General features: G+C 34.4%; 2 protein-coding genes across 2 annotated transcripts; one reads left to right on the forward strand and one right to left on the reverse strand.

Annotated features, from left to right (window-relative positions):
- The first annotated feature begins 16,476 nt into the window (after positions 1 to 16,476).
- On the forward strand, positions 16,477 to 17,600 carry LOC131656903 (pectinesterase/pectinesterase inhibitor PPE8B-like). Its single transcript, XM_058926462.1, has 2 exons — positions 16,477 to 16,729; positions 16,912 to 17,600. The coding sequence occupies exons 1-2, from the start codon at positions 16,519 to 16,521 to the stop codon at positions 17,598 to 17,600; spliced, it is 900 nt and encodes a 299-aa protein (XP_058782445.1). The 5' UTR covers positions 16,477 to 16,518.
- An 18,769-nt stretch (positions 17,601 to 36,369) lies between these two features.
- On the reverse strand, positions 36,370 to 49,542 carry LOC131659346 (uncharacterized). The gene is made up of 14 exons (XM_058928553.1): positions 49,510 to 49,542; positions 49,266 to 49,420; positions 49,058 to 49,178; positions 48,562 to 48,633; positions 48,315 to 48,383; positions 42,329 to 42,475; positions 41,776 to 41,917; positions 41,599 to 41,688; positions 41,277 to 41,366; positions 41,104 to 41,160; positions 40,539 to 40,983; positions 39,474 to 40,399; positions 38,142 to 39,359; positions 36,370 to 38,033 (listed from the first exon to the last, which is right to left on the reverse strand). The coding sequence occupies exons 1-14, from the start codon at positions 49,540 to 49,542 to the stop codon at positions 36,370 to 36,372; spliced, it is 5,229 nt and encodes a 1,742-aa protein (XP_058784536.1).
- Between the last annotated feature and the right edge of the window lie 22,547 nt (positions 49,543 to 72,089).

Raw genomic sequence — 72,089 nt, forward strand, 5'->3', positions numbered from 1 at the left:
TCGTTCAAGAATCATTCTTTACCATCCATGGTTCTAACTCACCACTCGTCAATACTTACTCGCACTCAAAAAACAAATTCCTGATTTACTTCATCTATTAAACATTCCAACTATGGAAATGAGTGCACATCAGTAGTTATAATTACATAGCTCATCATCCTCAATATACCATTGCTTACAAGATAGCTCAACAGAGTCCCACTCTTCACCAAGAATGAAATCCACTTCGTCCTTCGTAGAGTATAATCCTTCATTTCAATTAGAAATCCACACAATACCATACAACATCACAAGATTATTATAGCATCATGTAATATCAATTCTTCTTCTTAACTTCTCCGAATACCTACTCGTTAACTACGTACAACCGTAATAGGATATCCATCATCTCGGCAATTATTCAAAAGGTCATAATCCTTTGGCACGACATCATTACTTCCACGAGATTCTAAACCCAACATATAGATAAACACATATTCTCCATGTAGGATTCCAACATATTAATTCCTCACTGCTCACGAGTAGCACTCATAACGCCACTCTACATCATACTTTCGCTGTACGACTTCGACTACTCGTCTTAAGTCACCGTCCAATGCTTTGCACCCCTTCATATTCACTTCCTCATAAGTTCTCACAATATGGTGAGTGGTTATTCTCACATCTCAGCATTCATCACATCTTATACCATTAAGGTAACAAGCAATCTTATACCATCTATATGATTCCGCCTATTATCAACAAGAGATTAAGAGTGATCAAGTCCTCAATTTGTCAATAGATAGCCGACAACCATATTTAAGCATAAACAGTCGTTACTACATAATAGTGTCCTTTCTGAGTTTGTACTCAACTCGTTAACATTGTCTAATTCTCTATGTTGTCCTTCTTCTAGAATATTCTTTCTCAACTCGGTAACACGCGGAACACAATAGCGACCACCAACCTCATTATACCATCCTCTCCGATTCTGAACCCGTCATCTTTACTTTGGTAATCCAAAGTAGACTTATCGATCAACTCAACATCAGCTTTCCGATTTCCTCTAATCTCGTCGGAATGCCATTAGTCAGTTTCAGTATACCCAATCTAACATTATTAGGAGCACTTTCACATACCAAACTTAATTCTCTGAATTGTTCAATTAAATCCAACTCTTTCACCATCAGCATCGATATTTTTAGAGGCAACCTCGAACCATACAAATAATGTCACTGCAACATCAAAACAAAACCATGGCTGCCAATTCTAAATCATGAGTCAGATAATTCCTTTCCTCCGCTTTCAATCGTCCCGCCGCATAAGTTACTACTTACTGGTTTTACATCAATACACCATCAACAACGCATCACAATATACCTCAAATGATTCCAAAGTCTATTTCACTTTTTCTACTGATTCCTCATCACCCAATTCCATTAATACTTAAATCATCCTTATCATCTTATTCATCAACGACATATTCTACTCGACTTCGTTCCGAACAATCGCGGTAATAAGCATTCCTATTTCAACACTGGTCTAGGCCTCTTTATCCAACATCATAATATCTCCTCATAGGACCACTCTAGGGTATTTATAACTCTTCCATAAGGTATAGCATAATCTCTCATCTTCATGGGTTCAAACGGTACATTAATCCGACACTCAGAGCTCAAAACATGTATGTTCCCAATCGTTACTCAAGATACAATACCGACACCATGCAACAAAACTCTATACCACGCCTCTAAAACTTCTCAATTGGCACATTTAATCTCTAAGATTGCTTCTCAACAAGCCTCCTCATTATTCCTTTATTCTGTTTAACTCTGACACTGACATCCCATGCCGCACCAACGAACAATCTAGTTCTAAGGACAAGTGTAACCGTAACTTCACCTCTTTCTAACATCATCCTGACACAATTAAATATGTTACAGCTACTGCAACTATTTTTATAACAAAGTTCATCTCGTTAGCTTTCCGACGCTTCAAACGGAACTCAAATCGGATGTCCAGAACTCCAGTTATGAATTTTCGAAATTTCATAACGATTCAGCAATCTTCCTGCGATTTGCTTACGAAAATTCTGCTCCAAAACTCATCCTCTTCAAATTAATATCATTATTAACATCATCTTATCACATCTCTTCGCTTCCAAACTTCTTATAACTTAAACAACACATTTCATCGCTGAAGTTCGATTTCTGCAACATCCTGAAACCAAATTCATGTACGCCATCATCAACCTTCTTATCCTTGGGTTCATATTCGTCTCTTTGCATTACTTGCACTTCGAAACTTTCTCAACAACATCGATAACCTCTACTATCATCTCAATTACTTACTAGTAATCCTACGACAAGGTCTACGACAATACTTCCTTTAATCACTGCTTCAACGGCGACCTTTCACATAGGGCTACTCATACAACAACATCGCAGTACGTCAGTAGCACTTGAAGCATCACAACTTCCAAATTCCATTTCTCATAAATAACCATCATCTACTCCGAGACACTCCGACTGAATAACAACCACAATCTTCAGCCCATGTCACCTTCACTTCAGAAAACAATAACTCCACACTCTTGTACTACTGCCCCACTCATCTCTCTAACATCTTGCATCTGAGACATATCCGAGAAGCATGACTTCTCCCCCACTACTTTCAATCCCACTTCTGCAAGCAAACCGTTAGAACACACTGGGTACCGACAGTGTTTCTCACACATGTCGCATACCGACAGGAATTAACAACAAGACTCTGGTCACAAGGACCGACTATGCTCTGATACCACTATTGTAACACCCTTCTAAACCCCGCGGAAAATACAATAATAATCAGAGTAAACATGAAATACAAGGATGTACCACTATTGTAACACCCTTCTAAACCCCGCGGAAAATACAATAATAATCAGAGTAAACATGAAATACAAGGATGTCACAACTTCTTTTACATAAAATACCATAGTCATTTGTCATGCCACACGAGGAACCATTTAACATAAATACAATTCATGTTCAACACAGCGGATTATAATTCATAACATTGCATATTCATCATCATTCATGCAAGTTCTCTAATACAATTATAAACAACAAAGACCGACATAATAATTCGTCTCTAAACTAGCGTTCCCCAGTGTTACAATCAGAGCATGACTCGACACGAACTAAGGGCTAGCCTATAAGCTATCTTCACCCAATCAAGACGCCGCTACATCCTTAATCTGAAATCATCAAAGTAAGGGTGAGTTTCATTCGAATTAATAAGCATTATGCAATCATAAGCAATAAAATCTCATAGTAATTATCATCCACTCAATCATACATATAATCAGAATTATTACAACAAGTAAACATCAATCCAACAATATTGGCCATCGGCCCACAACTCATCAATTATACCAATGATCAAGTTATATTAACAACATATTCTTAATACATCAATCATATAAACACACCAAGGCATAACACTGAATTCCATCCAATCATGTTATAACCAATGCATATGATTAAACTGACACTATGCATGTGGTACCATACATGGGATATACCCATCCAACTGATATCCTCATCACTGAGATACAGTTTAACCAGCACCGATTCCACACACAGGGAATCATGCTCACCAAATATCCAGCACCGATTCCACACACTGGGAATCATGCTCACCAAAATATCCAGCACCGATTCCACACACTGGGAATCATGCTCACCATTTTATCCAGCACCGATTCCACACACTGGGAATCATGCTCACCATTTTGATCCACTTTCATCACCGGGATCCATCACCAAAAATGTATGCCAATGAATGCAACATATAACATGCTTACAACATCACCAATCCGATGTAACACATCGTCTCATTATCATCACCAAATCATCACCAATAAGCATGTATATATTCTTAGCATTCATACAAACATATCACACATACATTCACCACAGTTCACATGTTAATATTAACAGTATATTAACATTCATAAATCATCAATCATCACCACGTTCATGCATCGTTACATCTAACCTCATTGCACACAATGTAACCAATTATCAAACAACCCAACAACATAATCACAAAACATGTATTCATTTACGACATGTTATAAACCAACATCACCCAATGAATATCACAATCTCATCACCAATACAGAACATGCATCAATAGTCATATATATAAGCACATATACATATACTATCTTTCAATTCATTAATAATTAAATCGAGTTTAAAAAGTAAAGTTGGCTATTGCCCATTTTATCAATTCATCAGATAAAGCATCTCATTAGCTTCGCAACGCCCAAAACGGCACATAAATCGGATACTCAGATCAAAAGTTATGAGTTTTCAAAGATAAAACATTTTTAGAAAAAGTGCTGCAGGAACGGGGTTGTCCCTACGTGGGAACCGGTTCCTGGCAGCTTCAAAGTCTCGTCTCTGGTTTTTACTATGGGGAACCGGGTTGTCCCTACATGGGAACCGGTTCCCAGCTACCCAGAACCCATATTTCTCTGTTTTTACAAGGGGGAACCGGTTCGTCCCACATGGGAACCGGTTCCTACGTACCTGCACAGCAAAAATCACCATTTTGACAGCTTTTGCCCTATCCCATAACCCCAATTTCAGGTACATACGAACATAGCACACAAATATCATTGTTTTTCACACAATTACACATTCCAAACAAGTTATTGACATGTATTAACATCATATAATATGAATATCAACAAAACCATGTAATTCATACAATTCATCAAAACCTAACATAAATCCCAAACCCGACACGTACGATTGAACTAGATAACAATCCTAATCAATCATACTACCTACAATCACATAAGGAATACTAACCCGAAGAATCCCCCCTTACCTCAGAGTCGAAACTTCGAAGGTTCTCTTCCCCTTTGGCTCTTCTCACTTTCACGTGTTCTCCTTTCTTCAGACTCAGTTTCTGCTTCTGCTTCCTCTTTTTCCCAAATTCCTTATTTTATGAAAAGTAAAATAAAATATTATAATGGGCTTGCTTAGTCAACACCCCCTCTTCTGCTAACCACCACTCTAGGCCCAAAGCCAATATTTCATCATTTTCCAAATAATTCCCAATAAAAATACTAAAATTCCAATTATTTAATTTAAATCCAAATTAAATTAATAAACTGAAATTATGGGGTGTTACAATTTTTTGGTTCATCACGTAGAGGGCATGGAGGAGAGTTGATGGGTATCAATTTTGGATTCATGGCATGTTTTCATTCCTCTAAATTGAGTCATCAATTTGGCACACCAAGTGTTTGTAAGAACGAATGCGTTGCCCAGAATTTGTGCCCAACAGCATGACTTTGAGTAACTTGGGATCTTCAATCTTTTTACCTTTGTATCTTTTCAACCATGATTCAAATGCAAAAACTTTTAACTACAAAGTTGTAGTGTGCCATGAATAGGACATTTTTTACGTTGGAGCTTTTTTGAAAAAGTGCCTAAATCCACATGGAAATTGGTCATGAAGTCAGCTGCTCACTTATTCTCAAAAACCCTCAAAATATTCTAAGTTACCAAACTTTCCTTTTTTGACACTCCATATATTAACTAACTTTCCAAAATGGAAAGTTTAGTTAAAACTTTGATTTTATTTATTTTCAATGAGTTTCTTGATCAACTTCCACCCGCCTTCAATATTCGACAGTTGACCTCGTGTTTGACCAAAAAGTCAACTGTCCTGATTTTTTCTGATTCCAGATGAATTTCCGATTGATCCTTTTCTGATTTAATTCTCAATCAATTTCCAACCAACGAAGCTTCAAGGAACATTTCTTCAGGACAACTACACTTCATACTCAAAAAACGTCTCCTGATTAAATTTGGAACAAAGAGTCAATAGGGTTGACTTTGATCAAAACTTTGATATTAGCAATCCTGATGAACCCGAAGCTTGTATCTTTTAATCAGAGCTTTGACTCAGAGAGAATAAAACCCTGATTTTAGGAGTATGCCAATGGAAATGATCCTCTTCAATAAGACCTCAGATCTGATTCTTCTTAACCAAGAATTTCCTCAACCTCAGCCTCTTTTGTCAATTTTCTTGAGCAGTAATTGTGATATGGATGAATGTATTAGATGAATGACCTACATGAAGTATGCACATGAATGTGGTATGAAATCCAATTGGGAAATAAATAAATGGGCAAATTTTGGGGTGCAACACCCTTTACCTTCACAATGTCTTCAGATGTTGTTAAAATATTCTCTGTGACATTACTTTCGGATAGACTTTTAGGGTCATTGCTCATATTTGACTTATCTAGTTTTCTTTCCCGATCACTAATATCTATCATAAGGCTTACTCTTTCTTCTAGCAGGAATCTATTGATACTTCTGTACTCCCTTACTTTTGCACACAGTTTCTCATTCATTAGACAAGTCTCAATAAAACCAGCAACTAGTTCACTTATGGTGAGCTCTCCAACATATGATTCTTCATCAGATTCATCAGATTCTTGGCAGTCAACTTTTATTTCCTCTCTGATCATGGAGTAGTTAGAGGGATAGTTTGGGGTGTTAGGCTTTCATAGGTAGCAATTATCCTTAGACCTAAATCCCTTCATGACTTCTTCATCTGCTTCATTAGTGACAATACACTCCTCTTTATTGAACCTGGCATTGAATCCTTCATAACATAGTTGGCTGGTGCTTATAAGATTTGTTGCCAGTCCTTGTACAAGTAAAACATTATTTAGATTAGGAACACCCTGACCTTCTATCTTGCCAACACCTTTAAATTCTCTTATTTCTCCATCACCAAGAGTCACATAGTTGTTTCCCTCATGTTTTAGGTCTACTAGTGGGTTCTTTCTCACAGTCATATGATTTGAACAACCACTATCAAGGTACCAATCTTCTTTGGCAGGCATTTTTAGAGAAGTGTGTGCTACTAGAGCAACATTCTTAGCCACCCACCGTTGCTTTCTGTTACAGGTATCATATTCAGGTTTGGCTTGATGAATTTGATTTGGATATCCAACTAGTCTGAAACAGAATGGCTTTATGTGACCAAATCTTCCACAGTGATGAAACCTCCATTTTTGGAATTTCTTCTTTGAATGGCTCCTTCTTCTGTTCCTTGATGTTGTGACATTAGTGCTGACATCCGGTTAGTCATACAAGATTCAGGCTTTGCTCTTCTGAACCCAGAGGTGAATTCCTCTTTAGCCACAAATCCTACCCCAGACATATCTCCTGTTCTTTGTCCAGACTCCAGAATTTCCTCTAAAGTATCAGTTCCATTATTCAGCATTTTAAAGGACTTGGTCATTTGACCAAGTTTGTAGTTCAACATGCTTACTTCACCACTGAGAGAGTCTATGATTGCAAGATGTCTATTCTTCTCAGTTTCTAACTCTCTTATTATTATCTCTTGCTTCTCCACTTGTTTGCAAACTGCATCATTCTTGATACACAACTCCTTGTATGAGGCAACAAGTTCATCAAAGGTTAGCTCATCATCACTGGAATCATCATCAGATGCATAGACTCTTGTTGGAACTGTGACATGACTTGCAGTTTCATCTTTAGACTCGGAGTCTTCATCAGACCAAGTGACAGAAAGTCCTTTCTTTTGCTCCTTGAGGTAGGTAGGACACTCAGATCTAATGTGTCCAAATCCTTCACATCCATGACACTGAACCCCTTTCCCTTGATTGGGCTTCTCCTCAGCTCTGGGTCTTCTGCTTGGATCGTAGGTCTGGCTGATGTCATTGGAAGTGTTCTTGACCTTGGGTCTGGACTTCTGATCAACCATTTTAATAAGTCTGTTGAATTTTTTTCCAAACATGGCTATGGCTTCTGATAGATTTTCATCACTTCCACCATTGCTTTCTCTTTAATTATCATCTGTGTTGGAAACAAAAGCTATGCTTTTGTTCTTCTTTTCAACAGGCTCACAGATACTTAACTCAAAGGTTTGTAGAGAACCAATGAGTTCGTCCAGCTTCATGTTGTTGATGTCTTGGGCTTCTTCTATGGCAGTCACCTTCATATCAAATCGCTTAGGAAGTGATCTGAGGATCTTTCTTACCAATTTTTCTTCAGACATTTTTTCTCCTAAGGCTCCTGAGTTATTTGAAATCTCAAGGACATTCATATAGAATTCATAAATGGTTTCGTTCTCTTTCATCTTGAGATTTTCAAACTTAGTGGTAAGCATTTGAAGTCTCGACATCTTTACCTTGGATGTGTCTTCATGTGTTGTTTTGAGAATATCCCAAGCTTCTTTAGCTAGTTCACAGTGTTGCACAAGCCTGAATATGTTCTTGTCAATTCCATTGAACAAGGCACTTAGGGCCTTGGAATTGCCCAAATCTAGCTCTTCTTCAGTTTTGTTCCATTGTGCTTCAGGAATTAGAACAGTGGTTCCATCTTCCATTTCCACAGCTCTCCAGGCCTTGTTGTCCACAGACTTTATGACTGCTACCATACGAGGTTTCCAATAGTCATAGTTAGAGCCATCTAGGATGGGTGGTCTATTTCCAAACACTAACAGTTCCTTCTCCATAGTACCAGAATTTTGTTGTCCCCAGATCTCACTCAGATGTAAACAGGCAGGGTGCCTGCTCTGATGCCAATTGAAAGTTCTAGTAACTCGCGCTGGATGTATTACTGGATGTTATGACATCCACAATTACACAACACAAAATGTTAAAACAGAAACGCATAAAAGCAATAAGGAACACACAGAATTGTTTACCCATTTCGGTTCAAATAACCTACTCTGGGGGCTACCAAGCCAGGGAGGGAATTCAATATAAGTAGAATTAATTTGGAGTTAAACTCCCTCGTTTACAACTCCTCACTTAAAACCTACCCAATGAAATTCCAACCTATTCCTAAACCTGAGTATCTCCACTCACTCCCCCTCAATCACAGTAGTGATTACAAATAAACATTAAACAAATTCAGAGAGAAGACACACTTCAAAAACACACCTTGATCTGCTTAAAAGCTTCAATCAAGAGACACACGCTCATGCTTAAAAGCTTAGAGTGAGAATTAACAAAAACAACCTATTCCAACGCAATCATCAAAGACAATTGCATGGAGTACAAGAGACAGCTACTGAACTATGGTTCTTCACAATTAACAATCCTTCTCTCTGCATTTCAAATTAGGATTGCAGACTTTTTATATGCAGCTCTTGGGCCTTGTGATTTTTTAGAAACACATTAGGGTTAACCAAGTTAACCTAATTTACACGCCATCTGGTTGTTACAGAATGTGGTGTCAGCAAAATCTTCTGGACGAAATATTTAGAACACAATAAAAGGTTTCCTAAATTGTAGATTTAGAAAAATCAGGAAACACAATTAATAAAATATAAAAGCTCCTGGTGCCAGACAAGGATGTCATGACATCGGTCATGACATTCACTAGAACCTGTATTAGCTAAACACAAATGCAACCTGCATTACACATTAAAAATCATGTCATGACATCATTCAAGACATTAAACACTCAGGTATGTTTTACCACAAATGCAGCCAACATGAAAATATCTACACTGCGGATGCAAGGAGAGGAGGTGTTTTCGTTGTGGACAACCTGGTCATGCCGCACCTGAGTGCAAGTGTAAGGATGTGGTGTGTTTCAACTATGGTGAAGAGGGGCACGTTAGTACCAAGTGTGAGAAATCGAAGAAGGAGAAATCTAGTGGAAAGGTGTTCGCCTTGTCGGGAACTCAGACCACTACTGAGGACAGACTCATCTGAGGTACTTGTTTCATTAATAGCATTCCTTTAATTACTATTATTGATACCGGTGCTACTCATTGCTTTATTGCTGCTGATTGTGTTGAGAGGTTGGGTCTTGTTGTGTCTGCTATGCATGGAGAGATGGTAGTTGATTTGCCAGCTAAGGGATCAGTAACTACATCTCTTGTGTGTTCTAAGTGTTCCGTGTCGATTTTCTACAGAGACTTTGTTGTTGATTTTGTTTTCTTTCCATTGAGAGGATTGGACGTTATCTTAGGTATGAACTGGTTGGAGCATAACCATGTTCATATTAACTGTTTTTATAAGTCAGTAAGGTTCTTAGCTCCGGAGTGGATTTGTTGTCTGCTAAATAATTGTGTTTGTTGATCAAGGAAGAAGTTCAAGTGTTTATGCTGATGGATTTGTTGTCTGTTGAGAATCAAGCTATTATAGATGAGTTGTAAGTGGTGCGAGAATTTCCTGAAGTTTTCCCTGATGAAATTCCTGATGTACCACCAGAGAGGGAAGTTGAATTCTCTATTGATCTTGTACCTGGTACTAGACCTGTGTCTATCGCACCGTATAGGATGTCTGCATCCGAGTTGTAAGAGTTGAAGAAACAACTAGAGGATTTACTTGAGAAAAAGTTTGTCAGGCCTAGTGTATCGCCGTGGGGAGCTCCAGTATTGTTGGTAAAGAAGAAAGATGGAAGCGTGAGACTTTGTATTGATTACCGGTAGTTGAATAAAGTAACGATCAAGAACAAGTATCCGCTTCCGAGGATAGACGACTTGATGGATCAGTTGGTTGGTGCCCATGTGTTTAGCAAGATAGATTTGAGGTCGGGTTACCATCAGATTAAGGTGAAGGATGAGGATATGCAGAAGACTAGTTTCAGGACACGTTATGGACACTACGAGTATTCTGTGATTCCTTTCGGTGTTACTAATGCACCTAGAGTATTTATGGAGTACATGAATCATATTTTTCACGACTACCTAGACCTGTTTATTGTTGTGTTTATTGATGACATTCTAATTTACTCTAAGTCAGAAGCGGAGCATGTTGAGCATTTGCAATTGGTGCTGCAAGTTTTGAAGGATAAGAAACTTTATGCGAAGTTGTCCAAGTGTGAGTTCTGGTTGAAAGAAGTCAGTTTTCTCGGTCTTGTTATTTCAGGTGATGGAATTGTGGTAGATCCATCTAAAGTAGATGTTGTGTTAAGATGGGAGACTCCTAAGTCAGCTACCGAGATTAGAAGCTTTTTGGGATTAACTGGTTATTACCGACCAATCATTGAAGGTTTCTACAAGTTGGCACTACCGCTGACAAGGTTGACCTGTAAGGGTAAGGCTTTTGTATGGGATATGCAATGTGAAGAGAGTTTTGCTGAGTTGAAGAAGAGGTTGACGTCGGCTCCGATTTTGATATTGCCTAATCTAGAGGATTCGTTTGTGGTTTATTGTGACGCTTTTATGATGGGGTTAGGTGGTGTGCTCATGCAGAATGATAAGGTTGTTGCTTATGCGTCAAGGTAATTGAGGGTTCACAAGAAGAACTATCCTACGCATGATTTGGAGCTTGCTGCTGTTGTGTTTGTGTTGAAGATTTGGAGGCACTACCTTTATGGTTCTAGATTTGAAGTATTTAGAAACCATAAGAGTTTGAAGTACCTATTCAATCAGAAGGAATGGAAAATGAGGCAGAGGAGGTGGTTAGAGCTGTTGAAGGATTGTGACTTTGGTTTGAATTATCATCTAGGAAAAGCTAATATTGTGGCCGATGCATTGAGTCGAAAGACTTTGTATATGTCGGCTACGATGATTAAGGAATTGGATTTGATCGAGCAATTCAGAGATTTGAGTTTGGTTTGTGAAGTGACCCCGAAGAGTGTTATGCTGGGTATGTTGAAGATTAACAATGATTTTCTGGATAGTATCCAAGAAGCGCTAAAGTTAGATGTGAAGTTAGTAGATTCGATGGTTGGGATTGATCAACCTGAGAATAAGGATTTCAAGTTGGATACGCAAGGTGTGTTGAGATTCGGTGATCGGATTTGTATTCCTGATGACATTGATTTGAAGAGAGCGATTCTAGAAGAAGGTCACAGAAGTAATTTGAGTATTCATCCAGGAGCAACTAAGATGTACCAAGATTTGAAAAAGTTATTTTGGTGGCCTGGAATGAAGCGTGACATAGCTCAGTTTGTGTATGCATGTTTGACTTGTCAGAAATCGAAAGTTGAACATCAGAAGCCTGTAGGATTGATGCAACCGTTGGAAGTTCCAGAATGGAAATGGGATAGCATTTTTATGGACTTTGTGACAGGTTTGCCGAATACGTCTAGGGGACATGATTCGATTTGGGTGATTGTTGATAGGCTTACGAAGTCCGCTCACTTTATTCCTATTAACATCACTTATCCTGTTTCGAGGTTGGCTGAGATCTATACTAGGGTGATTGTTAAGTTACATGGCGTTCCTTTATGTATTATTTTGGATCGGGATCTGCGGCTTACTTCTGATTTTTGGAAGAGTTTGCAAGTAGCATTGGCTTCTAAGTTGAGGTTGAGTTCGGTGTATCATCCTCAGAAGGATGGTCAGACGGAGAGAACTATTCAGTCATTGGAGGACTTGTTGAGAGCTTGTGTACTTGAGCAGTGAGGTTCGTGGGATACCTATCTTCCTTTGATCAAGTTCACTTATAACAATAGTTAACATTCGAGTATTGGTATGGCACCTTTCGAGGCATTATATGGTCGGAGGTGTAGGACTCCGTTGTGTTGGCATGAATCTGGTGAGGGTGTAGTTCTTGGACCTGAGATTGTTCCAGAGACTACCGAGAAAGTGAAGTTGATCCGTGAAAAGATGAAGACTTCTCAGAGTAGGCAGAAAAGTTACCATGATAAGCGAATGAAGGATTTGGAATTCCAAGCTGGTGATCATGTGTTTTTGAGAGTCACGCCGTGACCGTTGTTGGACGTGCATTGAAGGCGAAAAAGCTTACTTCACGTTTCATTCGACCGTATCAGATTTTGGACTGGATTGGTAATGTGGCGTATCGTGTGGTGCTACCGCCAAATCTTTCGAATTTGCATGACGTGTTTCATGTGTCGCAACTTCGCAAGTATATTTCTGACCCTTCTCATGTGATAAGTATGGATGATGTAAAATGTGGGATAATCTCACAGTGGAGACTATGCCGGTACGGATTGATGATTGGGAAACGAAGATTCTCCGAGGGAAAGAGATTGCCTTGGTGAAGGTTGTTTGGTCAGGTGCCGCCGGCGAGAGTATGACGTGGGAGTTGGAAAGAAAAATGCGGGAGTCTTATCCCGAGTTGTTCGTTTTAGGTATTGTTGAGGACGAAAATATTCTAAGTGGAGGAGAGTTGTAACGCCCCGTTTTTAATCGCTTTATTTATTTATTTGTGTGATTGGTAACTTTTCGTATTATTTGTGTGATTATATGTGAATTAAATGATTACGTGATTAATTGACTTTTTATGCTAATGTTGTTAGTAAATAACTTAAGTTAGTAAGACAATTGGCATTTGGGCTTAAGTTGGTGTTAGTAAGAGTGGGGTGTTAATTAGAGCCCGTTAGTAATAATAAAATAGTAAGAGTTTAATAAGAGAAAGGGAGAAGAGAAAGGATGAAGAGGAGAAGCTTGGAGAACCCATTGAAGATTTAGAGGTTCCTTCAATCCAATCAAGGTAAGGGTGTGGTTCTTTCACTCTAAAGGGATGTATGATGATAGTTTATGGTGGGATTTAAGGGTTATATGTATTGAATCATTTTCTTGATAAATGTTAGGTTTTGAGTGAAATCAATTGGGTTTTTTGTGAATTGTTGTGTTGAATGATGTTATAATGATTGCCCATGAGTAGTAACATGCTAGGTATCACTAATATATGCTGGATTTGGTCTAGAATGATATTTTGGGTGATTTTTTATTGGACCCGTAACTGTTAGTTGAGCTGAAATTCTGATTTTTCGTTCGGTTCGTCCCACGAACAGCAAAACTTCTGTCATCGCGCCGCGAACATGGATGGCGCCGCGAACTGTAGGCAGATTTGGGGAAAACTCAAATATGCATAACTTTTGATTCGTAGATCCGTTTTATATGCCGTTTGAATCTATATGAAGCTGAAATTAATTCCTATATGATGATATATAATTGAATAGCCCTTGACAACATTTTGAAAATTGTATTTCTTCCTTGATGGCTTTATGTGATGTGAAGTGATATTATTGTGTTTTGATATGACAAGTGATATGATTGCGAAGTGATTCTTTGCTATGAATAGTAATGATATTGTGGTTGTCGTTAAATTGCGACATTGAATTAATGATGTTTAGTTGTTATGTGATGAATGACGTGAATATGGATGTTGCATCATTGAGTCTCATCCATTGCATAAATGTGAAGTGACCTTAATGGCAAATGTGACGATAGCCTGAAAATGGAAAATGTGAAGTGGCCCTAATGGCAAAAGCGAAGTGGGAGTTTTACTCCAAATGGTACCACATGCATGTGCATTATGTCGAGTTACATATTGAGTGATATGTTGGAATTATGCAATGATGAATATGTTGCATTTGTTATATGATGTGAACGATGTTTGAATGCTATGTTGCTTGAATACTATATTGCTTGGATTAATTGATAATATATATGATTGTTGCAAAAATGCATATGTTGAGAAGTGGTGAATGTGTATGATTCTTATTTTCCACTATAAGTATTATCATACGTTTCTTTATTGTGAATGATATCTCACCCCTTATGTTGTATGTTACCTCTTCGGTGGTAACTTGCAGGTACTGATGACGAGTAGACGTTAGCTTATTGTTCGCGTCGGTGTGTCTTATGCTCTGATACGTAGCACCTGGGGGGTTTCGTCATTTGTGTCGCTTTATGTTACCTTGTATTTGTTGGATTTTGATATTAACTCGTATGTTGACATGATATTTCATGGATGCCATGTTGGCAAGTTCTCATTATGTTGAGATGTTATGGTTTATGTGTTTCGCTGCTACATTATGCGGTGTTTTGCATAGTTGTGATGATACTTTGTATTCCCCAATGACTATTGTTACGTATCCATTATATGAGCTTTGATGCATTAAGTTGTGTTTGCTTATGTTAATCAAATGTGACACTCTGAATATGCATGTTTTCGTATCTTTAATTACTCTAATTGTTATATAAATTGCGGGGTAGATTCTGGATGTTACAATAATCACAAACATATGTAACTACGAGAATCAATGCGTTGACACTTTCGCCAATATTGTACTTTGTCTATTGAACTTGGTAGAACATCTCATGTATTGTAATTAGAAAGGGTTTAATCAAGAACTAATTAGAACCGCCTAACTTTAAATTTTCTTAACTTTGACGGGTTATATTTGGCTTTCTTGAGAGTTGGAATTTACTCCCCTCCTTTTTGTATATCCTCTTTTATATATGACGAATATATAAAAAAAAAACCTACGTTATAAACAAACTATTTTAAAATTTTATTTCATATAGTATGACTTACGTTAGTCCGCAATTAAAAATTAAAGGGTCACTTATATTTTTGATTTCTATGAAATTATCAAATTTTATTTTTAGTCTTTATTAAAAAAACGACATGTTTTAGTCCCCACAAAATTATTATGCACATAGTTTTAGTCCCTACTATTTTTAAAATTTTGAAAACTATTTAATGACCTTTAAATTTTTAAATTTTCGAATAATTTTTTTTATAGATATTTAGAATACTATAGAATATTTCTTTACCAAATTATAGAATTATTTAAAATGAAAATAATTAAATATGAATTTCTTAAATTTTAAAAGATAACGATAAAAGTAATACAAATATCGACTTTTAAATTTTAATAATATTCTAAATATGTCTGTAAAATAATCATTCAGAAATATAAATCTGTTTAACATCATGAACTAAAATTACGTGCATAATAATTTTGTGTGAACTAAAATATGTAATTTTTTTTTATAAATACCAATAATGAAGTTTAAGATATTTATAAGGATCAAAAACATATTTAACCCAAAATTTATACGTAGACTTGATAACATAATACTTTTAAAAAAAATAATTTTTTTAAATGAAATAAACACTTATATAATATATATTATATATATGAACAAAATTAATTTATGAATTTTAAAAGTGAATCATATATTTTAATAATATATGTCTTGCATTAATAGGAAATAAATCTCTTAAAAAACTGTCAAAAGTATAAATAAAGAGCGAATCCCACCAAATATTCTAAAAGCTAATAAAAAGAAGTCAGTCTTGTATTAGTGTGTCACAATAAATTTAATTGTAAACTTAATAATATAAATAGCTTAAAAATGAATAGTTTTTATAAATAATATGATCACATAAATAATATATATTATATATAAGGACAAAAATCATTTTTATGAATTTTATCTCAAATATTAACTCTTGCAATATTGTCTAATGAATTTGAAATGTAAACTTAGAAAGGAATGATTCCTTTAATTAATACAAACTATGTATAAAAGATGTCTGTTGTGCCCAAATAATATTTTCATAAGCAATTTATCTTATATATACAACGATTTAAAAATCCTAAAGTAGTGTTTAATTTAATTACTATGTCTCATTCTTATACAATTATCTTCTACACTTTGATCATGTTGACTGCATTCTTCACTTTTGTTGTAGACATTACTAATGGAAAGGTTATAGCTAATGTGAGAGTTGCTGCTGATGGAAGTGGAAAGTATAAGACAGTAATGGAAGCTGTAAATGCAGCACCGGATAATAGCATGACACGGTATGTAATATCTATAAAGAAAGGAGTTTACAAAGAAAAGGTTTTTGTCAATGAAAAGAAGTGGAATATCACTATGATCGGAGAAGGTATGGGAGCCACAATCATAACTGATAACATGAGTTGTGGTCAAAATAAATCAAATTACTGTACTTATGACTCAGCTACCTTTAGTAAGTCCTATAAACAATTCATATTCTCTCTTCAATTTTATATTGCCATTTTTTGAATGTTTTATTTTGAATTTATTTTCTCATTTATATTAGTTTTGAATGTTTGAATCTCTTGTCTTTTTGATATCTTTAATATTGGAACATATCATTTAATATTTATTAATTTTTATTTGTTTATGAAGCTGTCTTTGGTCCAAGATTCATAGCACAGGATATTTCTTTCATGAATACTGCTGGTCCAGAAAATAATCAAGCATTGGCACTTAAATCTGACTCCGACTTCTCTGCCTTTTATAGAGTTGAGATTTCTGGTCATCAAGATAGTTTATGTGCCAACACGAATCGTCAATTTTATAGAGAGTGTAAAATTAGTGGCACATCTGACTTTATTTTTGGATATGCCACTGCAGTGTTTCAAAATTGTAAAATATTAGTAAGAAAAGGGAAAGCGGGACAACAATACACAATCACTGCTCAAGGAGGATATCAAGGAATACCAACTGGATTTTCATTTCAATTTTGCGACATATTAGCAGATTATGATTTTTTACCCCTAATTAATTCATCCTCAACATTTCTTGGTAGACCATGGAAGTCAAATGCTAGAACAATTTTCATGCAATCAAACATAAGTAATATGTTGAATCCGCAAGGTTGGTTAGAGTGGGAAGGTGCCCCCGAATATTTAAATACATTGTTTTTTGCAGAATATAAGAATTATGGGCCAGGAGCTAACACCAAAAATCGAGTGAAATGGTCAGGCTACCATTTATTAAATTTTCACCAGGCTAGTAAATTCACAGTAGCAAACTTTATTTTAGGCGATCAATGGTTACCTTCAACGAAAATACCGTTTACTAGTGGATTATGATAAATTGTAATTGAAAAAATATTATTTAAAAAATAATAATCTAGTTTTCACTCTCTTCATTATTTGATACATTATTTGTTTCTATACATGAGTAATTTTCATTTTGAAATTAAAAATGAAAATTGTTAAGTGATAATATTTATACAATGTTAGATTTTGTTATGGATTACTATGATTAATTAATTAAAAAATATTAACATTAATTATTTAACTAATTGTTGCACCTTATTTTAAATAAATAAATAAATACAATATCGAATTGTTTTATTGAATAGTCTATGATGAAGTGAGTTGTTCTTTTTAGTTGGCTTGTTGAATGGTCTCTACCGTCGTCAGATAGTTATATAATCTGACTATTTTATTAGGTGAAATATATCTCAATTCCCGTACTAACCATATTGAGAGGGGAATACACTTCTCACCTATTTTCTATCTCTAAATTAAATGGGACCAACAGCAACAACTACAATACAAGATACACAATTGTGTGTTGTGTGTGTTTTTTATCAATAGGTATAAGAGAAAAATAGATACAACTTATACCTATTTGTTATTACATATGATTGATAATATTTTGCAGGTAACATGATAAGCAAGATGTAAAAAAATTCCATCTCGAAGTAGTTCATGGTGTATTTGTGGATAGCAAATTGTTATGTCAAATGTTTTAACATTATACGAGACATTCTGTCATGAGCTGTTTACTTGGCACTAAAGTTTTAATGGAGTGAATCTTGAATTTTCGAGATTTATATCCTTTTCTATCCAATCACATATCTGATTGTAAAAGCGCATTCTCGTATGAAAAAGATTTATCCTGAACATGTTTTATCAAGATTGGAATTCTTATGCATATCATATTCATATTTAATTGGATTTGATTTGATCAAGATTCTAAATAAACTTTATGAAGATTGATATTTTGTACATTCTTTGGTTTCCAACTGCTTTCACGTGATAAATCCTATCGAACTTTTTATGCAGGGAAATTATTGCTATTTAAGGAGGCGTTCTCATTTGTGAAGACTCATAACCCGTATTGTGAAGCTTGATGTTTTTATTTGTTATTGAGTTTTTGTGTTTATGTTGTAATACTTATTCCTAGGTTATCTTTCTAAATTAAGAGAATAGAGTATTTGTGTTGTAATTGTGATTCATCACTTCATATAATTTCGTTATTGTACAAACACTTAGGAGATTGTTTAAGTGAAGGTGAGAATGGTTTCAAATTCACTAGGAGTCTGGATCAATGTTCACAAATAGTATTAGGGAAATGGCACGGAATTAGGAAAGTTCAGATGAGAGCGTTGTATACTATTGACTACTAAGAGTGATTTTCATTTCATTAGGCTGATGCCTTTTATACGTAGGTGACATTGCACCAAACTAAGTTAACAACTCTTGTGATATTTATTTTTGTGCGTTTACTTTCTATCTTACTGAAAAGTTTTCTTAAATACATTGTTCTAACATTGTGTTTGACATGTTGTCCGTGACAGAATAAAATTTCAATTAGCATCAGAGCGTGCACCTTGTTCTGGTTGGATGAGCTTCAAGGTTTTCTCTACATTCAGTTCTAGATGAACAATGCTAAAGAAGGAGGATATGTTATTCAACCATTTAGTCTATTTTTTATGGGTACGAATCCCGCTTGGTGCAATTTTTCCATTTTTGACTATTTTTTAATCTTTTTTTTCTGCATCTAGACACACGTATGTCCAGTTCTTAATTTTGGGGACCAAGAAGACCCATGGACCTTTGAGTTGGTTCATTTCCTTATTTAGATTTAATTTTAACCTAATTTCAGTCTATAAATAGGAGATTATCCATCCTCTTTTTTTCACCAACAATATCAACAATCCTCAACAATTTCTCACAATCTCATTCACACTTTTTTTAAAAGCTTTTTACACATACTTTCTACATTTTTTTAAAAAACTTGTTTTGGCAAATGATTTTCATATGAGGCCCCACGTTTTTTTGTTTTATTTTTTCAATCTGTCTAAACCAAATAATGAACGCCTGGTGGTTCCGTATTTTTATTCTACTATTTTTTTACGAACAATTTCCACCGTCCATACAAGTAAATATTTTTTCTAACCCTCACAGATATTCCCATTCATCAATTTCACGTTTTATTTTTTACACTTTCGTTACCAATAATAAACATCCTTCGAATTTCACAAACCTCTACCACCATGTAAATTTCCGGTGATTAAACTTTTAACAACATCCACTATAACCTGCATTTTCTTTCACAATCAAAAACCCTTATTGGCCATCCCCCACTTTTACTTTTCACGTGGGAATGAACAACATAACCTGGTACAACCAAAAGCCACACAAAAACTTCCAATCAAACCCAATGACAACCATGTTAACATAAACCTGTGATATCCAAAACCAATATTCACAAACAAATTTAGCCACACAAGATTCCAACAATTTATGGACTTCAATGAATAACAACAAGTGCAAAGCAAAATAGAAGGAAAAGAATGACACCCATCACCATATTCATTAACACCTGTTTATATTTTTGCAGAAAGAAAACAGAAAAGGAGAAAGACGTCCACGAACGACAGCCACTAAAGTTCCCTTCCACCGGCAGAAGCATCGTCCGACCACCATTCCATACGATCTCCACGTGAATATGCTGCTACTGCATCCATGCCTGCGAGGCCAAGCCAATCTCACAACCACCGTGCGACATCCTCACGCAACCGTACATGTCCGGATCCAAATCCCAACTCATCCGCTTCAGATCGTAACAGCCAGCCGCTTTTGATCGGCTCCGATCACGAATCACCACACATCCCTCGCGATCTGTTTTCCGACCAGCCACTATGTCGTCAGCCATACTGAGTTATAGATTGTGTCGTCGCATGGTTAGCCCCTGAGAATTATTTTGAGTGGATAAATGGGACGGTGCCCTCTTACTATCAGGTAAATAGTTTTTCTTTTATTTTGTTTTGTTTTCTATTTGTAATATATTATTGCTGATTAATGTAATAGGTTTAGCTACTTTTGTGTCAAAAATACAAAAAAAAACTTATATTCTTCTTTTTAGTCATTTTGTTTTATATAAATAATTTAATATTATTAAAATTAATTTAGGTTGTCACTAAATAAAAGAATATAAAAAATATATAGTATGATGTTGTTTATTTCCTTTTTAGACATGATTTCTCTTGTTAATTTTTAATCAATTCTTACTATTTTTCTCATAGATTATTTCGAGTAACTAACCTTTTATTTGGGTTCTGAGGTACTACCTTGAGCTTTTGGGATTATTCTTGTGGACAATAGCTACTTAATTGTGTGTTCTTAATCTTTTATTTCCGCTTTAATTTTCCGGGTTTGTAATAATTTGTAATTTGTAATAAATTTACTTTCCGCAATTTACTTTCTGCACCCTATAAATTGCTATATAATTGATAGATGCATGTTAATAGGATTGTATAGAAAGATAACAATTGAACATTAGATCACTAACTCCAAGAATAAATATTTGAACACAACACACTCCTTTTATACTGTTCACACACACACACCTTTAAGGTAACCCTTTCTTCGTTGCCTTTCGATTAAATGGTCATGTCCCTCGAACGTGGGGTACCTTTAGAAATGTTGTCTGCGATTCAAAAATCATCATAGTCCCTCCAATTTAAATATCATGGTCCCTTCGATGTTTCCTATGATTTAAATGATCTCGTCCCTCGATTAAATGATGATAGTCCCTTTGAATGCTAAGGTATCCCTACGAGTTTCCTTCAATGACCATACGACGACCCTTCGCTTATCCCAAATACATCCAATGAAAGGACTTCCCACTAACTAATGGGTTGGATAGTCTCTTTCCCTTAAACAAAATATTTTAAGAACAAGAAAGACTTTACGAACTTAGGGTAGGTAGCTCCTAATTGCTTGCACAACTAAAAACATTCAAAATACTTTTCACACCTCACATTTCAAAACACTTTCAAAGACTACACTATGTATACATTTGTACAAGGATCATTACAAAGTTAAAGTTCTTTTACAAACTATTTTTCTAAACACACGCTACACTTTCAAACATTTCAAACAAACAACTGAGCTAAGCAATTAAGAGCCCATGGATAACCATGTATACAAATGGTGCTTACACCTTCCCTTTGTATAACTTACCCCCGAACCCAAGTCTTTTTAAAAGGTATTTATTGTTCTTTTTATCTTTCCAAAAATTGGATAAAATAAAAGTCGGTGGCGACTCTTGCTAACCGCAACATTGTTTTGCGAAATATCAAAACAAAAAGTCAGTTCTCCCACTGTATTACAGAACTGGTGACTCTGTTGGGGATACTTATAAAAGAGGGGTTTAAAGTTTAGATCCCTTAAATGTTTTCAGTTGCTTGTTTTGCTTGCTTTATTTTTGATAGTTTGTTTGGGAGTACTTATATGAAAGATTCTATACCCGGATCTAGTGTACCTTAGGTAAATGGCAAAAGACCAAGGAGACTGTACGGTGTATACCGATATGGTTGATATGGTGGCCATGGTTAGTGCGACACTTGGGTTTGTACTGATGCTCCTTGAGACCCGACTCGAGGAACCTATCAGTCTGTCGTGTGGTGTCATTAGCACTAATTGACTTTTAGAACCCTAGTTGACTCATCTTTGGACATTAAAAGCGTAGTGAGATATCCAACTTTGGTTCCGACCGAAGATTGGTTGATACTCGATACTACACTCATTGAGGTCGGACTTCTAGACGTTTTGGTTGGCGAAGCGATTGCCGATCTAAAATAGAGCCTTCGAGAAAGATCGGTGATATTGAGGTTCCCTAGAACCCGGTTACTATTTAGGACAGGTTGAACCAATTAAACTTCAGTGGAAAGGGTACTCACCTACGAACTTCATGCAAGCCTTTAAACCTAAGACTACTTGTGTGACTTGTTTGTTAGCTAACCACTTGATTTCCTTGCAGGATTTGTTTGTAGGACTTGCTTGTCCTCATCATCTTATGCTTCACTAAGTACATAACATCCGCATAACATCATGACATCATAACATAGCATGTAAACTAACCTTTTTCAAGGATCCTAGCGATTTAGGGCACATAGTTTCAGGTTCTATTATGGAAGGATTATCAAGAATAAAATTCCTATCAAGGGGCAAGAGGATTTATTTTCCTCTAGCTAGATGCCTTCAAACTCAAAAGTACAGTTTGCTGAATCATAGGCTATGGCCCACTGTATATCGTGAGCTTGATTCTTGTAGAAGGAAGTCCAAAGATGAAAACTAAAGTTCTTCAGACAAAGCTTCAACCAATTCAATTTCTAACATTGCAAATTAAATTCCATAAAGATCCTTGAAAACATCGCATATGCATTTACATACATATCATTGCATGACAGGTTTCCAAACAACGAGTTTCTCTTTCTTCCTTAAATCCCTAAAGATGGATACTTACAAATCTTGTGTAGCTTCGTCGGAATCTTCTCCCTAGAAGTAATCTACAGTTTCAGATACGATCGCTTGGTTTGTTTTTCCTCTATGGGGAATTTGCTCAGTCGATCACTAATTGGCAGCCATTCTAAGACAAGGTTCAAGACTTGATTGATTACGGGTCCAAGTCTGTGGTGCATTACGGGTCGTAATGCACATTACAGGGAGCTGTAATGCAACTCTGGATTTAGTATTGGAGAAAAATTGTCTTCGCGTGATTTTTTGTCTTTTCTTCCAAATCTCGCCTTTCATCGCCCGAAAAGCTTATTTAAACCTAAAATTAATAAAAACAACAAACCAAATAATAAAACATGGAAATCGAAGGAAATGTGACTAAAAAGCGATGAAAAAGCAATGGAAATACAGATAAAAACGATACAAATACCACTTATCAAATTCTCCCAAACTTAAACCGTTGCTTGTCCTCAAGAAATAAAGCTGGAAAAACATATTTTGGACAAAGCAAAAAAGAAAGATTTCACAAAAAATTTAGACACACCGATACTTGTACGTGAGTTTTTGTTCAAAAAGGCCATGGGTAAATTCTTCCAGTACCATTTGACTATAAGAGTCTTTTTAAATATAAAAATTGTAGTAAGATTACGAACCTAAGCTTCCCTACTTTAACACCTCCCTAACTAAGCTTTGTACTTAAGTCTCATCTCCGACTTTCCTCCCTTTTCATTTGGACAATCAAATTAAGGAAATGGAAGTTATGATAATCATCACATGCACAAGGTCGATTGAGAAATTTTTTGTTATTTATGCAACATTTATTCACCGATGAAATTTTTAAAACCTTTTCAAGTTTGTATATTGTCCTTTGTTTAGGAAGACGCTGGGGATCAACCACCATTGGGCTGAATAACCGGGTGAGGATTACCTGACTTAGAGGGTTGGTTGCCTTTTACCGTCTTTTCATCTTATTAGTATTTATTTCTCTTTTCGTTTCCCAACCAATCATACATACATGCAAATCTAATTTATGCCAGACTGTCAAATTAAACTAATTGGGGAATACTTCTCAAGGTTCAAGCACTATGGTACAAATCTACGCGTTAAACTCGTGACTCTTTTTGAAAAACTTAGGGTGTACAAATAGAGGCTCTTTTTTTAAATAATTTTCCGATTTTCTTGACCTCAACCCTTTATTCCTCTAACTCTATATACTTTCTTAGTGGTCTAAAAAATTGGAACTCTTTTTGGAAAAAAAATTGGTTTTAGCTCGAAAAGAAATCAAAAAGTAGTGTTTTATTGAAGGGAAAAAAAGACAAATAATCAAAAGCAGATAAAGCCCCCCCCCCCCCCCCCCCCCCAAAAAAAACTTCAACTAAACATTGTTCCCAATGTTTTAGCCAAAAAGAGAGAAGGGAACTCACAGAGTCTTCACTATGGAGGCGTAAAGTGGTCTTTTAACTTTTTCAACTTTATCACCTTTTCAAACTTCTCCTTTGCGAGCCTTTTTATTAGCTGAAAATAAAAAACAAAACGAGAGAAAAAAATTAGCAACAAAAAGTGTGGGTTGCCTCCCACATAGCGCTTCGTTTAACGTCGCATGGCTCGACAATCCTTGAGTGTTTCCACTCAAGATGGTACTTTCGAGGATGAATCCTCGGCCAAAATCTCAATAATATTTGGTTTCCATGACCACTTATCAAGCCGTCTTTCATATCCCTCTCCTTTATTTCTCTTATTCATACGGGGTAGTTCGTACTTCAAAACATGTGGGGGTGGTTCTGGTTCTATAATATGTATCAACTTTTTGAGTTTAAAATTAATTATTTCATCCCCCATTTCAAAGGTCAATATTCCCCTCTCAACATCAATAATTTCTGAAGTTTCTTTGTCTTCTAAATTCCTCTTTTTAGGCAGGACCTCGGTTAATGGTACATTGGTATGAATATTTTCCAATATCTCCATATACTTTTTGGATTGGGTGCCTACCTTAGGTTCCACGAATCTTTGCAAGAAAAGGATTATTGTTGATGGGTGTCACCGTCTAGAAAGCTTATTTAAACCTGAAATTAATAAAAATAACAAACCAAAGCAAAAAAACAAGGAAATCAAAGGAAATACGACTAAAAAGCGATGAAAAAGCAATGAAAATAACGAATAAAAAGGATACAAATACCACTTATCAAGGGAGAATAAAAAAGTATTATTGATGTTTTCTTCTCGGGGAGTGGGAGCAATGTGATGGCTAGTAATATGGCAGTGGTGTGTATTTACCTGATGCTTTTCTAGAAGATATCTGCGATTTGCCTCTAGAGCGTGAATCTGAGTTTGATAAAGATGAAAATAAGTTTGTTATAATAAACGATTGGACGAGTCCTATGATAAATGCTTCATACTAGATGTCTGCTTCAAAGCTAGTTGAGGTGAAGAAGTAGTTAGAAGAATTTCTTGAAAAGAAGTTTGTTCGATCAAGTGTTTCTCCGTAGGGTGCACATGTGTTGTTAGTTAAGAAGAAAGATGGCAGTATGAGGTTATGTGTGGACTACATGATGTTGAATAAGATGACTATCAAAAATAAGTATTTGCTTCCAGGTGGTTGGTGCATGCATATTTAATAAGATCGACTTGAGGTCGGGATATCATCATATTCGTGTGAAGGCTGAAGATATTTAGAAGACAAATTTTATAATGAGGTATGGTCATTACGAATATCTTGTGATGCCGTTTGGTGTGACTAATACACCAGGAGTGTTTATGGAATATATGAATATGACTTTTCAGCAGTATTTAGATGTGTTTGTGGTAGTGCTTATAGACGACATACTAATTTATTCAAAAACGGACGAAGGTATGTTGAGCATCTGAGGATTATGTTGGAATTTTGGAAGGAAAAAAAATTATATGCTAAGCTATATAAGTGTGAGTTTTGGTTAAGAGAAGTGAGTTTTCTTGGCCATGTAATTTCTAGTGGTGGCATTGTGGTTGATTCGTCAAAAGTTTAGGTCGTAACGCAGTGGGAATCTCCGAAGTCAGTGACTAAGATTATAAGTTTCTTGGATTAGTTGTTTGTTACTGTAAGTTTATTGATGGTTTTTCTAAATTAGCGTTTCCATTGACTAAGCTAACAGGAAAGGTCAAGCAATTGTTTGGGATATGAAATGTGAAGAGAGTTTCCAAGAACTTAAGAAGAGGTTGACGTCAGCTCCGGTGTTAATTTTGCCGAGTCCAGCCGAACCTTTTGTTGTATATTGTGATGCTTCTAAGATGGGCTTGGGTGGTTTATTGATGCGGAATGGGCAAGTTGTTACTTATTCCTCGAGACAACTTAGAGTTCATGAGAAGAATTATTCTATGCATGACTTAGTGTTTGTAGCTGTTGTGTTTACACTAAAAATTTGGAGACATTATTTGTTTGGTTCTAGGTTTGAGCTGCTCAATGATCATAAGAGTTTGAAATTCCTGTTCGATCAGAACGAGTTAAATATATGACAAAGAAGGTGACTCGAGTTACTGAAGGACTATGATTTTGGTTTAAATTTCCATCCTAGTAAAGCCAAAGTCGTAAATGTTGTCTTGAGTCGGAAAACATTGCATATGTCAAATTTAATGGTGAAAGAGATGGATTTAATTGAAGAATTTAGATATTTGATTTTGGTTTGTAAAGTTACGATGCATAGTGTGAAACTGGGTATGTTAAAGCTTACCAATGGTATTTTGGAGGAGATTCGAGAAATTCAGAAGACTTCTTTGAAATAAGTCGACCAGTTAAACTTAATTAATCAAGGTCAAGTGGTGATTTCAAGATTGACGATAGTTGTGTTATAAGATTCCGTGACAGAATTTGTATTCCTGACTTACCTGGACACAAGAAGAGTATTCTTGAAGAAGGACACCGAAGTGGTCTAAGTATTCATTCAAGTGCCACTAAAATGTATCAAGACTTGAAGAAGATATTTTGTTGCTGAATTTTCTGCGGAATGAAAAAGGAATATTTTGTTACGGAAGATATTTTGTTGCGGAATGAAAAAGGAAGTTGCTGAATTTGTGTATTCTTGTTTGACTTGCCAGAAGTCAAAGACTGAACATCATAAACAATTAGGTATAATGCAACCGTTGAATATTCTTGAGTACAAATGGGACAGTATTTCGATGGATTTTGTTTCGGGGCAGCCAAGGACATTGAAGAGTTGTGATACTATATGGGTTATTGTGGGTAGGTTGACTAAGTCCGCTAATTTAATTCTGATTCCACTTGATTATCCGTTGAAGGAATCAACAATGTTAACATTGAGAGGATTGTTAGTTAGCATGGAATTCCATCTATTATTGTATCCAATAGAGATCCGAGATTTACATCAAGGTTCGGGGAGAGTTTGCAAACTCCTTTAGGGACTAAGATGAAGTTGAGTTCTGCTTATCATTGCAGATGGACGGTCAGATAGAGAGGATTATCCAGTCTTTGGAGGATTTGCTGAGGGCTTGTATGCAAGAAAAGGGAGGTGCTTGGGATGTCTACTTGTCATTGACTGAGTTTACTTACAATAAAATTTTCCATTCGAGTATTGGAATGGCACTATTTTTATGGCAATGTAGCGGTAATTTTAAATTAAAGAGAAGTGTCCCAGGTTCACCAATACATATATTTGTAATGTCTTTATCATAATAAATTCACTTCACGTAATGGGATAAACATGTAGGGGTTATTACTTACTGTATCGTCTGATTACGCAGTAGCGTCAAAATTATGTTCTTAGCCAATAGTGAAATTTTGGTACCTTGATAATATGTAATACTTACCGGTGAATTAGTGATAATAATTAATAACAATAATAATTTAATATTATTAATAGGGTTATTAGAGTTGTCAATAAGGTTGTCAGAGTTGCTTTCAAGTTGTTTAGAGTAAAATATGATAAACCATAAAATTAAAATTGAAGGTATTTGACAATTTAGAGTTGTTTTCTTATTACTTGAGTCAGACCATTAGCAGAGTAATTCGGAGCACTTTAGAGTTATTTTAGAGTCATAGGAATTACGTGGAGTTGTTTAGAGTACCTTGGGAACTCTGTCGAGTTATAGTTATATATTTTTATAACTTTTTATGAGTTAATAATACATAATAAATTAACGAAAAATATTATGTTGAGATGTTTTGAATTCATAAAAATGTTATTTTTTATTCTTGAGTTTTTGAGACTGTTGGCTACTGTTGGGCAACGTTAACGGCTGCATAGAGATGATTGTGTATAGGAAAATGTTGGTTTTGTGCATGATTATTATGCTTTCTAATTGAATACTTGTTGATTTTATAAGTATATTGTTATGGTGGTTGACTGATGGTGAGTATGTGATGTTGAATGATATTAAAGTTGCTGTTGTTTTGTGGGGTAATAGTTCGAGTAGGGTGAACTATTATCGTGGGTCAATGCATGTTGCTTATTTTTTGGCTAAGACTTTAAATCGTATGTTGTTGTTGATGAAAGAAGCGAGTTGCAATCTGAGCAGGGCGGATTGGTGACTTGTCTCGAACCCGAGCAGGGTGGATTCAGGGTTCGAGCAGGGTGAACCCAGTTCCTAAGTGAACCAATTTTTGATGATATGGTACCACATACATGTGCATTATAATGGATCGCATTTCAAGTTGCATCTCTGAGTTGTTGGGACGATGAAATAGTTGTTATACTGTGTCGATGATATCATTGTGAAGCTGGAATAGTTGAGATCTTTTGTTGATAATTTTGTGATCATAAATGTTGTTTAAAAAGTTGTGGAGTGGTGATTATGCATGAACTAATTCTACTATAGTATTTATCATACATCCGATTATATTGTTTGATATCTCACCCCTTATTTTTGAATGTTACCCCTATGTTGGTAACATGCAGGTAATCCAAAATGAAGGTTGTTTACCTTCAGTAATTCGAGTCAGGTGTTGGTCACTCTGATACGTTACATTCGAGGGGGATGAACGTTTGTGTTTTATTTTTGTTAATTTATATTTATTTGTTGAATTATAAGTTGATATTAATAAGTGATTTGTTGTTTTTAAAGTTGGTTTCAGTTGGACAAGTTAATATATCATTTAAGTTGAAATTGTGATTCCGCTGCTTATTTAATGAAAGTTGGTTTGTTTTCAAAGATCAAAATACTTTTTTACCGGTCCATCCGAGTTTTAAGTGTTATGTATCTTTTTTATGTGCGATTACATGTCGTTGTTTTAAGAAGTAAATGTGGCATCCTGTTTATATGTTGGAATTTTATAACTCTAATTTTTATAATATTCGTCGGGTAAAATGGGGTGTTACATTAGTGGTATCAGAGCAGGTTGTCCGTCCGACCAAGTTGCCGAGTCAGTAGAGTAGTGTGACAGTTGAATAATGTTGATATGTTGTTTCTTAGTACGTGACATGTGTGCAAAACATTGTCGGTACTTGTTAGCATTCTAATCGATTGTGTGCAGGAGTTAGTTTGAGATAAGTGGTGGAGAAGCTTTGCTTCTCGAATATGTGAGTTGTAAGATGTTGGTTCAGTGTGCTGCTGATGGAGAATGATCACACATTGTTGATGTGTACTTCTCGGAGAATGAAGAGCAATGTAATGGATGTTGATATACTAGTAAAGTGAAAATCCCTGATGTTTTTCTGAAGGGTGATCGTTAAGTAAAAAGGATAATTTTTAGAAGATGGAACTTAGAAAGTTGCGATGTTTAAGCGCTGCTGCTGGACTGTGAAGTTATCGGTTTGAGTAATTCTTGCGTATAATATCAACATTTGAACTGTGATTAAGTTACAGATTGCTGTAGACCTTGTCGTGGGGTCCTTGTGAGTAATTTTAGAAGTTGTTGGAATTGTTGGAATTCCTTGAATCGCGAGTCAGAGTCAAAACTTAAGGATATGAGTAGTTTTGTGAGAAGGGATAGAGTCTTGGTGTTCCAAAGACAGAAATTTTTGGAGAATTTCTGTGTCTCTTAAGTTATAAGAAGAATGAGGTTTTGAAATGTAATAGAATTCATGTTTTATAGTTCCAAATTATTACCATATGTTAGGTATGGATGTATAAGTGTTTATTTCAAGAAAGGTGGCTGAACTAGTTGGATTTTAATTAAGAATTAGTATGAACCTGAGGGCTGTTCGCGGGAATTTTTCTAGTTTTTGGGGAAACTTCAAAATTTCGTAACTTTTGACTCGAGTATCGGTTTGACCCACCGTTCGAAGCTGAGAAAAGCTCATACAATTTACTTTCATGGAAAATGATTTCTTTTTCTGGAAATAAATTTAACCTGGTATGTAATGAGACTTGGTGGTGTCGGTGTATGATGTCGGTGTTTGCGATTTTTGGTAAACTTTAAAGATTCATAATTTTTGGACTGTAACTCTGTTTGGACCGTCGTTTGAACCTTCAGGAAGATAGTGCGGCGTTCCTCTCAGCAAAAACAGTTCCGGTACTTGGAATTGATTTAAATGGTATGTAGCGATGATTGTAGAGATATTTAGATTATGGATTGAAGAGACGAGAAGCTTTTTGAGCTTAATTAATTATTGTCGCGGTTTGTTTGGGGATAGGTCAAGTGCGATATGTCGTTGATGAATGGATTGGAGAGAGGTAATGGTATTATCGAGATTCTGATTGGAATGAGACGAAGGGTAATTGTAATACGGTGAACTGACTTTATATCGAAATGATGCGGTAAGCAAGAGTCGCCACCGACTTTTATTTTATCCAAATTAATCAGAAAGGCTAAAAGAACAGAAAAAAAACTTTTTAAAGAAAACAGGGTTCGGGGGGTAATTTATGCAAAGGGAAGGTGTAAGGCACCCTTTGCATCCATGGTTTTCCATGGGCTCTTAATTACTTTGCTCTTTTGAAAGAAATATAGAAGAAGTGAATACGGAGTTTAGCTCGTAAATGAGCGTAGCCATATTGAAAGTTTATGAAAAAAAGTGTAGAAAAAGATTTTAGCCAGAGCAAGGCGATTAGGAGCAATTACCTTAATAATGTAGAAAAACAAGTCTTTTAGCCTTTCAGGGTGAAAGGGTCTATCCATGCCATAAGAGGGCAGGAAGCCTTTCGTTTGGATGTTAATGGGTCATCGAGTTATCGTTCGCCATAAGACTGTCCCATGCCATAGAGAGGCAGGTAGTCTAAGGGAAGGATCAGAATAGCCTTTCGTTAGGTAACCAGAGGACACCTCAGCCTTTCGTAGGCAACTTCCGAGGGACGAGATCATATTTAGTGTATCGAAGGCAGCATCATTAGGGACTTATGATCTTTGCATTAGTCGAGGCAACATGGCTGAGGTATCCTCGTATTCGAGGGACACGGCTATTCTGCAAAAAACACAAGGCAACAGGCAACCGGCAACAGGCAACAAGAGAGGTTACCAAAAAAGGTGCGTGGGTGCAACAATCTCGTGATCAAATTGAGTTATATTATCTTGTAATTAAGTGACTCTAATTCAGTTCAGAGTTACACTCCCTAAAATTACTAACCACATCAATTAATATGGGGAAGGGGAAAAAGAAACCAGCGGGGGAAAGGGAGAATGAAGCCAACGGATCAATAGTGCTACAGGTCTAACACAAGTAATAATTAAAATAAATCAGAGTTTTAGGGTTATCGACTATTGAGCTTTGACGGTTAGCAAACCCTGAAAATTGGAAAAGGGAGAAATAAACAGAAAATAGTGAGTGTATGGCTAATTCAACGACAATTAAGGCTAACCCTAATTTGATGAAAGAAACAAAATAAAATAGAATGAATATTTAAAATAAATATGAAATAGGACTTAGCCTTTGATTTGATCTGATATGGTTCATAGTCAGAGGTAGCCTCGGAGTTAACCCTGAAAAATTGGCAGAGCAAAGGCAAAAGCAGGAAAGAAAGTGAGTGTAGGAAGAGTCCATTGACTTTTGAGGATGAAACCCTAATAACAATTTTATAATGCAAATAAATATTTAAATGATAAAAATAAAAAGGGGATAAAGTCGGGACTTAGCTTCGTAAGAGGCGTGGCACGTTGCCGGAGTAAACCCTGTTGTTACCCCTGAAAAGGCACAAAGAAAAAGGAAAATTTTTAGTGTATGACAGATTCATCGACTATTGATACGAACCCTATTTTAGCCCAAAAGGCGAACAAAATATAAAATGATATTAAGCAAGCCCAAAAAGTTAATGGAATCGAAGGTTCGATTTAAGTAGATAAATCAAAATAAAACTTAATTATTCTAAGGTTACCTAATATTTTAATTAATTAAATGTATAAACAAATAAAATTAACAGTAAAAAGATTCTAAAAGAAAACCGAGTTTTCGATTAAATAATAATTAATCATAATTTTACTATAAAACTATAAATTATTATTATGTAAAAATAAAGATCATAAAATAAATAATAAAAAAAAGAGAGAAGAAAAAGGAAAAAGGCATTTATATAATTAACAATAAAAAAAAGTAAAAAACTTAGCTCTGTGATTAGGTGTTGGTAATTAAATAATAATTAATCATAATTTTACTATAAAACTATAAATTATTATTATGTAAAAATAAAGATCATAAAATAAATAATAAAAAAAAGAGAGAAGAAAAAGGAAAAAGGCATTTATATAATTAACAATAAAAAAAAGTAAAAAACTTAGCTCTGTGATTAGGTGTTGGTGAGTTTTGGAGCTGCATGGTGCATATGCGCTCTCCGGAGCGTTGGATCGGCTTTGCCTAAAATCTGATGACCATTGGTTGTAGGCATACCATAGTCACGCGTAAGGGAGGTGCACCGGATCCTCAGGCCAACCATAACACACATATTTGTAAAAAATAGAGATTCTTCAGTGGGGTTCGAACCTACACCCTGTGGGTCATCATCCATAAGCCTCTAACCAACTGTGCCATTAGCGCCATCTGATATTGAAACGAAACAAAAGTAATATATAAAAAAAACTGAATTTTAAATAAACCAAAACGCGCCCAGCACTCTCATATTCTTCGTGACTTTTTCTGGAAAAAGAGAAAACACGTTCAGCAACGGTTTTCTTGCGCGGCTATACCCTGCGCCGATCCAATCCGCAAATCGTCACTGATCAACACAAAAAAAACAATCCAAATCGAACATATGCTACCCTGCGAATCCAATGAAACCATCAATTTGGCCTAATGCTGCTTCTAACTAGTATCCCCAAATTGCAAGGTCGGAACCCTAACTATGGTGAAACACCATACTTGCGACTAAACACACATCAACCGGTACAAAAAGCTCACAAACATCATTATGAACACCAATATGTAATCAAATTCAAGTTATGATGCGTGTATGGATGAATTAGAATCTAAGATTTTTTTACCAAACCGTAAACTGCAGGGTAGAGTTCTTGGACGTGCTAGTGACTGGTATTGATCTGGCAAGCTTCAGGAGCGATCGAGGAATTGTTTTTGATCCGCTATAAGCTCTGAATTCATCTCGATTTGGACCTGCAAACTTACTTGAATTCACAACTTTGGCAAGCTTCCATAAGGGTTCTGAGCGGCCAAAAAAAATCCCCTCATGGCTTCCACCTCTTTTAGTCTTATAGCATACTGAATTAGGTTAGCTGAGGTGAATCAAATCTTTGTTATTATGGAGATTGTGTGAGAAATTTTTGATTGAATCCATGAGATTGAGTAATTGGAGATTTGATTTGGAAGAGATTCAAATCTTGCTGTTTTGAGCTCAATCATGTATCAAGCAAGCTTCTAAAGAGAAGTCACGTACATCATTCTTCATGTTTTATATTTCATTTGATTTGTTTTGATTTTGATTTATTTAGATTTAAATAAAATAAAAATCAATAATAAAAAAAAATAAAAAAAAATAAGACCAAAATCAAGATCATGCACAAATGGGCTTGGAGATCTCTTGCTATGTCATTTTCATGTTTACACCCCATCAGTTAGGCCCATTTACTCAAACATTCAAAATTGCTCCATTTAGCCTTTTACATTTTTTTTCCAAGATAGCCTAACTTGTGCCAATCATTCCTCACGAATTTCCCTATATTAAGCTCAGATATTTACTCGAGATTTGATCACAAAATAAACCAATATTTCATCTTTTATGTTTTTCATTATTCGTTTACTTTATTTAAGAATTTAAATAAATTCCAAATAAAATATTAATGATAACAAATAAAAGAATGGCATCGTGGGTCTTATAATGGGTCATGAACATGTTTGAAATGGAAATCTTTTGAATTAGAGCCTGAATTTTGTCATGGATATAATTTTGAAATATCATAAACCATATGAGATGCCTTGGAGCTCTTGTTTCATTCATTTTCTTCAGAGAAATCAACAACCCTGGTTATATGAACCATTGTTTAGGAGGATTATCCTTGAGCATTGTACTTTGATTTGAATTTGAATAGGAGAAATAGTATGGGCAAATTTTGGGGTATGACAGTAATGTACTGGTATGGTAGTAAGTCTTGAGATGGAGAATACTTAAGCTTCGTGTAAGGCTAAAGGAGTGTAGTATGGACCGTGTAATAAGTTCAGCATTGGTGTCTCATCGACGAGATCGAATGAGAGGAAACTGTTGGAGTATTTAGGAGTCTCAAAATAAATTAGTGGATTATGGTGCTGCATGTGACTTGAATGCTAATTTTAAAGAAACGCTATTATAGTTTGGTAACTAGGGTTTATGCTCCATTATGATTGTCAACTATCTATTGACAAATTGAGGAGCTGGTCACCCTTAATCTCTTGTTAATAGTAGACGAGATCGTGTTGGATGGTATAGACTTTTCTTGCTATCTTAATAGTGTGTAAAGTGATTGATGTTATATCGTGAGGATAGTCGCTCACCAGTTTGTGTGAATTAATGGAGGAGTGGCTAGGAAAGAGTCTAGACGTATTGAACAATTCAGAGTAGCAGGTTTATATGCGGGTTAACATCGCAAGGTGAGAGGCCGAGAATACCGAAGTGAACAACGATCTTGTGGTGAATGTTAAAGGAAGTCCGAAACCAGATTGAGACTTGTGCATTGGATGTTGACGGAAATTTTAAGGATAATGGTGATTTAAGATGGATAATCAGAATCGCGCAGCTGAAGCGTTATGTGGCGCAGTTACTATGCGTATACGACTCGTTAGAAGTGAAGGATTAGAATATCAAAAGTATATGGTTGAGTGGTTGAGATGCTATTAACGGTTATGTCACAAAAGTGTTGAATGATTAGCATGTGTGTATTAGATTCAAATCGTGTGGAGTTGTTTTTATGTCAAGGAAAGTAGTGATCGAAGTGTTTCCAAACGCGACTAGGGGATCGGAGAGTTAGATGCAAAATTCGTGTTAAGAGTTATAGTATCAAGTGAATTTTCGAGGACGAAAATACTCTAAGTGGGGGAGAGTTGTAACGCCCGTTAATTAAATTAATTAATTAAATTATTTCGAATTATTTGTCAAAGTTGCAAAATATTGTTAATTGTTGAATAGTTGTTATTAGTATTTTAGTTTATTAATTAGTTGATTTATAGTATATTAATAATAATATAGTGAAGTTTATTTAATTATTGGGCTTGTTTCAGTGGTTGAAATAGAAAAGGTGGGGTGTGGAAGTTAGGCCCATTGGAGATATTAAAATTATAAGGTTTGGTTAAATAAGGAGAATTAAGTTAATTAAAATTTTGGGAAAGAAGAGTTTGGATAATTAACCGTAAGAAAATTGCAGAAGAGAAAAAAAAGGCAAAGGTTGGAAGCTAGGGCAAAAGACCTCAATCGATAAAATAGAAAGATCTCCAATCCAAGGTAAGGGTGGGGTTCTGACTATATAATGGAAATTAAGATAAATATTATGTAAGGGTGAGCTTTTATATGATTATTGAAGTTGTATGATAATGTATGATGGATAGAAATATCTTTAAGATGAAATCCCTAAATTTCCATAGTTTTGTTATTTTTAGATTTTATGAACCTTACCATTATTTATATATATGGTGAATTCTAGGGTGAGGGTCCAACTAAATCCCTCACTCATGTACCATTATTATCCACCATAGATTAAATCACTTTATTAAATCTTATTATAGAGCTTCCATACCCAATAATTATTTTTTAAGTTTCATTAATTTTTCAAAAGGATAAATTTAAGTAAATAAAAAAAAAAAACCTCTATTTTTATTTAACTAGATTACCGACCCGTGCTTCGCATGGATATGTTAGAAATAATTATTTAATAGTAGTTGATATTTATTTGTTATTTGCATAAAAATTATTTTATACATCATATAGATTATATTTGCAATTATACTATTAATTATTTAGAATGTATAAATTAGAAGAAAGAAAAATTAAGTAACTAAAGAATATTATTAAATATTTCTTTGTAAACTACATTTGATGTTGTATCTATATCTTCACCTTCATCATTAGTCACCAATATCTTCAACCCTTTTTTTGAAGTGACCCGTGATATGGTAACATATAGTTGTCCATGAGAGAAAATTGGTTGAGGTAGATATACTCCAACATGTTTGAGTGATTGTCCTTGACTTTTATTGATAGTCATTGCAAATGAAACAGCTAAAGGAAATTGGCGCCGTTGGAATTTGAAAGGGATTCTCTTATCAGAAGGAGTCAATGATAACCTTGGAATATAAACTTTTTGACCAATATTGCTTCCTGAAATGACCTTTGCTTCAACGACATATTTTCCCATTTTTGTAATTATTAATCGTGTTCCATTACACAAACCTAAAGATTGTTCAATATTTCTCAATAACATTACTGGTACTCCAACTTTTAATCTTAACTTGTGATTTGGAAGTCCAGAAGAAATAATTGTGTTCAAAAATTCAGGAGTGTGTATATCATTTGGGATGTCAACATCTGAGTTTTTATAATACGGAGAATCAAAACTCAAATATATTATTTCTTTTCCACTTACTAAATCCAGCATGTAATCATTGATTGAGTCAACAATTATATTCTTAGGAGCTAATATAGCCCTATCTTGAAAAAATGTCTGGTCACTCATATTTTGGAAAAGATTTGGATATGTGTTTTGAACAATAGCCGCAAGTGGATCACCAAAACTTGGAATTAGAAAATTGTTTGGTATATTGATTGTGATATTTTCATCATTAGTTTCTCCAATACTTCCATCACCAATTCCCAAAATCCACCGAGAAAATTTCGTTCTTTCTTCAATATCAGACGTTGAACTTCTAGTTAGAAGTCTCATGTTTGTAGTTAATGTAAGAACTTCACAAAAATTCCAAAGATAGGAAGAATTGATAGTAGCATGAACAACGTCTTGTCTAGTTCCTTTAGGTATGATAGGAAGGATTTGGCGAAAATCTCCACCCAAAACAACTACTTTTCCACCAAATGGGATATCTAAACTTCCATTATTATAAGATCGAAGAATATCCCTTAAAGTGCGATCAACAGCTTCAAAACAATGCTTATGCATCATTGGTGCTTCATCCCATATGATCATCTTTGCCTTGGCTATTAAATCGGCCAAATCACTTTTTGGAGTTATTTCGCATGTTGAGCATTCATCAACATTTATAGGTATGCAAAACCTTGAGTGTTCAGTTCTCCCTCCTGGAATAAGCAATGCAGCTATCCCACTTGAAGCTACTGTTATAACAATCTCACCCTTTGATCTTAATGCTGCTGACATTGATCTCCAAATATAAGTTTTTCCAGTTCCTCCATATCCATAAAGGAAAAAAAATCCTGGTTTATTTTCATTTACCCTTTTCATGATACGATCATATATTCCTTTTTGTTCAACAGTCATTGTTGACATTAATATACGATGCTCCTCAACCAAAGATTTTCTGTCATAGTTCAACTCATCATAAATCAATGTATTATTTCTCTTGGGTATTAATGACACATATGCTTGAGGCATTTCAAGATAATCTTCCAAACTCTTGTTATTACTTTGTAAGAATGTCTCTATTTCAGCTAAAGCGTAGCTTTTCAGTTGATCGGGAGTCAAGACCATATCTATAATTTTAATGGAATATGTAATTAATTAAAAGAAATTAATTATTAAGCACAAAACATAATACATACAAAAATAAAAAGTGCAGTTTAAATTAATATGCAAATTACCTTCAATGTGCAAAAGGCGTCGTTGCTTATGTAAAATATCATCACACAAATACTCCCAAGTGTTATTCCAAACAAAATCTGGGTGAGATATTTGCTTTGACAATAATAAAGTTGCAAACAATAGGCGCAAATATTCTCCTGTACCCCATTGGCTTGCCTCCACAATTGCATCTATGTATTCCTTATCATCATCCAAAAATCCTAATGCATAGCAAGCCTCCTTAAAAGTCTTCTTTGTATCATTATTAACTGTTTTTATTTCTTCAAAAGATGTAGGACCCTTCACATGATTTAGCAAAGTTCTCAAATAAAATATCTCACCAGATCCAGGGGGAACAAAATGAAGTCTCCCAATTGCAAATCCTTGTTTTCGTGGAGCCCATTCATGTTCTTCAACTTTCCACACAAACTTTGTTGGAAATTGACTGTATGTAAGATTTTTTGCTTTAGGATATATTTTGTTGGCATCCATCCATGCCAAAAATTTTGTACAATGAACATATTTTTTGTTCACAACATCCTGAATGTCAGCATAATCATCATATATCGCATGTTGCTCATTCTTTAAATGAAAATTTAGTCGTTCCACTGATGGTTCTCTATAATTAATATCAAAAGAAAATATTCTCCAAACAGCTTCACATGCTGACAAATATCTACAGTCGTAGTACATCTTTATTTCATCCAAACAATCAGATTTATTTTGCTCATTTCCGGTGCTATAAAAGGCAACAGTGACTCGATCATGCCCTTTGTTGACATATTTAAAAAGATATTTAATTGACCGTGACTGATTGCACCACTCCACATTTATATGAGCATTATACTTCAATAACAAATGTTTATTATAAGGAACCACAAACCTGTTATCTACAAATGAGTCACCTTTTTGAATAAACACATCATTGTCTCTCCTTTTATATACCGGATATATATCTTCGTCAATAACGGTAGAATCAACAAATTTTTTTGGAAAATGTTTTGAACACTTTCCATTATGCATGCATGGAGTTTTTTTATTTTGAGCGCCGCATGGACCATGAATCATCAATGAAGATACCACTTTAAACAACTCAGGCTCTTTATCTTTATTTGGAATCTCGGCAGATATTATTTTGTCAATATCATTAGGACAGACACACTTATAATTAGTTTGAAGGAAAACCAATATGTGAGCATGTGGGAGTCCATGCTTTTGAAACTCAATAGTGTATATTACTGCAAGTTTGAAGCAAATAAGTTCAATTAATATTAAATGTTAGATAAAAATACATTTGAGTAATAATTATATAAAAAATATTAGATGAGGAATGAAAGTACATATAAGTTTACCTGATTTGACTTTTCCAAAAATAGTGCCTTTCTTGATGTCTTTTATTAACTGATCAAGTTTAATTTTGAAAAGTCGACTCACTAAATCGGGCCTATCCTCTGGCTTTAGGTGATATGTTTTCAAAAAATCAACCAATTCAGGCCATTTATGGTTACATGTGAAAGTGATAAATAAGTCAGGATATCCTATCCAACCACAAATTGCCATGGCATCCTGATAATTTTGTATCATATATCTTACTCCACCAACAAATGTAGACGGAAACACAATTCTTTTTCCTGATGAAGTTGGATTAGTCTCTCCTCTAAGAATGGCCTCGGTTAACCCCTTGTAGATTTCTGCTCTTAAGTCTTTCTGATGATCTCTAATCCACTTCAAGCGCGAAGACTCTATTGCACTAAATGAATCCACCAAAAATTGTTGAAATAATCTTTCAAAAAACAATAATGTTGACTGATTTGTATCTCTTTGTTGAATTTTGTATGCAACCCATTCTTTTTGTGTGACAAACTTCCTTTTTGAAGTGGACGTATTAGTATCTTCATTATATGGAATATCTTTTCGAAACCCGTCTTCTCCTCTAGGTAATAGAAGTGGATATTGTAATGGTAAATATGTTGGCTCAAATACAGAAATACGTTGCAACAATCCAGATTGAGTCTCAACAACAACATCTCTATCAAAGTCTACTGAATCAAAATCACCAACGACCAATGCTGCCACCTCTGAAGCTGTTGGAAGATTGTATCGTCGACCATCACAACCTCTGTTTCTTAATATTATTAACTTCATAGTTGGAGCATTTTGTTTTGTTATGGTGTCTCGAATTATCCTATATGTTTTGACATAGGGATTGAAATTATCAAGAACTTCCCTTATATCGCTAACAATTGTTGATTTCAACTCAAAGTCTTCACCATCCATTCTGTAATATATGAAAAAATAATTGGTGGTTATACGTAATTGAAGTAGTGTTTATCAATAATCTTAAAACAAAAATATAATAAGCTCAAGGTTCGATATGATAATTATGACTATGAAACTATACAAATGAGTGTAATTACCTGACAACGGCCATTCTGTTAGCTATTTCATTATCAGTGTCGTAGATGTATAGTTGAGAAAATTTTGGTTGGTTCCCTGGTAAAGGCAACAAACTTCCAATTTGATGAAAGTTTTCACCATTCATCACAAATATTGGTGGTGCATTACCATTATTTATTTCCTTATTTATTTTTCCTCCCATAGAGGTGAAAGCAAACATACTATTGAAAGATCTAATATTTTCCAAAAAGAATTTACTCCTTCTGTCATGTTTGTGATACAAATCATGCAAAGATTGAGGAAGAGTGGGGTATGGAGCAATTAGAATCTTGCCTTGCATGCAACACATTGAAAATTTTGGTGTCAGTGGTCTATACTGTTTTTGAACGCGTTCTTCATACCACATCAATGCACCACAGAATTCACAAACACATATTGGGTGACCCATATTTAAATATTGCGAATCTACAATTTATACAAAACAAAAAATTAACAATTTTATTTGTCAAATAGTCAATTTTAATATTGGCAAGATATCTTTAACAATATAATGTAGCAATATTATGTAGATATAAAATTTTGAACCTGAGTTAGCAGTATCATCTAATTGTTCATTGTCAATTTCTAACGGAAATTGAATCCCTAAAAGAAGTAAACATATTTTTACAATGTTAAATATACATATAATAATAGGTTTTTAAATCATAGATTTGAGAATATTGTAATATTACTTTAAATAAATATTTTGATTAAATTACCTGAATTAGAAGGTACATTCGACTCTTCTACATTTGTCATGCATACCATGGTGTTTAACTCATTGTCATTTTCCACCATTGACATAATGTCTGGAAGTTAAAAGGTAAATTCGTTTTAATTAATTAAGTTCAATAAGAGTAAAATATTCTACAAAATGATACTAATCTAATTTGTGTAAATAAATACAATATCACTAACAATTTGTAATTGAAAAAGAATTCTTAGAAGAAAATTAAATACAATATTAGACTATGTAAATATATATATTTTTAAATGTTAAAAATATATATCCTTTAAATAAATATTTTTATATAAAAATACCTGAATTAGAAGGTATATCCGACTCTTCTCCATTTGTGATGGATACCATGTTGTTGTACTCATTATGATTTTCAATAGAAGAATCAATTTCTGAAAGATAAAAGGTGAATTATTTTTAATTACATTAAAAATTATGTATTTTAAGATTTGAATATATTTTATAATATTTAAATTTACCCATATTTTGTAACGTGATTTTTTTAATATGTTTCAAATCAAGTTGTTGCTTCCTTTTGAGCCGACTGAAACGTTGAATTTCTGCATCATTTTCTCCATGTTGCTTTTCTGTTTTATAGCGGGAAATAAGACACTTTATCAACTTAAAACAAATATAAAGATATAAAGATATTAAAGATGCAATAATATAATTAATATTATAAAAAATATTTATAAAATAAAGTGCTGTTATTTTTTACAGATTTTATTATATTCTTGAATATTTAAATTTACCTATCTTTGAATGTTAAATAACTTAGTACAATTGCTAATTTAATGCTTTGATTTTATAAACAAAAATTTATTGTCAATTTAATATGTTTGATTTTTCAAATAAATTTGTTAATTTAATATGTTGATTCTATAAAAAAATTTATATAAAATACAATATTAGACTATGTTTATATATTTTTTTAAATGTAAAAAATATATATATCCTTTAAATAAATATTTTTCCTATAAAAAAATACCTGAATTAGAAGATATCTGACTCTTCTCCATTTGTGATGGGTACCATGTTGTTGTACTCATTATGATTTTCAATAAAAGAATCAATGACCGAAAGTTGTTGCTTCCTTTTGAGCTGATTGAGACGTTGAATTTCTTCCTCATTTTTTCCATGTTGATTTTCTGTTTTAGAGTAGAAAATAACACACTTTATCTATTTAAAAAAATATAAATAGTAAAGATTTTAAAAATGTGATGATATAATTAATATTTTAAAAAATAAAAAATATTTATAAATTAAAGTGTTGTTATTTTTACAGATTTTACTATATTTTTGAATATTTAAATTTACCCATCTTTTGAAATGTGTTTTTTTTAATACGTTTCAAATCAAGTTGTTGCTTCCTTTTGAGCCGATTGAGACGTTAAATTTCTGCCACTCCAAGTTGCTTTTCTGTTTTAGAGTGGAAAATAACACAATTTAAAAGTTAAAACAAATATAAAATATAAATATATTAAAAATGTGATGATATAATTAATACTATAAAAATATTTATAAAATAAAGTGTTGTAAAATGGAAAGTTGTTAAATTTAATAGTAGTGCATGTATATACCCATATCAAATTTGGTATTATAGTGAATGAACAGTGAAGAATTAGTAGTATGTGTTGTTATTGAAAAGAGAGATTTTGTTATGTTTTCTAAAGAATTTTAAGTTGTGTATATTATAAAAAAAATGAAATATAGTAATAATTGTTACTAATTTTATGTTTAGTAACTGAAATAAGAAAATAATTATAATAGTAACTGAAATACATAAATAATTAATTTTATTATTTTTTAAAGTTTTTAAATTTTGAATTTGCAAGTCTGTTTTTTACGGTAAAAAACAAATTGAATGGCTTAAACGAATCACATGTAATTAAAAAAAACATTATTAAATAAGTATAAATGTTGAATTTAATGTTAAATAACTTAATAAGATTGCTAATTTAATGCTTTAATTTTATATTAAAAAAATTATTGTCAATTTAATGCGTTAGTGTTTAAATATCATTCTTAATTTAATGTGTTGATTTTATAAACAATTTATATAAAAATAATTATCAATTTAATGCGTTTATTTTATACAAATGATTATGATTTATTAAAATTTAAAAGTAGTAATTTATCTTCTAAATTTTTATTTTGAAAATGTATTATTACTTTAAAAAATCAGTAAAAAATGTGAGTATTTCAAATAATTATAACTTATTTTTATATTAAAACATAACTTAAAAATTAGTTCAATATTTATTCCAATTATATATTTTTTAGATTGCTCCTACAAAAGTGACTCTTTAATTTATTACGAATAAATAAATATATGCAATATGTTAATTGAATAATTATGAGAAATTGTTAAATCAATATTACGATTACTTTAAGTATACAATTTATTTTTCTCTAAATATTATCTTTAAAAAAGAATTGATGTCAATATAGTAAATATTTTTTAATTGTCATGAAATCATAATAGGAAGTTTTTATAAATGACTATAATGACATTGATTGACAAAATTTGAAGATGTGTGACCATTAAACTAAATATCATCTATGCTATCTGAATCATTTTATTAAGTTTAAATAATTTTATATTCAATATTTTAATGGATACGTTATGGATAAATTCATTTTATAATTTTAATAAATTAGTTTATTAATAATTTAAAAAAATTTAATTATTTATTAAAATTTTGTCAAATTGATAAACGGTTAAAATGGAAGTGTGAACTTTATGCTTAAAATGGAATGCAATAATTTTTCACACCGAATTATTAATTTAATGTTTTTATTTTATAAAAATGTATATAAAAAGTATTGTCATTTTAATGCATTGATTTTATAAAAATGATTATGATTTATTAAAAGTAGTAATTTATCTTCTTAATTTTTATTTTGAAAATTAAATATCTCTTTGAAAAATAACATAAAATAAGTAAAAAATGCGAGGCTTTCAAATAATTATAAAAATGCAAGTCTTTGAAATAAAAAATATTTATTTAAAATATTTTTAACAAAATCGTAATATAGAAATTACTATTTAAAATTTTTGAAAAATTAATTAAATAATAAATATATTAAATAATTATGAAAAGATTAATTAGTTATTATCGTGGAATTTTGATGTATAAATTTTATTTTTTTCATAAAATATAATCAATAAAATAGGTTGGACTGTCATATTTAAAAATTCTCTATATAAATATTTGTAATGTTATATTGATGTGACACAAAATGTTATAATGTATGAATAATAATGACATTGATGAATATAACATAACTGTCATTTAAATATTATTTCTAATAATTGTAATTATTTTTATTTTATCATTGGTAATAAATTGAAATAACTAAAACTTTATTTGTGTATAATTGTAAATAAATTAAAATAAAGAAAATTTATGTTAATTTTTATTATTATTAATTAATAAAAATTTTGTGATGAACAAATGTGTCATATTTTGCACTCATTACATATATTAAAAAGACGTCAAAGAGTAGATTGCTCCTACAAAAGTGACTCTTTAATTTATTACGAAAAATAAATATATGCAATATGTTAATTGAATAATTATGAGAAATTGTTAAATTAATATTACGAATACTTTAAGTATACAATTTATTTTTCTATAAATATTATGTATAAAAAAAATTGATGTCAATATAGTAAATATTTTTTAATTGTGATGAAAAATCATAATAGAAAGTTTTTATAAATGATTATAATGACATTGATTGACAAAATTTGAAAATGTGTGACCATTAAACTCAATATCATCTATGCTATCTGAATACTTTTATTAAGTTTAAATAATTTTATATTCAAGATTTTAATGGATACGTTATGGATAAATTCATTTTATAATTTTAATAAATTAGTTTATTAATGATTTAAAACAATATAACTATTTATTAAAATTTTGTCAAATTGATAAAAGGTTAAAATGGAATTGTGAACTTTATTAATGCATTGATTTTATAAAAATGGTTATGATTTATTAAAAGTAGTAATTTATCTTCTAAATGTTTATTTTGAAAATTAAATATCACTTTGAAAAATAATATAAAATAATTAAAAAATGTGAGTCTTTCAAATAATTATAAAAATGGGAGTCTTTTAAATAAAAAATATGTATTTAAATTATTTTTAACAAAATTGTAATAAATATTTATGAAAAGATTATTAGTTATTATCGTGGAGTTTTGAAGTATAAAATTTATTTTTTCATAAAATATAATCAATAAAATAGGTTGGACTCCCATATATACAAAATGTTATAATGGATGAATAATAATGACATTGATGAATATAATATAACTGTCATTTAAATATCATTTCTAACAATTGTAATTATTTTTATTTTATCATTGGTAATAAATTGAAATAACTAAAACTTTATATGTGTATAATTGTAAATAACTTAAAATAAAGAAAATTTATGATAATTTTTATTATTATTAATTAATTAAAGTTTTGTGATGAACAAATGTGTCATATTTTGCACTTATTACATATATTAAAAAGACGTAAAAACACATTAAATTAAAAAGACATTGTTTCATTCAGATTCTTTAGTTTTCAAACATTGAAATTTTGGGTCTTTAGTGATTGATGTGTTGTCACCCTCGAGATCAATTGTGTCTAATGATTCCAAACTTCGATCCTTTCTCTTTCCAAGTGTAATGCCCGGTATCATACTTAATTCAATAATTGTTATTAGTTATCTTGTACAAATATTGGATAAGAATAATACATATTACTATAATTGGCTTGCTTTTGGGTTGAAGAGTCAATTAGTAATAGAGAAGGGGCATTATGGTCTTATCACCACTTAATTAGACTTAGGACTTGTTTGGTCCCTCACTCTTTTACTTGGCCAATTCAGAATTGTGGAATAGAAGTGAGAGAGAGAGAGAGAGAAGCGTTGAATAGAAGGAGAAGGGGGGAGCCATCATCCTCTTCAAGCTTTGCATGAACCAAGATCCAACCTCAACCTCTGATTTTCGTCCTCATTTCTGCTCCAGCTTCATCATCTTCATCTAAGGCGAGTCCCTAGATAGAAAAATGGGGTTTTGATTCAATTGGGAACTTTTGGGGTTTAAGGGTTTTGAGAGATTATGCCCAAATTCTTGCTAATAACATGTTTTAATGTCGTTTATTACTTGTTCATACCATGAGCTGGCTGGATATATCTTTAATTCGTGCATGCAGGTGGATTTAAGGGGTTAGGGTACCCCAGGGCAGAACTGATGAGTTCTGCGTTTTTCTGCATCTGCTATGGTCCGCTGAGCGGACTAAGGCCGCTGAGCGGATGCTGAGCATTTTTCCAGAAATTCGCAATCCCGCTGAGCGGACCCACCCAGGCCGCTAAGCGGAGGATGCTGTTTGCAGAAAATAATTATCGCGAGGCCGCTAAGCGACGCGAGGCCGCTAAGCGGAGGAACAGTTGGGGTTCGCCACTGGAAAGCCCGCTTACAGCCCGCTAAGCGGCCAGTGCTGAGCATAATTTTATTTTCTTTCTCTAAGAGCAGTTTTGGTTCTTAATTTGTAACCAAACTCCTTCTTAATTATTAGTATGCATATGTACGTCCGATGAGTAGTATTTTATAGCACATATTACCCTTGTTTCCGTTTGGCTACTCATGTTGAATGTTATACATAATGTTAGATATGCTATCCAACAACTTTTGTCTATTCATTTGAGATTAAATATGAATAATATGATGAGAAGATGACATAATATGTGTGGTGTCCGATGTTTCGGTTAAACATTCGGATTGAATTGCCTTGTGTGACTTTACGCTTGTTATGCGTGTGTATGCATGAATCGAAGCGGGCCAGGGGCTAGGTTGATTTATGACTCGGGCTTTGTGATCAATGAGTCGTCCCGGGCTATGTGATCAATGGGACAGCCCTGATCGTGGATCGATGGGCTCACACCTGAGCTACCGTTGCAGTGTGCTTGTGAGGGTCTGGAGGCTTTCCCACTTGGAGTTAACACACTTGCGTGCTCGGTATGGTGGGGTTATGTAACCACGTAGGTTAACACATAATCGGTAACTCACCTCTAGTGAAGTCAAATAGACTATGCACTAGGCTTTCGCCCGATGGGCTCATGTGTTAAGATGGCGTGTTGTACTTGATGTCAACACACGTGCGTAAAGGTGGCTATTGGGACAGTGACGCCCTTTCGGCTAAGGTCATCTCGCGGCCAGTTAGGCTTGTGCGAACCCATTTAACCATTCTTGCAGTGTGCTTGTACAAGTCTCTTGACAATAGACGTGGGTGTAACTCATCGAGGGTGTGTTCTATAACCTAGTCGAGGCATTAACGCGCTTCTTGATTCCCCGTATGTGGATACGGGTTTTGCATACTTGTTTGTGATATACATGTGATAAGGGGAGTCCTATGGTGGACGACTCCTTGTTCTCTCCGTGTTTGTACCGGTTGTGAGATTAAACCCCGAACCAATGGTGGATTCGGTTTTGATGCATGTACCCTTTAGATCCGAGTGGACGAATAGGATAGGCGGACTCACTGAGATTTAGTAATCTCATCCCATTCCAATTCTCTCTTTTCAGGTGGTTCGAGGCAAGATCGCGGTAAAGGCAAGAAGGACTAGCCCTTTAGCGTTCCTTGATGGATGCTTATCTTTTGTTCCGTTTCGTGCTTATTTTAGTTTTTGTTTTGGATGATGTACTAGCTTATGCGGTGTATTATTTTGGCCATGATACATTCGGCTTTTGTACCTTGTACTGATGATGTACTTTCCTTTTCCGCTGCGATATTATGTTATGTTGTCGTTATATACCATTATTAGCATTACATGCATATTATTCTAGACATATATGTGTGGGGTGTTACACCAAGTACCACCACTTCATTTTTGGTCTTTGAATTACCACTTTCAATAATCTCTTTAAAAATAAGGGTGTTAATATTTATTGTTAGATAAAATAAAAATATGCAAATGATAATTGATATTTGTTATAAAGGAAAAAATTATACCACCGGTTTCTCATCAGCAAGTCTAGTTACTTCTTCAACATGTTCAACTTTCTCTTCATTATTAGTTATCTTTGATAAATCATAATTCAGTTAGTTATAAATAATTATTGATAAATTAAATTACATAATTTTGTATTCATACCTTAATCCCATTAATGGATATGAATTGTTTGATTATATAAGGGTCTTCGGTAAGTTTTTTGACAGTATAGCTACGCCAATTTTGAAATAAATTTCAATCACTAACTTCAACTTTGAATAATATTTGTTTGTCCAGAAATGTATCCAAGTCTGATGGATAGGCATTAGCATTACTCCCCTATAGGTACATCAATGATATAAAATATTGTTTCATTTGTAGTATATATATATATATATATATATATATATATATATATATATATATATATATATATATATATATATGGGGACGACTCAAGTGAGAACACTTGGTTATTATGAGAAATGAGAACAATGAATCACGACCATTAAATTTTGATTTTGTTGATTTTAATGGACTGGATTGATTTCTCTTTCTATGTTGATTTAAAATAAATATTAAGGATCATAGAAAGAGAAACCAATCTAGTCTATTAAAATCAACAAAATCAAAATTTAATGATCGTGATTCATTGTTCTCATTTCTCATAATAACCAAGTGTTCTCACTTGAGTCGTCCCCTATATATATATATATATATATATATATATATATATATATTAAGTAGATTCCAATTATCCAACCTGACCCATAGAATCAAGCAGATCTTGTACATTTCTGCCCAGCACTTGAGACACAATGCGATCAAACAAAATAAAAGTTGTTGATCCGGTCTTATCTATGACTTGTATATGAACCTTAAACCTGTATATTTAAAGAAACATAATATTTTTCATTAACATGTATTATAGTAATTCAAAGTAATTTATTCTAAAATATTATTTTACTTACCTAGGAACGGCAGTTTTTGGCATCTTGCATCTGTCACAATATAGCTTTCCTTCAATTATATTAATTTTTGAGGCACATTTGGAGCATGCTTGATAGAACCATCCTGCATCAGTATCAAGCTCACATGTTCTTACTAAGACAGAGCCAAAACATTTCTGTCACATTTAAATGAAAAAAATGACCATTAATTACTGTCAGAGTTATCATAAAATATGAATATTTTCTAAAATTAATAAACAATTACTTCGGTAGATTCAATCAAATCTTCAATAGTCATTTTTTTGGTTTGGAGTAAATCATCTGCCAATGGAATTATGGTTGGTCCGGTCAGTTTGTTAGAACAAGATTTGTTCTGATCAATTATCTTAGTTTTGATGATAACAATAATATGAATTTTGCTTAAGATTATATGGTACTCTAATCCAATGCAATTTCCTTTTCAGGAAATATATATAAAGAGTACGCATAATTCAGCGCTCAGAAGCTTTGTCTCAAAGGGTTCAGCATGCAACATCAGAACATGGTCTGGCAAGACATCAGAAGATGGTCGAAGCAGAATCAGAACATGGGTCTATGGAAGCATCAGAAGAACAAGAGAACAGAAGCACTGAAGTTCTGATGGTATCACGCTCAGAAGCACTTCAAGGTCAGAAGATCAGAAGATGCTTTGCACCAAGCTGTTTGACTCTGATGATATTCAAACGTTGTATTCATAAACATCAGATCAGAAGAAAGTACAAGTGGCAAGCTACGCTGACTGACAAAAGGAACGTTAAAAGCTATTAAAGGCTACGTCAGTAGACACAGCGTGAACAAGGCTCGAGGTAGTTGACAAAAGCGTATAACATTAAATGCGATGCTGTACGGAACACGCAAAGCATTAAATGCACTCAACGGTCATCTTCTCCAACGCCTATAAATATGAAGTTCTGATGAGAAGCAAGGTTAACGATCCTGAACAAAACAACGCCTATTAACTTGCTGAAACTCTGTTCAAACTCAAAGCTCAGAATCTTCATCTTCATCAAAGCTCACTACATTGCTGTTGTAATATATTAGTGAGATTAAGCTTAAACGTTAAGAGAAATATCACAGTTTGTGATTATCGCTTTTAAGAAGCATTTGTAATACTCTTAGAATTGATTACATTAAGTTGTAAGGAACTAGAGTGATCGTGTGGATCAGTATACTCTAGGAAGTCTTAGAGGTTATCTAAGCAGGTTGTAACTAGAGTGATCGTGTGGATCAGTATACTCTAGAAAAGTCTTAGAGGGTATCTAAGCAGTTGTTCCTGGAGTGATCAGTGTGTGATCAGAAGACTCTGGAAGACTTAGTTGCTGACTAAGTGGAAAACCATTGTAATCCGTGCGATTAGTGGATTAAATCCTCAGTTGAGGTAAATCATCTCTGCGGGGGTGGACTGGAGTAGTTTAGTTAACAACGAACCAGGATAAAAATAACTGTGCAATTTATTTTTATCTGTCAGTTTTTAAAGCTACACTTATTCAAACCCCCCCTTTCTAAGTGTTTTTCTATCCTTCACATTTGACTAACACCTTGAGTCAAATCCACATTTTCCTCAGTCATCCTATTGAATTAAATTGTTAAATATCTACTTATAAAGCAAAGAATAATAAATGACAGGTGAATTGAAAAACAAATTTACCTCAATTTATAGTCGTTAATAGCAGGTATATCAACATTCAACAACATTTTTGTTCCAAAAAATGAGTTAGACACACCCATTTTGCCTATGTTAAAATAAGAATATCACTTATTATATTATTCATTTATATATAAAGTTGAAATGTATTAAATAGTAAATATATATATTTATAGTCGTACTGTAATATTTCTTCAACTTGCAGATTTGCAGTATGATTATGACACTATGTGAAGAGTCATGTTTTTCCAAAAATTGTTCCATCATTTCAGCAAATTCACTCCACAAAGTACAATGAATTCTATTGTTACTGCATTATATATGAATGAAATTATATTATTTTACATGGTTATAATACACGATAATAAAAAAAATAGTTATTCTCCATATAAAAAACTCACTCCACATCTTCAAGTGTAATATCCATAACTTTGCTGCCATTTTTTCGATTTCTTTGATATTGTTTTTCTCTACGACATGGCCAATAATATCTAATAAACAAAATTTAAAAAATTAATATAAGTTATAATTTAAGGATATGAAAATATTATATTACACAAATAATAATAAATCTCACCGAGTAATTTATCCTCTTTTGTTGAAGACAGGATATCAAGAAATGACATAAATTAAAAATGATGAATAGGTATCTCCGGGGCATTCACTTTGAATAAATTTGTAGATCCCATAAAATTGAACTTATACTTATGGTTTGTGGTTCTGAATGAAACATCATTCAGAGCAACCAAAATTTTTTCAAAAACATACGTAGAACCTTCTAAAATTTTATCCTTAAATTGTGGCATGGGATTTTTTCGAATTGTTGCATGAATTTTTCCACACTGTTGATAAATAAAAGGAAAAATAAACATGTTAGTATATATATATATATATATATATATATATATAATTAAAGATTTTTTTAGATCATATAGAGTAATTCAAATAATACCTTTTCATCCAATAAGAGCATATGGAGACTTCCATTCTCTGCTGAATTTATGCGATCCGGTATAATCTAAAGATGAATTACTCTAACCTTCAAATTAATTTCAATTTTGCCACCACAAATTTGAGCTACAGGAGTTATCATGGAAGGGATATCTACAAACAAAAAACATAAATTTAAATAGGTAAAAAATTACATTACAAAATATAGTAAAGTGATTGAAGAGTGAAAAATATAGTAGTGCATGTATATACCCATATCAAATTTGGTATTATAGTGAATGAAGAGTGAAGAGTGAAGAATGAGTAGTATGTGTTGTTATTGAAAAAAGAGATTTTGTTTTGTTTTTTAAAGAATTTTAAGTTGCTTATATTATAAAAGAAATGAAATATAGTAATAATTGTTACTAATTTTATGTTTAGTAACTTAAATAAGAAATTAATTATAATAGTAACTGAAATATATAAATAATTAATTTTATTATTTTTTAAAGTTTATAAGTTTTGAATTTGCAAATCTGTTTTTTACGGTAAAAAACAAATTGAATGCCTTAAACAAATTGAATGCCTTAAATTGAATTTGCAAGATTGCTAATTTAATGCTTTAATTTTATATTAAAAAAATTATTGTCAATTTAATGCGTTGGTTTTTAAATATCATTCTTCAAGTTTTGAATTTGCAAGTCTGTTTTTTACGGTAAAAAACAAATTGAATGCCTTAAATTGAATTTGCAAGATTGCTAATTTAATGCTTTAATTTTATATTAAAAAAATTATTGTCAATTTAATGCGTTGGTTTTTAAATATCATTCTTAATTTAATGTGTTGATTTTATAAACAATTTATATAAAAATAATTATCAATTTAATGCGTTTATTTTATACAAATGATTATGATTTATTAAAAGTAGTAATTTATCTTCTAAATTTTTATTTTGAAAATGTATTATTACTTTAAAAAATTAAAAAAAAATTAGTAAAAAATGTGAGTATTTCAAATAACTATAACTTATTTTTATATTAAAACATAACTTAAAAATTAGTTCAATATTTATTCCAATTATATATTTTTTAGATTGCTCCTACAAAAGTGACTCTTTAATTTATTACGAAAAAATAAATATATGCAATATGTTAATTGAATAATTATGAGAAATCAATTTATTTTTCTCTAATATTATCTATAAAAACGAATTGATGTCAATATAGTAAATATTTTTTAATTGTCATGAAATCATAATAGGAAGTTTTTATACAAAATTTTTTAATCCGTAGAAACCTTCTGTTTCAACCGTTTGTTTCAACCCTCTCTCTATCTGATGGTATTCTTGGCGGCACCCACTGAGTGTTTGGTCAATCATAATAGGGGCTGAAGTTAGTTCTTATTCAAGTACGATCTGGGAACAATTTTGACAGTATTACTCCGAAGGTGCTTTCAACCACGGGAGTTTCCGTTTTGTTTTCACAGGTTTGCTTTAATTTTTCGTTTCGGATTGCGGAAGTGGAAGAAGCGTTTGTTTCAACCCTCTCTCTATCTGATGGTATTCTTGGCGGCACCCACTGAGTGTTTGGTCAATCATAATAGGGGCTGAAGTTAGTTCTTCTTCAAGTACGATCTGGGAACAATTTTGACAATATTACTCCGAAGGTGCTTTCAACCACGGAAGTTTCCCTTTGTTTTCACAGGTTTGCTTTAATTTTTCAGAGTTGTTATTATTCTGAATTTTTTTTATGGTTTAGTATTTTTTTTAATATTTAATTTTATTGAAGTGTGAATGTTTTGAAATCAGGAGTGAAATCTATTTTCATTGATCCGAATCAAAGGAAGATAATAGTTGTTGGTACTGTGAATCCTATGAAATCTATCCTTAGAGAAGGAAGAAGTACTCGAAAAATCAGAAGCGTCAGAATGCTCCTTTCAACATCAGGAATTCGCATAGAGATCACATCACTAAAGTAATATAGATTGTCCTCAATTTCATCTACAGCCGCCGTAATGGTAGCCTTTGAGTCTGGGCCTGGATTTCTGTCTCAGCAACCATAATATTTAATTAATATTATTATTATTATTATTAGGTGTATGACATGTAGGTTTTATTCTCATGAATTAATATTATTATTAAGGTTTTATTCTCATGAATTATTATTATTATTATTATTATTATTATTATTATTTATTATTATTATTATTATTAAGTTTTATTCTCATGATGACACGTGGTCTAGATTGTTGTAAGGATGACATGTGGCTAGGGTTGCCCTCATGACATCTTTAATTTTTCAGAGTTGTTATTATTCTGAATTTTTTTTTTATGGTTTAGTATTTTTTTTAATATTTAATTTTATTGAAGTGTGAATGTTTTGAAATCAGGAGTGAAATCTATTTTCATTGATCCGAATCAAAGGAAGATACTAGTTGTTGGTACTGTGAATCCTATGAAATCTATCCTTAGAGAAGGAAGAAGTACTCGAAAAATCAGAAGCGTCAGAATGCTCCTTTCAACATCAGGAATTCGCATAGAGATCACATCATTAAAGTAATATAGATTGTCCTCAATTTCATCTACAGCCGCCGTAATGGTAGCCTTTGAGTCTGGGCCTGGATTTCTGTCTAAGCAACCATAATATTTTATTAATATTATTATTATTATTATTATTATTATTATTATTATTATTATTAGGTGTATGACATGTAGGTTTTATTCTCATGAATTAATATTATTATTAAGGTTTTATTCTCATGAATTATTATTATTATTATTATTTATTATTATTATTATTATTATTAAGTTTTATTCTCATGATGACATGTGGTCTAGATTGTTGTAAGGATGACATGTGGCTAGGGTTGCCATCATGACATCTTTACATTTATATTAAGTAGATGTCACCACCGTCAGTTACCGTCGCTAAAAAATCTCTACTCTCTCGACTTGCAATCCTACTGTCATGGATGAACCTTATAGTTATGCCTCTGTAACTAGCCTTCTAGCAATTCTATTTTGTATTAAAAATTTCAAACTAGAAACTGTTTAAAGCAAAATATGTTTAAAACATAATTTCTTCCTCCCATTCATATTCAACATCTAATACAAAACATTAAAAATTCTATTTCTTCGATTAATTACAAATTAGGATTTTTTATTTTTAAAAACATCAATCAAAAGAATAATTGAATACATAAACTAATAAACATAATTGCAATTGCAGACAACTAGTTTTCATCTTAGCCTTGTTAATACAGTAAAAACATTATTCAGGTCTATGGATCGCCACAAAGACTTTGAGAGATGGAAGAAGGATAACGGTTATTAATATGGATGTTTTTTTTATTCACTTATGTTTATCCTTTTAATGGATCGCCACAAAGACTTTGAGAGATGGAAGAAGGATAACGGTTATTAATATGGATGTTTTTTTTATTCACTTATGTTTATCCTTTTAATTTCAAATTATTTGATTGTTTTGTTTTTGACAAATGGCTGACATAGAAAGATTGAAACGTAGTAGATGCACGAAAGATAAATGAAGCTTAAAAAAAGTTATTGGATGTGGAAGCTCTATAATAAGATTTAATACAATTATTGAATCTATGGTGGCTATTAATGGTACATGGTGAAGGATTTAGTTGGTCCCTCATTCTAGAATTTATATATATATATATATATATATATATATATATATATATATATATATATATATATATATATATATATATATATATATATATATATATATATATATATATATATATATATATATATATATATATATATATATATATATATATATATATATTAAATTTAATGTAACATATATTAAGAATTGTAATGGTAAATTATATGTTGAGTTTCGGTATTGTTTCGCCATTGTGTGACCATGCTTTGATAGGTGAAGTAATTTCGGCAATGTAGCAGTAATTCTAAATTAAAGAGAAGTGTCCCAGGTTCAGCAATACATATATGTCTTTATCATAATAAATTCACTTCACGTAATGGGATAAACATGTACGGGTTATTACTTACTATAACGTATAATTACGTGCAGTAGCGTCAAAATTATGTTCTTAGCCTATAGTGAAATTTGATATACCTTGATAATATGTAATACTTACCGGTGAATTAGTGATAATAATTAATAACAATAATAATTTAATATTATTAATATAATATTTTTAGGAGTTTTGAGTTAGAGACAAATATTTATATTGTTTGGCTAATTTAAGTGATTGTTAATAGGATTGTTAGAGTTGTCAATAAAGTTGTCAGAGTTGCTTTCAAGTTGTTTAGAGTAAAATCTGATAAACCATAAAATTAAAATTGAAGGTATTTGACCATTTAGAGTTGTTTTATTATTACTTGAGTCAGACCATTAGTCAATTAAATTCATAAGAGTTATTTTTATATGCAAGAGTTATTAGCATAGTAATTTGGAGCACTTTAGAGTTATTTTAGAGTCGTAGGAATTACTGTAGAGTTGTGTAGAGTTCCTTGGAAACTCTATCAAGTTATAATTATATATTTTTATAACTTTTTATGAGTTAATAATATAGAATAAATTAATGAAAATATTTTGTTAAGATGTTTTAAATTCATAAAAAATTTATTTTTGATTCTTTTGAGTTTTTGAGACTGTTAGCTACTGTTGGGCAACTTTAAGGGCTGCTTTGAGTGATTTAAAGGATTAAAATTAATTTTAATTGATTTTATTAATTTCGATGACAGATGATTATGTATAGGAAAATGTTGGCATGGGGCATGATTATTATGCTTTCTAATTGAATACTTGTTGATTTTATAAGTAAATTGTTATGATGGTTGACTGATGGTAAGTATGTGATGTTAAATGATATTAAAGTTGCCGCTGTGTTGTTGGATAATAGTTCGAGTAGGGTGAACTATTATCGTGGGTCAATGCATGTTGTTTATTGTCGGGAGAAGACTTTAAATCTTATGTTGTTGTTGCATTAATGTGTTTTGACATGCATTTATGATGTCGTTGTTGTTGATGAAAGAAGCGAGTTACAATCTGAGCAGGGTGGATTGGTGGCTTGTCCCGAATCCGAGCAGGTTGGATTCGGGATTCGAGAAAGGTGAACCCGGTTCCTAAGTGAACCAATTTTTTATGATGTCGTTGTTGTTGATGAAAGAAGGGAGTTGCAATCCGAGCAGGGTGGATTGGTGACTTTTCCCGAATCCGAGCAGGGTGGATTCTGTTGAAACTGCTGTTTTTACCACTTCAGTTGGCGTAACCGGTTACGCCTGTTACCGTAACCGGTTACGAACCCGTGAAACAGAGTTACTGAAGGTGTTGCATTTGCGTAACCGGTTACGCTGTTTGCCGTAACCGGTTACACTTAAGCTCAACTGTTTTTCTGTTTGTATTTTGGGTGTTTTAATTCATTCCAATCATTTTGTAATATGTACTATATAAGGAGCTCACTACTCCTATTTTGTGGTTAATGCCAATTCATCATCTCACCCTCAATTACTCTCTCTCTCTCTCTCTCTCTCTCTCTCTCTCTCTTATTTTCTTCTCAATTCTCTAATCCTCGTCTTCTTCAATTCATCATTTTCTCCATTAAAGAAACCTTAATTTGATTTGTATGTTCCAACATTTGGCATCAAGAGCACTGGTTCTGATCTGATTCCGCTGCAACAATGAGTACCAATGATCGAATCCCTTCCAATTTACCGATTCTTGATTCGAAGAATTATGATAAGTGGTCTAAGCAAATGAAGGTCTTGTTTGGATATCAAGAAGTTCTTGATATCGTCAACAATGGTGTCACACCACTTGGGGCTGAACCTACAGCTGCACATCAAGCCACCTTCAAGGAAGAGAAGAAGAAAGATTACAAAGCTCTCTTCTTGATACACTCTTGCGTCGATGGTGATAATTTCGAAAACGTAGGTGATTGCGAGTCCGCGAGGCAAGCTTGGTTAATTCTTGAGAAAGCATATGCTGGGGTTGCGAAGGCGAAGGTTATGAGGTTACAAACTCACAAGAGGCAATTCGAGTTAACGCAAATGGAAGAGAAGGAAACGATCAACGATTATGTGACGCGCATTACGCGTTTGGTAAATCAAATTAAGTCGTGTGGTGAAACTATCTTAGAGCAGAATGTTGTGTCAAAGAACTTACGTTCGTTAACGTCAAGATTCGACAACATTGTAGTTGCTATTGAAGTGTCGAAGGACCTTACGTCGTTGAGCAAGGATGAGATTCAAAGTTCCCTAGAAGCACATGAACAAAGAATGGACGAGAGAGGAAGCGATAAGGCAAAGGCGGAGATAGCTTTGCAAGTTCATTTCAATGAAAGGAGTAAAGGTTCGAAAGGGAAATGTCCTTCGAAAGGGAAGTAAGGTGATGGTGAAGCTAAACATTCGAAAGGGACAAAAGGGTGAGAGCAGCAACTCAAATGGTTATGGTGATCGGAGCAACGCGAAAGGTGGAAAACCAAGAGACATGAGCAAGATACAATGCTGGAAATGTAAGAAACTTGTACATTTTCAAGCAAAGTGTGGTGCTAAACAGCTTGAATCTAAAGGGAATGAAGCCAAGGTTGCGAGGCAAGAGGTGGATGATGAAGCCACACTCTTAATGATGATTACCGATGAGTGTGACGGCATGACAGAGGTGCTGGACAGCAGCTGCAAGTCACGGGACAGCAGCTGCAGCAGTGCAGAAAATGCGACAGTTTTGAGTTCGGAACAAAATGTGATGATTTCGGTTCGAGATGGAACTCAAGGCAATGAGGAGTGGTACTTAGACTCCGGATGTTCAACGCATATGACGGGAAGAAGAGATTGGTTTGTGCAAATCAATCAAGTGGCGAAAAATAAAGTAAAGTTTACGGACGATTCCACTCTCATGGCTGAAGGTGTCGGTGATGTGTTGATCGAGAAAAAGGATGGTGGACATTCTATGATCAAGGATGTGCTATATATTCCAGGTATTAAGTGTAATCTTTTGAGTATTGGTCAATTGCTCGAAAAGGGTTACAACATACATTTGGAAGATAAGATCTTGCGGGTTGTTGATGCTAGTGGTGTGTTGATCCTAAAGGCTCCTATGGCTACCAATAGGACTTTCAAAGTTGAGATGAAAGTATTGGAGCATAGGTGTTTAGCTACAGCTGCAAGTAGAGAGGAGTGGTTATGGCATTATCGTCTCGGTCACTTGAATTTTCGTGATCTCAAAGCGTTGCAACAAGAAGGTATGGTTACCAGGCTGCCACACATTAACGTTCCAGCTGAGTTGTATGAAGAATGTGTGAAAGGAAAGCAACACAAAGGAAGATTTAGCAAGGATGCGGGTCATAGGACCAATGCACACCTTGAGGTGGTGTATTCCGATGTTTGTGGACCTATGCAAGTGGACACATTCGGTGGCAATCGATATTTTGTCACGTTCATTGACGATTTTAGTAGAAAGTTGTGTACTTACATCATCAAGAGAAAGGATGAGGTGTTTGATGTATTCAAGAGGTTTAAGTCCATGGCGGAGAGGCAATGCGGTCGCAAGTTGAAAACTCTCAAAACGGATGGTGGAGGTGAGTATACCTCGGTTGCGTTTGGGAAGTATTATGATGATGAGGGTATAGTACGTGAGGTTGTACCACCCTATACGCCGCAGCAAAATGGTATTGCCGAAAGGAAAAATCGCTCAATTATGAACATGGTTCGAAGCATGTTAAGCGGTAGAAATCTACCGAAGGAACTATGGGGAGAAGCGGTCTCTACAGCCACATACTTGTTGAATCGTTGTCCTACAAAGAAGCTTGAGAAGCTTACACCGGAAGAGGCTTGGTGTGGATTCAAACCGAATCTAAGTCATTTGCGAATATTGGGTTCGGTGGCTTATAGACATGTGTCGGGTCAACTAAGAAAGAAGTTGGACGACAAGGGAGAGGAAATGATATTCGTTGGATATCACTCTACAGGCGGTTACAAACTGTTCGATGCGAGAAATCGGAAGATTCTGATTAGTTGAGATGTTATTTTTGAAGAAAATAACAGCAGCAGTCACAGTGTAACCGGTTACGGCCAGCCAGTACAAACTGGCGTAACCGGTTACAGACAGGAAAAACAGAACATGAATTATGCAAGAATAGTGTAACCGGTTACGACCAGCCAGTACAAACAGGCGTAACCGGTTACGAGTAGAACAGAATCCCAACAACAGTGTTTTTTGATGATCCAGTCAGTTCCGAAACAGTTCCGCAGCCTCCGAATGATGTTCAAACTAAAGAAAATTATAGAAGATCAACAAGGCAAAGGGTGTTGCCATCTAGACTCCAAGAATGCGAGAGACTCCAAGATAATGGAGTTAATAATGAAGGTGATTTCGTCCATTTTACGCTTATGGCCGAATCCGAACCGGTGAATACGGAGGAGGCTCTAAGGGATCCAAAATGGATTTGTGCAATGAAAGAGGAGCTGGAATCAATCGAGAAGAATGGTACTTGGGAGTTAGTTGATCTACCTCATGGTAAAAAGCCGATTGGTGTACGTTGGATCTATAAAGTGAAAGCAAACCCGAAAGGCGAGATAATCAAGTATAAGGCTCGATTGGTAGCGAAAGGGTTTTTGCAACATGAAGGAATAGACTTTGAGGAGGTGTTTGCTCCTGTGGCTAGGCTTGAGACCATCCGATTGGTTGTTGGTATTGCAAACAACAATAATTGGAGCGTTTATCAAATGGATGTCAAATCTGCATTTTTGAACAGTCCACTTGATGAGGAGGTTTATGTTGGGCAGCCCCTCGGTTTTGTAGTGAAGAATCAAGAGATGAGATACTACAAGTTACATAAAGCCTTGTATGGTTTGAAACAAGCTCCAAGATCTTGGAACAAACGCATAGATGGTTTTCTTGTTGATATTGACTTCAAGCGGTGTGTGTCCGAACATGGCGTGTATGTGAGATCGAATGCTAAGGATGGAGTGATAATTCTTTGCCTATATATGGACAATCTCTTGATTACCGGCAGCTGTGAGGAGAGTATTTCAAGGTTCAAGAAGGAACTCATGAGTGAGTTTGAGATGACGAACCTTGGAATCATGAAATACTTCCTTGGCATAGAGTTCCAAAGGTCAAAAACGGGACTGCTCATGTACCAAAGGAGGTATGCACTTGAGATCTTGAAGAGGTGTGAAATGGAGCATTGTAATGTTGCCATTACACCATGTGAGGCAAGGCTACAACTGTCCAAGAGTGAGGATGAGCAAGATGTTGATCCAACTCAATATCGAAGATTGATTGGATCATTGCGGTATTTGTGCAATACGCGACCGGACTTGGCATTTAGTGTCGCTATTGCGAGTAGATTCATGGAGAGACCAAAGGTATCTCATATGGCAGCTGTCAAGAGGATCCTTAGATATGTTAAAGGGACTCTTGGTTGTGGAATTCTCTTTCCGGCATCGGATACGGGCCGAAAGTGTGATTTACTTGGTTTCACCGATTCCAATCGGTGTGGTGATAAAGATGATAGAAAGTCAACGGCTGGATACATCTTTATGCTAGGTAGAACCCCAATCTCTTGGTGTTCGAAAAAGGAACCGGTGGTAGCACTCTTATCTTGTGAGGCCGAGTATATTGCGGCATCATTGTGTGCTTGCCAAGCCATGTGGCTTATGAATCTATTGAAGGAGCTTAATAGTAGTGAGGATGAGGCTATTACTCTCCTTCTTGATAATGTTTCAGCGATTAACCTTGCGAAGAATCCGATTGCACATGGAAGGAGCAAGCATATAGAGATGCGGTTTCATTATTTGAGGGAGTTAGTGAGCGATGGAAAGTTACGATTGGGATATTGTCGAAGCGAAGATCAAGTAGCTGATTTGTTGACCAAAAGGGTGACAAATGAAGTGTTCAAGAGGCTGCGAATGAAGCTGAGCATGCTTGACTTGGACCAACTGAAGTGAGGTGGTGTGTTGAAACTGCTGTTTTTACCACTTCAGTTGGCGTAACCGGTTACGCCTGTTACCGTAACCGGTTACGAACCCGTGAAACAGAGTTACTGAAGGTGTTGCGTTTGCGTAACCGGTTACGCTGTTTGCCGTAACCGGTTACACTGAAGCTCAACTATTTTTCTGTTTGTATTTTGGGTGTTTTAATTCATTCCAATCATTTTGTAATATGTACTATATAAGGAGCTCACTACTCCTATTTTGTGGTTAATGCCAATTCATCATCTCACCCTCAATTACTCTCTCTCTTTCTCTCTTTCTTATTTTCTTCTCAATTCTCTAATCCTCATCTTCTTCAATTCATCATTTTCTCCATTAAAGAAACCTTAATTTGATTTGTATGTTCCAACATATTCGGGGTTCGAGAAGGGTGAACCTGGTTCCTAAGTGAACCAATTTTGGATGATATGGTACCACATGCATGTTCATCGTAATGGGTCGCATTTTAAGTTGCATCTCTAAGTTGTTGTGATGATGAACTAGTTGTTATACTGTGTCGATGATATTGTTGTGAAGCTGAAATAATTGAGATGTTTTGTTGATAATTTTGTGATGATAAATGTTGTTCAAAAATTTGTGGAGTGGTCATTATGCATGAATTAATTCTAATATAGTATTTATCATACATCCAATTATGTTGTTTGATATCTCACCCCTTCTATTTGAATGTTACCCCTATGTTGGTAACGTGCAGGTAATCCAGAATGAAGGCTGTTTACCTTCAGTAGTTCGAGTCAGGTGTTGGTCGCTCTGATACGTAACATTCGGGGGATGAACGCTTGTGTTTTATTGTTGTTAATATATATTTAGTTGCTGAATTTTAAGTTGATATTAATAAGTAATTCGTTGTTTTTAAAGTTGGTTTCAGTTGGACAAGATAATATGTCATTTAAGTTGAAATTGTGATTTCGCTGCTTATTTAATGAAAGTTGGTTTGTTTTCAAAGATCAAAATATGTTGTTATCGGTTCATCCGAGTTTTAAGTGTTATGTATCTTTTTTTTATATGCGATTATATGCTGTTGTTTTAAGAAGTAAATGTGGCATCCTGTTTATATGTTGGAATTTTATAACTCTGGTTTTTATAATATTTGTTGGGTAAAATGGGATGTTACAGCAAGCATATTTCTGAATCTCGAAGGCAGACTTTCAAGCTTTCTGAATCAAAGGTAAAAAGGAATTAAGCCGTTTAAAAAGGGAAGCTTTGAATGGTCAGAATTTCTAAACTCTATCTTTAATTATGCATTTATTGTATATATTTATATCTTAGAGTCATAAATCCTTACTTCTCCCTGACATTCAAAACAGTCTACAGTCATCATTCGTTTTAGTAAAGCTATTATATGGGAAATGAAAAGACTTTAACACACTTTATCATCCTTTGAGCGTTGTCCTTTCAACATCTGTCTTCGGGACAGGACATTTATCGTGTCTCACAAGCTTAAAGTTATTTAGCTGTCAGTTTCAAAATCTTTTGGTAAGTTGGTCACATTATCCTTCTCCTTATATATTCTCTCTTTTGTCTCCTTGTCTTGTGTAACACCCCGAACTTAATTAGTTATTTAATTAAATCAGTTAAGGAATTATTTTATTGGAATGGTCAAAGTTGGGATTCGTCAGTATTATTCTAAGAGGTGTATTGGATTGATTCGTCGTTTGGAGTTTTGAGTTTAAGTTGGATTAATTAGTCAGTTAACCGGAGAATAGATATTAGAAATAATACTAGTGATATTTTATTCTTAATTATTTTGTGGTGTGTTTATGTATTATTTGGCATGATGTGACATTATTATTAGTTTAGTAATTAGTTATAATATAATAATATGGCTAATTAGTTAATTGGGCCAAATGTGTTATTAGTAATTGGGAGGGTGTGTAGTAAGCCCATTAGCAATATTAAGGATTAGTATGAGATTAATAAAATAAAGAAAATAGAAGGAATATGGAAGTTTTTGGCTAAATTGTGAAGAACGTAGAAATAGAGAAAGAGGCTAGGGCAAGAGAGAATGAAGACTTCCACCATTGTTGAAGGATCAAAGCTCAAACCTAAGGTAAGGGGGGAGAATGGGTTCTTTAAATGGTGATTAAAACATGAGAGGGTAGTGAGGGTTCCTTCTCCTCTTTAGGTTTCATAATTGATAAGTTTGATTTCTTCTTGATGTGCGAATTGATTTGATTTGTATGTTGTTCTTCTTGACTAATGATACTGTATGATTCTGGACGAAATTCTGGTTTAAATTGATGAATTATGATGTGGATTTGGATGTTAGTTGAGTTGTGGTTATGTTCATATAAGAAATTGAATCTTAATGTATAACTATCCCATTTGATGAGTAGAAATTGAGTTGTTATCATGTAAAATTGATGTAGAATAATATGTTAAAGAATCTAGATGAAAGGCATGAGATAATAGGTGAAAATGTGTTGTTTTGGACTTGAAATCGTAGCCTGTTATGAGTGAAAATGAGTGGAAAATGGACTGGTGCAAAATTGCATATTTTTGGAGAAATACTGGTGATTTGCGTATGGAATTGAGTCATACGCATATGGGATGAGGCCATACGCGTATGGGCGTGTTGATACTCGTATGGAAATTTTCAGTGGAAAATTAGTTCTGTTGATACGTGTATGGGATGGCTGATACGCGTATGAGTTTGGGTGATACTCGTATGGGAGGTGCCATACTCGTATGGCTGCTGTGTGTTAAAATTCTGTCTTGTGATTTTCTTCGAAAGTTCAATGATGCGTAACTTTTGATCCGTAACTTCGTTTTTAGTGTCGTTTTGAGTATGATGAACCTTATGAGATAACCTATGTGTAAATGATGAAATGAGTTGTAGCCTTAAATTAATTTTGAATCATGATTGTATTGCTTGACGAATGATGTATTGTACATATATGTTATAATGATGAACTAGTAAGCCGTTAAATAAGTTTCGGTAACCGAATTATGTGGTTTATTGACTCATGGTGTTTTTGTGATATGTTGTTGATTTATGATGTCGTTGATTTGTTGATATGAGTTGTAGGCCAAAGGTCAGAGTTAATTGGTTTGAGTTGATTCGTCCTGATGTATGGACATTTTGAGTTGTAGGTCGTGTGACCAATGTCGATGTTGTTGAATGCTTATGCTTTGTCTGATATAATTGTTGTTGATTGTGCGTCCATGTTGCATACATACTTTGATGAGGGCTCATTGTAACACCCCTTACTAACCCCGCGGCAATTTAAAACAATTATTCAGAGTACATGAAATAAGGGTGCCACAATTCATAATAATTAAACATCATTCAGTCATGTCATGCATTCACTGAGGTAATCATCATAAATTAAAACGTTTCATGTTAACACAGCGGAAATTTATCAAAACGGACTAAGTTTAACATCTTTAAAACTTATCCTTCAAAACATCAAAACATAACTAGAGTCATAATCATAAACTTTAAACAATCGCGTCCCCAGTGTTACAACTATCAGAGCATGACACCTGACGCTATTAAAACACTGACTCATGAGCTAATCCTCACCGAGTCGAACAGCCGCTATCCTCAATCTGAAAATGACAACATGTAAGGGTGAGTCTCATCATAATTAACAAATGTTATAAGGTTATAAAGCAATAACACATCACAGTTGCATCACTCACCCAATTGTTTCATAAACAGACATTCAAAACAAGTCAAACAACAATCAACACACCATCAACATTTACAACACTGGAATACATCCAATCATGTTATAAATTATGCATATGTATGAACTGACACTATGCATGTGGTACCAACATCATCAAATGGGAATAACCCATGACCGATCCAACATCATTCAAGATACCGCCCTGCCAGCACAGATTCCACACAATGGGAATCATGCCCTTCACTGATCCAACACACCCTTATGGATACAGTATCATCAATGAACATGAATGAATGCAACATATACAACATACTTATACCATCATCATCATCATCATCATCATCATCATCAACATCAGCATCATCATTCAAGTATGTTCATATATATTAACATCATTCAATCACAATTCCATCATCATCATCATATACAAAACATACACGTATTTGCACCAATCATCATACTCAATAAGAATAGCATACATGTATTTTCATCATTCCAAAAACCAATCAATCATCATCATATAGATTATTCTATAAGGTTCGTTTAGCTTGAAACGGCGCATCAAACGGACCAACAGTTAAAAAGTTATGCATCTTTGAACTTTTAAAAATATCTCAAAACATCAACAGCACGCGGCGCCATCTCAGTTCGCAGCGCGAACTGAGTGTCCCAAAAATCCTTGGCTCTCTGCCAAGCTGTTCGCGGCGCAAACATCTACACGTGGCGCGAAGCAAGGAAAAGTTACGTCTTCGCGGCGCGAACACGGGTACGCGGCGCGGCCTGTGCGTATCACAAATTCCTGGCATTCTGTCCAACTGTTCGCGGCGCACCCTATGTGCGCGGCGCGAACCGGTAATTTCAGAAACCCCAACCTGCAGAAAACAGCATTCTACACATTCCAAACTCTCCCAATTCATACCAGTACAAACCTAGGGAAATAGAATGCTCAAACAACATGAAAAACACCTCATAATACATCAATCACGCATCAATTGAGGCCATAACAACATAGGTATCATGGATTCAAATATAAGGATCAAACATCACACAATTTGACTCAATCCCTAAACCTATCATATGACTCAATCGACCCGAACTCTACATCTATTCAGCATTATCAACCCCTAACCCGATAATAGATGATAATCAGATAAGTCCCCCCTTACCTTAGCCAAATTCTTGAACTCTTCCTCTTTCTCTGCTTCTGCACTTTCACGTTCTTCCTCTATTCTCCTCTTCTTCTCTTTTCACGTTCTTTCTCTAATTTCCTCCTTTTCCTTCTTTTATGAAAAATAATATAATTTAGTAAAAAGGCCTTGTGACTAACACCCCTCCTTTTACTAACACTACATCGGCCCAACTCTATTATTTTCCATAATTTTTAGAGAAATGCCAAATAATTCCAATAAAATAATTTAAATCCCAATTAAATTAAATTAAGGAAAATTACGGATGTTACAACTCTCCCCCACTAAAGAGTTTTCGTCCTCGAAAACATACCTCAAGCAAATAGTTCCGGATAGGAATCTTTCATTTGGCTTTCTAACTCCCAGGTGACGTTTCCATCAGCTGGTCCTCCCCAAGCTACTCTGACTAAAGCTATTTCCTTGCCCCGCAATTGCTTCAGTCTTCTATCTTCAATCCTCACAGGTAACGTTTCAACCGTTAAGTTGTCTTTAACCTGCACATCATCCACTTGGATCATGTGGGACGGATCTGAAATGTATTTCCTCAGTTGCGACACATGGAATACATCATGCAAGTTGGCAAGCATCGGCGGTAAAGCAATACGATATGCCACTTCTCCCACTCTTTCAGAAATTTGGAATGGTCCAATAAAACGCGGAGTCAACTTCTTTGACTTCAAAGCTCGACCAATACCCGTCATAGGAGTAACCTTCATAAACACATGATCTCCCTCTTGAAACTCAAGTGTCTTCCTCCTTTTATCATAATAACTCTTTTGACGACTCTGAGAAGCTTTCATCTTCTCTTGAATCATCTTAATCTTCTCCGTAGTCTGTTGTACAATTTCTGGTCCAATCACAGCACTCTCACCAGCTTCGTACCAACACAATGGAGTTCTACATCTCCTACCATACAATACCTCAAACGGAGCCATACCTATACTCGAATGAAAACTGTTGTTGTAGGTAAATTCAATCAAAGGCAGATAACTATGCCAAGCACCTCCTTTTTCTAACACACAAGCATGTAACAAATCTTCTAACGACTGAATTGTCCTCTCAGTCTGCCCATCCGTCTGCGGATGATAAGCAGAACTCAGTCTCAGCTTAGTACCCAAAGCCTTCTGCAAACCTTCCCAGAACTTAGACGTAAATCTCGGATCTCTGTCTGACACGATACTCGAAGGAATACCATGTAGACTGACTATCCTCTCAATATATAATTGAGCCAGCTTTTCCATCGGATAATCCATTCTTACTGGTATGAAATGTGCAGACTTCGTCAATCTGTCCACCACAACCCAGATAGCTTCACAATTCTTAACAGTTCTCGGCAAACCCGAAACAAAATCCATCGATATGCTATCCCATTTCCACTCAGGAATAAACATCGGTTGCATAAATCTAGATGGCTTCTGATGTTCAACCTTTGACTTCTGACAAGTCAAACAAGAATACACAAACTCAGCAATTTCTTTCTTCATTCCAGGCCACCAAAATAGCTTTCTCAAATCATGATACATCTTGGTAGCACCAGGATGAATACTTAATCCACTACGGTGTCCTTCTTCTAAAATACTCCTTCGAAGTTCAGCAACATCAGGAACACAAACTCTGTCTCCAAACCTCAGTATACCATTCTCGTCAACTCTGAATTCACCACTCTTGCCTTGATTAATCAAGGTCAACTTGTCGACTAATTCGACATCAGCCTTCTGGCCCTCTCTGATCTCTTCAAGAATACCATTGGTCAGCTTCAGCATTCCCAACTTAACACTAGTAGGAGTACCTTCACATACCAAACTCAAGTCTCTGAATTGTTCAATCAAATCCAATTCCTTCACCATTAGCATAGACATATGCAAAGTCTTCCTACTTAAAGCATCAGCAACTATGTTTGCCTTACCCGGATGGTAATTCAAACTAAAATCATAGTCTTTAAGGAATTCCAACCACCTTCTCTGCCTCATATTCAGTTCTTTCTGGTCAAAGAGATATTTCAGACTCTTATGATCACTGAACACCTCAAATCTCGAACCATACAGATAATGTCGCCACAATTTCAAAACAAACACTACTGCTGCCAACTCTAAATCGTGAGTCGGATAATTCCTTTCATGCACTTTGAGTTGTCTCGACGCGTACGCGACCACTTGTTGGTTCTGCATCAGTACACCACCTAAACCCATCAACGAAGCATCACAATAAACCACAAATGATTCTGTCGGATTCGGCAAAATCAAAATAGGAGCACTAGTCAACCTCTTCTTCAGCTCTTGGAATCCTTCCTCGCATTTTACATCCCAAATAAAAGCCTGACCCTTTCTGGTTAATTTAGTTAACGACAATGCTAACTTTGAAAACCCTTCAATGAACTTCCTGTAATAACCTGCCAGACCAAGAAAACTACGAATCTCTGACACTGATTTCGGCGCTTCCCACTGAGATACAGCCTCTATCTTAGTAGGATCGACAGCAATACCATTCTTAGAAATTACATGTCCAAGAAAACAGACCTCTGCTAACCAAAATTCACACATCGACAGTTTGGCAAAAAGTTGCTTCTCTTTTAACAACTCCAACATAATTCTGAGATGTTCCGCATGTTCTTCCTCACTCTTAGAATATATTAGGATATCATCTATAAACACCACCACGAACTTATCGAGATAAGGATGAAATATCCTATTCATATACTCCATAAATACACCAGGTGCGTTAGTAACTCCAAACGGCATTACCGAATACTCATAATGTCCATACCTTGTTCTGAAAGCGGTCTTCTGAATATCATCGTCTTTCACACGAATCTGGTGATACCCATACCTCAGATCAATCTTACTAAACACACATGCTCCAACCAGTTAATCCATCAAATCATCAATCCTCGGCAAGGGATACCGATTCTTGATAGTAACCTTGTTCAGTTGTCTGTAATCCACACACAACCTCATTGAACCCTCCTTCTTCTTCACTAGCAACACAGGTGCACCCCACGGGGAAACACTAGGACGAATGAACTTCTTCTCAAGTAATTCTTCCAACTGCTTCTTCAGTTCAGTCAACTCAGACGGTGACATACGATACGGTGCCATTGACACTGGACTAGTTCCTGGAATCAATTCAATGGAAAACTCTACTTCTCTTTCTGGCGGTAATTCATTCACTTCTTCCGGAAAAACTTCTGGAAACTCACATACCACTGGTAGTTCGCTACTTACTACTCTTTCCTTCGAATTTGTCAATGCAAATAACATAAACACTGTTGCACCATCCTTGATAGCTTCATCCACTTGTCTAGCCGTCATCTCCAGATCATCAGAATGAACTTCTTCAGGAAAGATTACTGTCTTCGAAAAACAGTTGATGTGAACACTGTTAAATTCTAACCAGTTCATCCCCAGGATTACATCAAGTTGTTTCAACGGAAGGCACACTAAGTCCATCCCGAATTCTCTACCAAAAATGTCAACCGGACAATTCAAGCATGCAGACGAAGTAGTTACTGAACCCGACGCCGGAGTATCAATAACCATACTTCCATTTATTTCAGATATTTCCAAATTCAACCTCTTAGCACAATCCAAAGAAATAAAAGAATGAGTTGCTCCAGTATCAATAATCGCAACTAAAGGTGTGCCATGAATAAAACACGTACCTTTAATTAGTCTATCCTCTGGAGTGGTTTCTGATCCAGACAAAGTAAAGACCTTTCCTCCAGCTTGGTTCTTCTTCGGTTTAGGACACTGTGGGCTAATGTGACCCTCTTCACCACAATTGTAACAAGTCACAATCTTCTTCTTACAATCAGCGGCAACATGACCCACTTCTTCACACTTGAAGCACTTCTTCTGATTCAGCTTGCACTCATTCCTACGGTGCCCGACCTCACCACAGTTATAGCACCTGACAAAAGCACTGGAGTCTCCCCCACTAGGCTTCTTCCAACCACCAGTCTTTGGATTACCTATACCATATGGATTACCCTTATCCATAGGCTTCTTCCCTTTTCTATCAACTAACTCGCGAGAGTGAGATGACTTCAGCTTGAGATTATCTTCCTCGAAGATCCTACTACAGTCCACCAAGTCTACAAATCTCCAGATTCTCTGATATCTGATACCCTACTTAATCTCATCACGGAGACCGTTCTCGAACTTGATGCATTTCGAGAATTCACTAGCTTCATCGTTGTTGTAGTGAACGTAGTACTTCGCCAACTCAACGAACTTCGAAGCATACTCTGGTACTGTCATGCTACCTTGAACTAGTTCCGGAAATTCAATTTCCTTTCGACCTCTTACGTCTTCAGGAAAGTACCTTCTCAAAAATTCCCTCTTGAACACAGCCCAAGAAATAGCCACACCATCAGTTTCCAGTTCAGTCCTGGTGGCCATCCACCAATCGTCAGCTTCTTTAGACAACATGTGAGTACCATATCTCACCTTCAGATCCTCAGCACAATCGATGACTCTGAAGATTCTCTCGATCTCCTTAAGCCACTTCTGAGCACCTTCAGGATCATGCGTGCCCTTGAACAATGGAGGATTGTTCCTCTGAAAACTGTTCAGCTGCCTGTCAGCGTCAATCGCAGCTCCATTGGCATTTCCTCCCAATACACCAGCAATCATGCCCAGGGCCTCAGCGATAGCATCATCGTTTCTTCCTCCTCTTCCAGTCATTGTTATGCTTAAATAACAACCAATTTAATCAGAACAGAAGTATCGACAGTTAACTCTTACTAGTCGCATACACAGGAAAACAAAACTGACACTAAGACTCTGGTCATAACGACCGACTATGCTCTGATACCACTATTGTAACACCCCTTACTAACCCCGCGGCAATTTAAAACAATTATTTAGAGTACATGAAATAAGGGTGCCATAATTCATAATAATTAAACATCATTCAGTCATGTCATGCATTCACTGAGGTAATCATCATAAATTAAAACGTTTCATGTTAACACAGCGGAAATTTATCAAAACGGACTAAGTTTAACATCTTTAAAACTTATCCTTCAAAACATCAAAACATAACTAGAGTCATAATCATAAACTCTAAACAATCGCGTCCCCAGTGTTACAACTATCAGAGCATGACACCTGACGCTACTAAAACACTGACTCATGAGCTAATCCTCACCGAGTCGAACAGCCGCTATCCTCAATCTGAAAATGACAACATGTAAGGGTGAGTCTCATCATAATTAACAAATGTTATAAGGTTATAAAGCAATAACACATCACAGTTGCATCACTCACCCAATTGTTTCATAAACAGACATTCAAAACAAGTCAAACAACAATCAACACACCATCAACATTTACAACACTGGAATACATCCAATCATGTTATAAATTATGCATATGTATGAACTGACACTATGCATGTGGTACCAACATCATCAAATGG

Source organism: Vicia villosa, linkage group LG3 (assembly GCF_029867415.1).
Source record: "Vicia villosa cultivar HV-30 ecotype Madison, WI linkage group LG3, Vvil1.0, whole genome shotgun sequence".
In the NCBI taxonomy this organism is placed as follows: Eukaryota; Viridiplantae; Streptophyta; class Magnoliopsida; order Fabales; family Fabaceae; genus Vicia; species Vicia villosa.

Excerpts from the sequence above, each read along its gene's own strand:
- LOC131656903 (XM_058926462.1), top strand. The coding sequence starts at position 16,519 with ATGGAAGCTGTAAATGCAGCACCGGATAATAGCATGACACGGTATGTA. Across the intron at positions 16,730-16,911 it reads TTATGACTCAGCTACCTTTA|CTGTCTTTGGTCCAAGATTC; the intron begins GTAAGTCCTATA and ends TTGTTTATGAAG.
- LOC131659346 (XM_058928553.1), bottom strand. The coding sequence starts at position 49,542 with ATGACTATTGAAGATTTGATTGAATCTACCGAA. Across the intron at positions 41,918-42,328 it reads ATAATGAGTACAACAACATG|TTGATAAAGTGTCTTATTTC; the intron begins GTACCCATCACA and ends ATTTGTTTTAAG. Across the intron at positions 38,034-38,141 it reads ACGCCTTTTGCACATTGAAG|ATATGGTCTTGACTCCCGAT; the intron begins GTAATTTGCATA and ends TTAAAATTATAG.